This window comes from Panthera uncia, chromosome A2, assembly GCF_023721935.1.
Source record: "Panthera uncia isolate 11264 chromosome A2, Puncia_PCG_1.0, whole genome shotgun sequence".
Lineage (NCBI taxonomy): Eukaryota > Metazoa > Chordata > Mammalia > Carnivora > Felidae > Panthera > Panthera uncia.
The window spans coordinates 157338115-157408947 of record NC_064816.1 but is presented as its reverse complement, the minus strand read 5'-3'; the positions used below and the strand labels follow the sequence as shown (position 1 = coordinate 157408947).

Here is a 70833-nt window from a genome sequence, read left to right as displayed (position 1 = left end):
TTGCTCACTTTGTGTCTCTGGGTTGCCTTCTGGTAATTCTCACAGTATTTCAAATGTTTGTTTTCATTATGATATTTGCTATGGTGATCAGGGATGTTTGATGTGACTCCTGCAATCGTAGATGCACAAATCACACCCATATAAGATGGCGACCTTAATAAGTAAATGATGCGCGTGTTCTGACCGCTCCCCCAACTGCCCGTTCCCCCATCCCTCCCTCTCCTCAGGCCTCCCTAGTTCCTGAGACACATCAGTATTGAAATTAGTCTAGTATTTAAGAAATACGTGTCATAAGGCAACAGCTGCCACGCCTGGGACTCCTCAGATGCACCTGAAGGTGACTGAAAACCTTCTGGGAAGGATTCACCGTTCTAGAAGCCATTAAGAACGTTCGTGATTACAGGAAGAGATCAGATTATCAACATAATCCGGAGTTTGGAAGGTGATTCCAACCCTCCTGGAGAGGACATGGAGGGTTCAGGACCTCAGTGGAGGAAGTCACTGCAGACGCGGTAGAAACAGCAAGAGAACTGGGATCAGAAGTGGAGCCTGAAGAGGGGACGGGGTCGCCACCATCTCAGGATGAAACCTGGACAGACGAAGAGGAGCAAAGAAAGCGGTTTCCTGAGGTGGCATCTCCTCCCGGTGGAGATGCCGTGAAGACACGGTCACAAGGGATTTGGAACGTTCCGGAAGCCTGGTCAGCGAAGCAGCGGCGGGGGCTGAGAGGACAGACCCCGGTTCGGGGAAAGTTCTCTGGGTAAAATGCCATCAAACAGCACCGCCCGCCACAGAGAAATCGTTCGTGACGGGAAGAGCCACCCGGTGTGGCCAACGTCCCCACTGTCTTATTTACAGACGCTGCACAGCCACCCCGGCCTTCAGCGCCCACCACCCTGCCCGGTCAGCAGCCGTCACCGTGGGACAGGACCCCCTCCAGCAAGAGGATTAGGACCCGCTGGAAGCTCAGACAGCGGTTAGCACGTTTCAGCAATAAAGTCGCTTTTCACGGAGGTGTGTCCACTACTGTCGTTTTGGCCGCGGTGCTGGGGCACACGTCACACGCCGCAGTGTGGTGCAAACGTGCCCTGCGTGCACCGGGAAACCAACACCTTCCTTCCACTCGCTTTACCCTGGTGTTCACTTTATCGCAAAGGCCCAGCCCGCAGCGTCTCTGAGGTGCGCCTGTGCTGGGAATAGGTCAGTTAAATAAGCAAAGCCCCTGGTGTCCTGGGTCCTGGAAAGAAGCTACAGGCGGGTGTCCTAGGGCTGTTATATTGAAAGGTGAAGCAGACAGATGCACAGCTGGCCTCTCGGAGCGTCTTGGCACAGGGCTGCTCTCCCACTCTGGTTCAGCTGTCACCCCACGGACAGCAGCAGCACCCGTCGTTCGCATCCTGCGCCCTGCTCTGCTTGGTGCCTTCTGCTGCTCGTGGCCCCTTTTCCCCTGCACGTCCTTCCGCTGCTACTGCTTCTAACTGCCAACTTTTCACGTTTTACATTCAGACTCCAGGAGGATCAGACTGACAGCACCAAGTGGCACGCAACATGAATGACCCTTTTGAGCAGAACTTTGAGCGGGCCACAGATCAACTTATAAACTGGCTCTCCTTGGATCAGGTTCCCGTCCTGACTCCGCCAGCAGAGTCACACTGCACAGAACACGCCAACCCATGCAGGAGGAAACCCCCAGGAGAGTCCTATGGGCATGAAGAGCCTTCCAAAGTCTCCCTAGAACACAGTTGTGTAATTAACCAGGGAGCACCTGCCCTGATCCGCTCAGCAGAGCTGGAAATGAAACTATCCATACAGACACAACGTACTGATATAGTGACCTTTACCTAATATCAGCTGGCAAAGCGACCGATGAACTTCTACGTCTCAGCAAACACCGAGATAAAGCTATACTCCAAATAAGCATGGCATATTTCAGTTTAGAACTGATGTATTGCTAAGCTAAGTTCCGTCAGGTAATGTACTGTTCAATCAGGGCACAAGGCTGATTCCCCCAAATTATCCAGTTTAAATACTTTTGCCATTTAGAATGTAACATACTGAACGACACATTTTCTTGAACCATTGACAGTTGACTAATTTTATGCTTGCAACAATCTTAAAATTTATAAGATTGGATTGGAAATTAAGATCGGAAAGAAATTAACAGCCAAATTTTCTTCTGCATAATAAATTCAAGCTGGTTTCTTTCCTGTAGTTTATCTGGGCACATCCCCATTTTTTTTTTTTTTTTTAACATCTAACCCATTCTGTAAGTTTCCTGTTTGACCCTGACCTTGGTCATGCTGACATCCGACTGACAAAGCAGACTTAGGAACGAAGCCTGACTTTGCCAGTTCAGGGAAGACCTGTGTGCCACACGCTGAGATCAGACCGCTTTCTTCCTCCAGCCAAGAGCTGCCTCCAAGGGTTTTCATTGGTTCCTCTCCAGCTGGCTGTTCCTCTTTCCTCTTAACTACTGCAGTTGATTTCCTTTTCTTCTGGGCTACCTCCTTCAAGGTCGAGCAGTAAGAGCCCTCCCGACTTTACTGGTTCTGGAACGGGAGCCCTTTGAGTTCAGAGAAGCATTTGATACCCCTCTTATGTTTGTGTTTTGGTTCAGTTGCTTTAATTTCAAAAGATTTATCCTGTTGATCTTTCCTCCATCAGAATCAAAGGAAAGTTGGCCTTTCCTTGGAAGTGAAATCTTCAATCGAAACCACATATTAAGGACAAGTAACAAGAAGTGAACTATTAATGAAAGAATTCAGGGAAAAGTCAGTATCACAGAATAATCTGAAAACAAGATTAAGAAGAAACTTCATATTCAGTGTCCTATCCTACACTGTATGTCACACTGAGGAGAGAAGGAAGCATTTAATCCAATCCCAGAAAAGAGGGCAGGTGAGGGAAAGGGACAAGATGACAAGCCAAGCCTTCCCCGTGGTAGATCACAGCAGGTCTGGGAGGCACAGGAAGGTAGGGTAGCTTCTCCAAGGCTGTAGAGATTTCAGGATGTGGAACAGGAATTAAAACAGGGTATTTATTCGAAATGGCAGTCCTTCCCTTGATGACAGGCATTTCTCCAGAAATGGCATACAGCCAATGTTTCTCTTCTCGTAATGATTTAAGACACCAGTATCTCTTTTTTATTTTTTTTAATGTTTTATTTATTTTTGAGACAGAGAGAGAGACAGAGCATGAGCAGGGGAGGGGCAGAGAGAGAGGGAGGCACAGAATCGGAAACAGGCTCCGGGCTCTGAGCGGTCAGCACGGAGCCCGACGCAGGGCTCGAACTCACAGACCATGAGATCATGACCTGAGCCGAAGTCGGACGCTCAACCAACTGAGCCACCCAGGTGCCCCAAGACACCAATATCTCTTGCTAAAATCTGAGACTCTGACCCAATTGTATCTCATCCTCCGGCAAATAAACACAACACTTAATGGCGACATTTGGGCTCACTCCCTAAATCAAGGATAAGAACGTCCGCTCTCGCCACTCCTCTTCAACGTCATAGTGTAACAAGGCAAGAAAATTACATTCAAAGCACCCAAAATGGAATGTGACCAGGAAAAACGACATGATTATCTATGTAGAAAAGCCAAGGGACTCTATGAAAGATGTACTGAAACCAGAAAGTTCGGCAAAGTTTTAGGATAAGAAATCAAGGAAGGCGATGTAGCTCACACAGTAGAGCGTGTTCTTAGGACAAGAGATCAGTGATCAAAAATCATTGCATGTCTATATACTAGCAGCAATCAAAAACTGAAAACGCTTTAATCCCATTAATAGCATCAAAATAAGAAATACTTAGAGTAAATTTGAGGAACAGTATTTATAGCCTATATACTGAAAACTACTAAATATTGCTGGAGAAATTTAATGAAGACCTAAATGCGCGGAGTGATGTCCTTGCTGTAATGGAAAAACTCAGATTTTTCCTGTGTGAGTAGGGAAAAATCCAGTTCTTCTCTACTATGTTTCTCAGAACACTTCACTTCCGACATTTCTAGTCACCGGCTGTGTGACGTTTCTCCCCAACACCAACAAGCAACTCTTGCTGGCGTGTCCAAGAATTCAACTCAATTCTGACACTATCTACCTGGAGAGAGCATCAGATCCCACAGGTTAAGGGCTCGGTCCTACAGGACGGCCCCCACCCTCACTTCAGATGCCAATTTCAAGTCCATGTCGTGACCTGTGCCTCTGGCCAACTAGCTATAAATCAGAGTATTCCCACAACCACCTCTTTGGGTTCCATTAATTTGCTAGAGCAGCTCACAGAACTCAGGGAAACACACTGACCAGTTTATTAAGGGATATTTAAAGGATACAGATTGAGGGGGACCTGGGTGGCTCAGTCGGTTAAGCGTCCGGTCTCGGCTCAGGTCACGATCTTGTGGTTCGTGAATTCGAGCCCCGTGTCAGGCTCTGTGCTGACGGCTCAGAGCCTGCAGCCTGCTTCGGATTCTGTCTCTGTGTCTCCCTCTCTCTCTGCCCCTGCCCTGCTCGCGCTGTGTCTCTCTCCCTCAAAAATAAACATTAAAAAAAATTTTTTTTAATTAAAGAATACATATGAACATCCCAACAGACAAGGTGCATAGGGCACCTGTGAGGGAAGGGGTACCTACACGCTCACCAACACAGAAGGTCTCTGCCCCAGTCCTACTGGGATTTTATGGAGACTTCCCCACGTAGGCACGATCAATTAGTAACTCCATTTCCAGTGCCTCTCCCCCTCAGGAGAAGAGGGGTGGGAGGAGCTGAAAATTCCAAGCTTTTTTTGTTTATTTGCAGGGGGGCAGAGAGAGGGGCAGAGAGCCCCACGCGGGGCTCAATCTTACAACCTGTGAGATCGCGACCTGAGCCGGAATCCAGAGTTGGACGCTTACCCGGCTGCACCACCCAGGTGCCCCCTGAAAATTCCAAGCTTCTAATCAGGGACTGGTCTTTCTGGTGAGGAGCTCCCACCCGGGAGCCCACCCATAGTCACCCCATTTAGAACAAAAGGTGTTCTTATCACTTAGAAATTTATAAGGGTTTTAGGAGCCCTGTCTCATGGATGGGGTCAAAGACAAATATTAGAACAAGAGATGGTCTTTTAATTATTTATTAGAGTTTATTTGAGAGAGACAACGTGAGTGGGGGAGGGGCAGAGAGAGAGAGAGAGAGGGCACTGGCAGCACAGAGCCTGATGCAGGGCCCAAACTCATGAAACCGTGATATCATGACCTGAGTCAAAACCAAGAGTTGGACGCTTAGTAAGCCACTCAGGCACCCTGAACAAGAGATGTGCTCCTAATGTTCTTATCACCTAGTAACTTACAAGGGTTTTAGGAGTTCTGTGCCAGGAACGAGGGTGTGTGTATTTCTATCTCACACTTGCTCAGGGGTCAGAAGACTCAATATTGCTAAAATATAATTCCTCCCAAAATTGATTTATAGATTCAAAACAATGCCAGTCAAAATCCCAGCAGGATTTTTGTAGAAATTGACACATGGATTCTAAAATTCATATGAAAATGCAAAGAACTTAGATTAGTCATAACAACTTTGAAAAAGAAGTACAAGGTTGGAAAGGATAAAATGACCAGATTTCAAGATTTATTGTAAAGCTACAGTAATCGAGACAGCTTTGGGTTGATGTAAAGACAGAATAACACATCAATGGAACAAAAGACTGTCCAGAAAGAGCCTCACACATGTATAGGCAACTGAATTTTGATAGAGATATAAAGGCAATTCAGTGGAGAATGGGGAGTCTTTTCAACAAACGGTGCTGGACCAATCGGATATTCATGTGCAAAAAAAAAAAAAAAAAATAGAAAACTTTGCTCCATACGTTTTATCACATACAAATATTAACTCAGAACAAAGCTCAATAATATTAAGAACCCAGAATTTTTATAATACATCATCCTTAACGTCCACTACAAAAGTTACTAGATGTAAAAACAAAAAATTGACATGGGACACCTGGCTGACTCAGTCAGTTAAGCGTCTGACTTTGGCTCAGATCATGATCTCACAGTTCGTGGATTCAAGCTCCGCATCGGGCTCTGTGCTGACAGCTCAGAGCCTGGAACCTGTTTTGGATTCTGTGTCTCCCTCTCTCTCTGCCCCTCCCCTGCTCACACTCTGTCTCTGTCTCAAAAATAAATAAACATTAAAAAAAAAAGTTAAAAAAAAATGACCTTTAATCAAGAAAAAAACCACTCAATAAAAGCAGACCTATGAAGGATCCAGATATTATAATTAGCAAAGACTTAAAAATAAAAGTATGTTAAACAACCTAGAGAACACATATGTATGTTGGGTAGAGAGAGGATAATCTCAGGAGAAAAAGGAAACTATAAAAGAGAACCAAACGGAAATCTTACAACTGAAAAATGTTTCCAATTTGTTTTTAAATCACTAAATCAGGAAAAATAGGGAAAAGAATAAACGGAGCCTCAGTGACTGGTAGAAAGCCCCTGAAGTGTCTAATATGTGTGAAATTAGAGTCTCAGAATAAAAGGTCAGAGTATGAAACAGAAAAAGTACTTGAAGAAAAGTAATTGAAGAAACATTGACTGGGAAGTTTTCCAAATCAGATCAAAAACAGTAACTCGCAAATCTCAGAAACTCATAAACCTTACACAGCACAAAAGCAAAGAAAACTAAATACAAACACATCATAGACTCTGAACGCCAAAAATAAAGAGAGATAGAGAGAGAGAACGCACAGGGGAGGCGCAGAGAGAGAGAGAGACAGAGAGACAGAGACAGAGAATCCCAAGCAGGCTCCGCACTGACACCGACTCAGGGCTTGAACTCAGGAACCATAAGATCATGACCTGGGCTGAAACCAAGAGTCAGACACTTAACTGACTGAGCCACCCAGGTGCTCCGGCATAGTTTATTTTTTTAAAGAGAGTCATCTTTCAGGGAAAATATTAACGTAGTTATGAATGGAGTGGGATTGATGTCCATGGGTGGGTGGGAGAAGTGGGTATTGTATAGATGACACAGGATTGTCCACGACTCAGTATATATTGACTAGGTAATAGGCCCAGGGCTCATTGTCCTAATCACTCTAGTTTTAGACATGTGCTTGACATTTTCCAAAAAAAGACAAGTTGCAGAAAAATTGGATAAAGTCTGCCATAGTGTTTTGGACGCTTCGTTTTTAAACATCTTGCTGTTTGTTAAGGGATACTCACTGCATCATTAGCTACTGTCAAGGTGTAATTATACTTAGTCATCATTAATGATGGAGATGTGAATCTATATTTTATAAATTTTTTAAGTTTATTTTGAGAGAGAGACAGAGCATGGGGGGGTGGGGGAGGGCAGCGGATGCTGTCAGCACAGAGCCTGATGCAGGGCTCAAACCCACGAAGCCATGAGATCATGACCTGAGTGGAAACCAAGAGTCCGACGCTCAACTGAGCCACTCGGGTGCCCCAATATTTCAAATGCTCCTCTAGCCAACTTTGACTTCTTCGTAAAAAGTTTTTTGGTCATTTTCTTACAAGATATGATTTGGTTATCAGGTTTACCTTTAATGTCGCTGGCAGAGAGCTCACCCAAGGAAGGGGTATCAGCTCAGCCGTTTTTCGGAGCATACGCTTCCATTGCATTTTTATGCTCATCGCTAACTGACGGTTTCTTTGCAAGAAATCTCTTCCGATCCGGGGCCATTTTGTGAGATTTAGTTTGGCAGAATTTAGGTAACGCGTTCCACAATTCCCCAAAACCACACGCACGAAAAGCGATACCCTGACAATATTCTGAACACCCAACAGTGAGGGCAAGACTGCCTACGGCTCCCTGCTGGGTTAGTCCCACCGGGTTACCTCTTGAACCTGTCACAACATGCTACCATCTGTCACACGGGCCATGAGGGTGCCCTGGTCAATCTGTATGTTACATACCAGCAAAGCTCAATTATTTTTATTTTTAAAATAAACATGCTTAAAAAATACAAGTTCTGGTTTCGGAGGGGGGTGGTTGGGGTTTTTTGTTTGGTTGGTTGGTTCTTCCTGCACAACAATGAAAGAAACTCCCTGGATCCCTACATGCTGGATAAAACCCAACACTGAGACGTCTTCATACAGGAGGATCCAACAGTGAACACGTTCCTCAAACAGTAATTATAACTTTGGGTGGCTTGTGAACTCCGTGACCAGATTCCACATCTGAAACACTTCTGAGGAGCTTACGTAATCCAAGCCCGGCTGGCACAGGCCGTCACCTGTTTTATTGCACAGCACCAGCCTTCTGGCTGTCCCCCGGCTCCCCCCCAGGTGCCGTCGCACACGCTCTGGGGAACAGGGGCTCTGCTCTAGCCACCTCCCTGGCATCTTCCCTACCAGGCACCCTCGGAAAACTTAACTCTACTGGGCACGGCAGCCCTCTGCTGGCAAAAGCCCCTACCAGGTGCACTCTGGCTTCCGGGGTTAGGGAGAAATGGCGATTTCATTCAGGGCCCAGCAGAAACCGGACTCAAACTTTGAATGAAACTTTATTGACGATTTGAGGATAACCGATGGATTTGGTTTTCTAAGGCCGTAACCAAATGCCACAAACTAGGTAGCTTAGAATAGTATAGATTTATTCCCTCACAGTTCTGGAGGCCAGAAGCCCAAACTCAAGGTGCTACTCTCTCTGAAGTCTCTAGGAGGGAGGTTCCTCCCTTGTCCCTCCCAGCCTCCAGGAGTCCCGGGTGTTCCTCGGCTTGTGGCCGCATCGCATAGGGGCGCCTGGGTGGCTCAGTCAGTTAAGCGTCTGCTTTGGATTTCAGCCCAGGTCATGATCCCACAATTTGGGAGTTTGAGCCCCGTGACTGGCCCTGCACTGACAGCGAGGAGCCTGTTTGGGATTCTCTCTCTCCCTCTCTCTCTCTCTCAAAAATAAATAAATAAACTTTAAAAAGGTAAACTAATTTCACAAATTTTTTTGACAGAATTTTTTTGATTTAAAAAAATTTGTTTTAATGTTTTTATTTATTTCTGAGACACAGAGAGACAGAGCGTGAGTGGGGGAGGAGCAGAGAGAGAGGGAGACACAGAATCTGAAACAGGTTCCAGGCTCTGAGCTGTCAGCACAGAGCCCGACGCGGGGCTCAAACTCACGGACCGCGAGATCATGACCTGAGCCGAAGTCGGACGCTCAACCGACTGAGCCACCCAGGTGCCCCTTTAATGTTTATTTTTGAGAGACAGAGCACGTGGGGGAAAGGCAAAGAGTATGTGGGGGAGGGGCAGAAAGGGGTGGGGGACAGAGGATAGAAATGGGCTCTGCACTGACAGCAGCTAGCCCGATGCGGGGCTCGAACGCACGAACCATGAGATTATGACCTGATCTGAAGTCAGATGCTCAACCAACTGAGCCACCAGGTGCCATGAGAGAAAGAGAATCTTCAGCAGGCTCCACACCCAACGCAGAGCCTGCTGTGGGGCTTGATCTCACGAACCTGGGATCGTGACCTGTGCAAAATCAAGAGTCGGACGCTTAACCGACGGAGCCACCCAGGTGCCCCCATAAATGTCCTTTGAGTAAAAACAAGCACAGCAGTTTTACTCGCTTAGTCTAATCTAATGGTAGATAAAAATAAGTTCTAAAACTTAATAAAAACTCGGGGAATTTTTTTTTAATGTTGAAGCTACAGGGGCGCCTGGGTGGCTCCGTCAGGTAAGCGTCTGACTTCGGCTCAGGTCGTGTTCTCACGGTTCGCGAGTTCGAGCCCCGTTTCGGGCTCTGTGCTGACGGCTCGGAGCCTGCAGCCTGCTTCGGATTCTGTGTCTCCCTCTCTGCCCCTCCCCCTGCTCACGCTCTGTCTCTCTCTCTCAAAAATAAACATTAGGAAAAAATAAAAAATAAAAATAAAATGTTGAAGTTACAAATAAGAGGTCACTGGACTTGGAGATGTTCGCAGAACATTAATAATAATCCCTCAATAGTGAACAGTTCACCTTCAAATAACTGCCATTATTTGCAACACCAGAGGTTTAGACCAGTGGAGTCTTAACTGGCAAATCTACAGGCTCAGTATCAGCTCCTCATTCAAGGGATAGTGGTAATTAGCTGAACCAATCACGTTCTCTGCCTGGAATTTAGTTTTTTTAATGTTTTACTTATTTTTGAGAGAGGAGGGTAAAGGCAGAGAGAGAGAATCCCAAGCAGGTTCCTCGCCATCAGCGCAGAGCCCGACTAGGGGCTCGAACTCATGAACCGTGAGATCATGACCTGAGCCGACATCAAGTGTCGGATGCTCAGTCGACTGGGCCGCCCAGGTGCCCCTCTCCCTGTAATTCAAATGGAAGAGACAGAATTCTTAATTTCCAGGGAAATGAAATAGAGTGGAAGGACACCGAGGGAAGGCAGCATGCAGAGACCACAAGACAGAACGGTCTGGAATAAGCAGAACCTGCGGAGGAGAAATTGATTTGATTCGCGGCGGAAGTTCCAGCTGCTTCAACAGTTAACAAGGGATCTCAATCAGTAGAACCACTTTGAATTCAGAAGCAAGCGCACTTCTCCCCACCATGTTCCCATGAGGGCTGGCTGGAGTCAGTTCCTTCTATGTGAATTCATACCATCAATCCCAAATATTTTAGGGAACCTGAGTCATTTCTTAGACCAAACACATTCTCCCCATTCTGGAATAATGGAATCTTTAAAATGCCTGGTCTGACCTTAAAGGCCGTAAGACGACTGGGACATTTAACGACTTTGTCCTTTACAACAGCACTGCTCAGTCTGGACTCCTAATATTCCAAGACTAGGGCAACACTTTCAAACCTCGTGAGGCAACCCACAGTAGGAAATACATTCTACAATGGAACCCAGTATGCAAAACATATATAACACATCTACAAATATAGATACACACAACCCAAGTATCACGAGACAATACGAAACAATACTTACCAATACGAGCAACCTATTTTCTGTTCGGTTCTTCTATTTAAGAAAATAAAAGGCAACACCTACATGTCTGATTTCACAACCAACCAGGAGTCTAGTAGGATCGGTGCAAGATACTGTGGTAAGCGGCATCCAAATTCACAGGATAAAAGGGATACATTTTCCTGGAGATTCCATTTTAAGACCTGAAGCTTCTAAGGGCGCCCGGGTGGCTCAGTTGGTTGAGTGTCGGACTTCGGCTCAAGTCATGATCTCAGGGCTCCTGAGTTTGAACCCCGCATAGGGCTCTGTGCTGACAGCTCAGAGCCAGGAGCCTGCTTCCGAATCTGTGTCTCCCTCTCTCTCTGCCCCTAACCCACTCGCATTCCGTCTCTGTCTCTCTCAAAAATAAATAAACATTAAAAAAAAATTTTTTAAAGACCTAAAGTTTTAAAATATTTCAACTAAATATAGGGTAGAATGCAAAAGCCATTAAGATAAAACACAGAAATTCAAAGATATTTTTCACTTCCAGTTGGTTGTCTGGGGCTTCGATCTGGAGCGCCCCTAGGATGGGAACATCCATCCTCCCGCTCTTCGAAGTACTTCAGCGGGACGGTGGAAGGATTTTGCCCAAAGGCCAGTGTTCTAACTCAACAAGGCCTATTTATGGGACAGTCACCTCTAAATCTTCATACCTAGGAATCCGGTCCTGCCACTCAGCTTCCCAGCGGGGGCGGGGGGGTTCCTCCTCTGTGCTCCCTGGGAAAGGCAAAGGGCTGTGACCAGCAGGCGGTTGTCCCAACACCATCAAACAGCCTGAGGACAGTAGGGGACATTCGTAGGAGTAGCCGGAATAGCTGCTTCTTTAGCAACCACCAAGGGCAAGAAGATCAAGCATGATGGAAGTCTCCCTGGCTGGAAAGGTCCCAATCGCATCCTCAACTCTCGGGCCTGGCCTTCAATTTCACTTTCGGTGACCGAGGCCTCCAGCACTGGCCTCCCTTCCCCTACTGCCAACAGTGGTGCCGACCCAACCGCCCTTCACCCGCACTGCTGGAAAAAGGGGTCGCCCATGTGCCTTTGGTGGGAAACACGGCGATGTGCCCTTAAAGGAGCGACCAGCCCACACAGGTGGGCAAGCCCAATAGACTTGACTCCCCGCCTGGAAGGTTGGTTCTGGAGCGTTCCCAGCCAACCACAGCTGTTGCTTAAGTTTGCCTACTGAATGAACCATGCAGGCGTTGACAGGTAAAGAGGTGTTGACTCGCGCTCTTCATTTCCTGCGAGGTGTGCCGGGTTCGCCCGAGACAGGGTTGAGACCCGAACTGGGGAGGCACACACATTTTTAGTGAAATGTGTAACATTTTGAATGAACGCATATCCGTCCTTCATCCCTGGGTGACGCCGAGTAACAAGCTACAACCTTAAAGCCAGACTCGCTGATCCCACGAGAGAAGGAGTTAAAAGCAAAAAACAAAAACCCTCGCCGGGAAACCCCACCTAACCCACAGCCCAGCCAGCAAGAGCTACGTGCCTCGCGCCTTTTAAGGGCCCAGTGGGCGCGAGTCCACCAACCGCTCAAGGTCCCGCCAATCACTGCACTCCTCACAGTTTGCCCCGCCCCCCGCCCTGCACTAACCAATCACTGGGGAGTTAGCGTCTCTCCGCCCCTCTTGCCCACTCCCACCCCGTGAGACGTTCGAATCCTTCAAACTTCACTCGCGCGCTACCGCGGGGTCGCAGCCGGAATTTATTTTTAGCTCTGGGCCAGCAGCCCCGCCCTCGGCTCCGCCTCCTAGCCGCCCCCAATCGGAGACGGAGTTTCCGTCCCGTCATCGCGCGGGCGGGCGGGAGCTATCCAATCGGCGCCCAGAGAGAACTGGCGTAAGGAAAAGGCGGCGGAAGAGGGTGGGAGGGTCATGACGCAGCGAGTTTCAGTCGTGACTTTTCCGGGGGCATCTTGGCGTCCCCTCTATTTCCCCTTAAAGTAAAAGGGGGACGCACCCCCGTGCGTTTCGGGGGCGGGGGTGGCCGCCGCGGCGGGGAGGGCAGTGCTGACGCGAACCGCGGAGCGGGGGAGGCCCCCCTCCCCGCCGGCGGTGGTCACGTGGGCGTGTTTGGGGGCGGGGCCGCGCGGCGGTTCCGGGCGGTTGGGCGCGCGAGCGAGGAGCCCAAGCAGCCGCGCCTGCCCGCGCCCGCCCGCCCCGCCCCTGGATGCCGCTCTGCCCCGGCGCGGCCGCCGCCGATCGCAGCACAGCAGCCGCCGCCGCCGCCGCGGTTGATGTGGTTGGCCCGGGGCTGAGGAGGCCGCCAAGATGCCGCAGTCCAAGTCCCGGAAGATCGCGATCCTGGGCTACCGGTCTGTGGGTGAGTGGCGGGCGCCGCGCGGCCTCCGCGCCGGGGCCCAGCTTCGCCTGCGCGCCGGGACGCGGCGGCCCGGCCAAGTTTGGGGTCGGCGCGGCCATGTGGCGGCCGCGCGTTTCGTAACCAGCCTCCCGCCGCCGCCACCTCCATTTTGAGCGGAGGCGGCGAGGCCGGGCCCCGCGGGGCGGCGGCGGCGGCGGCGGGGGGCGGCCCGGGCTCGGGAGGCCGCGCGTGGGGAGGCCGCGGGCGGACGGGGAGGTCCGGGGTGGTCTGGGGCCGCCGAGCCGGAGGAGGGGTGTGCTCCCGGCCGGAACCGCCGCGGGGGGAAATCGCACCTGTCTCTCCACCTTCTTGCGGCTGGTTGTCCTGATCTTGCCAGCGGCCTTTCCGCCCCAAATTCAATAAAGTCCGTGGGATTTTAACAAAGGGAACGGCACCTTGGGGTTTTTTTTCTGTCCGTGGTGAAGTTCAGCATTTTAAAGAAAACCAGGGACCTGAATTTAGGACGTTTGGCTCCCGAGGGCAAGTTTCCCCCCGAAGAAACCCAAAAGACCCCTCTTCGAAAGCCCCCTAGATGTTGCCACGACCGATGTAGGAAGGCAGAGAAAACGAGATTTCTGATCTCTCGGTGTCCTATTTTTCTACGGGGAAAAAAAAAAAAATAATAAGGTCAGGTACTTGTAACCGGGCTGTCGAAGTGATTCAGAAGTTTGTTGGGTTTTTTTTTCTCCCCCTCCCAAAGGTTGACATATATTTGAAACTGTTCCCGGCAGTCGCCTTTCTGCGTCGCTGAGGTGGTCTGGGGTGGGGTGGGGGTGGAGGGGGTGCCGGAAAACGAGTGAGGAAACAGAACCGTTGAACTTAACCATGCTTCAGGGCGAGGCTTTATTGTCTTTGACAACCGGAAGCCTGGAGAAATTACGTTTATTTTTCGGTGTTGTTTTTAAGAAGTAACTGTCTAAGGAAAACGTGCACTTGATCGTGGTGGCGGGCGGGGGGGGGGGTGCTGGATAGGGAGGTGAAAGCGAAGGTTTGGAGTCTACCGGGATTGCAGAAGGAGGCAACAATAACTGCCTTCGGAAAGCTTGTAACTGCCGGCTACCCATTGGATGAACTCCCCGACTCCGCTTTCTGTGCTGCTTCCTCACCCCCATTTTCCACCGCCGGTGCCAGGGTCTGTGCTCTTTGACCAAGATCAGCTACGGGCATGCTTACTCATCCTTTTATCATCTCTCTCGTCGAAGTGCTGGGGGGTGGGGGAGTCCTGAGAAGGGGGGGGGGGGGGGAACCAAAGGCTGAGAGATGCTTGTGTAGAGATAGGGGGTGCCAAGAGCCCTAGGGATAACTCTGGTATGCAGTGGGAAATCATAGGTATATACCCATCGGGGGAATGGGTGAGGGTCTTGGTGGCTGCCGCTCGCAAGTAACCCTGCAGCAAATCGAGGCATTTAAAAACCACCAGCAGCCCCCTCCCCAAGTGCCCATGTGGAATCTGACCTTTATTGGCAGCCTGAGTCACCCAGCCCTTGCTTCTTTCTCTGTTCTCTTTATTTCCTCTGCATTTGGAAGAGTGGGACTATGACCTGTTCTGGCTCTTGAGTGAGCTCTAATCAGATACAGAGTGCCTCTGAATAACCAAGTTACAGGTGACATCTACCTGGGCCACCTGTTTTCAGCTTAAAAGAATGTCCTAAAGATACTGACTGACTCACTGCTTGAAATTCCCCAGATGGTGATTCTAGGCTTCAGTAATAAGCGAGTCTAGCGTTCTATGGCGGTTTTTGCTAAAGAAGTCCTTATGTCCAACAGATCTGTTCTGTTTTGCCTTCCATCTATTACCCCCAACCTTTGCCTTTGATTTTAAAGTTGTTTACCTTTGTTAGGAACCAAGGCACTTTGTGGTTTGTGGGTCTTTTGTTTTGCCAGCATCAGAAAAGGAAGTATTGGCCACCCTTTGGAGAATTACTCAGTATTCAGGCTTCTAGTTCGCGGACATGTTTGCTTGAATGCGGTTCTACTAGAGAAGTTTGAGTATATGTGTTTCTAGGCTGTGTTATTTTTTGAGGCTGAGCTGCTGTGTCCTATTGACTGAAGGGAAAGAGAGGTAGAAAAGGGGGCGCCTGAGTGACTCTGGAGCGTGTGACTCTGGATCTCGGGACTGTGAGTTCCAGCCCCATGTTGGATGTAGAGATTGCTTAAGAATAAAATCTTTAAAGAAAATAATAAAAGGTGGTAGGAAAAGGCTCAGCTAGAACCCACACCTTTCTCAGAACGTTCTCTTAATTAACTCTCTTTTGCCAGTTTGACAGGTAGGGTACGTGTCATTGTGACTTTGTCGCGTTACCGACTTTATTTGAAGAGTTCGCCTTCAGATAAAACGAAATGCTGTGACGGTTTTACTTGGCTTTCAAATTTTGCATTTTTTTTAAAAACCTTGATAGAACTACCAGTGAGGAATGTATAATTCGCAGGTAATTCATACAGCCCTTTTTCCTGAAGTGCTTTTCCTGTTATTTACAATGTTAAATTAAGCCTTTAAGGACACGTCACCTATAACGCAGTCTGGCTTTCTGGGAGTGCTTTGTATTAATTGTTTTAGTGGTGGCACATGTTCAAGCTCCCTTACGCCCATTGTTTCTAATACAACAAGTAGTCCCATGATAGGACGTAACTAAACTAAATCAAGCTAAAAATATAGTGTCGGGTCACTGTTTTCAAATAAAATCTGGTACATCCTTCCCTGGAACCTTCAGCAGAGAGCTTTGATGGTCTCGTTTACCATTAGACCATAATCAAAAGGTTTTTGGTCATATATAAGTCTCTGAGGCTAACAAGAGAGAGGGGATCACAGGAATGTGAAAGATCATGAGAGAGAAAATGAAACAGCCCTGTGGTTTGGTAAAAGACGATTCAGAAGTAACTCAAATTATTACCTTGTCAAAATGTTTTAGGTAGGAAAGAAGATGCACCTTTTAGTTGGATACTTCATAGAGAAATAAGTCATTAAATCTGTTCCCAGTGGAATACAATCCAACTATATTCTTTTTTTTAATTAAAAATATCTTTTTAACGTTTTATTTTATTTTATTTTGAGAGAGGGAGAGGGAGGGGCAGAGAAATGGGGAGACACAGAATCCGAAGCAGGCTCCAATCTCTCAGCACAGAGCCCGCCCGACACGACGCTGGGCTGGAACTCAAACTTTGGGATCATGACCTGAGCCAAAGTCGGACGCTTAACCGACTGAGCCACCCAGGTGCCCCAGAATGCAGTCCAACTGTATTTTGACTTAGTGTCTTTTTAAATTACTCTATCCTTTTCTGACACATTTCATTGAAAATGATAAAAAGAAAACATTCTTCGCCATATATGAAATCTGTCCTCATGTGAAGTTGTGTGTTCAGGCACTCGATAACATTTGGTTGTGTACTTGTGGGTGGGGTAGTCCTATAGTGACCACCTTCTGTTGATGCTTGAAATTAACTTCTGTTTGTTTGTTTTTGTCTTTCGGTGCTGTTCGTTTGTTCTGTTCAAGGGAATCATCAGAGCTTGCATTTGTGATCATGACAGTTTGAGCACCGGGTGTTATTTTGATGTCCCTGTGGGTTCTGTCTGTCCACAATCACTTTCATCAGGCCCAAAAGAAACAGTACCTATTGATACACTGCCCCACTCCTCACCCCTGCCCCAGGCATCCACTAACCTTCCTGTGTCTGTGAATTTACCCGTTCTGGACATTTCGTATAAATGGAATCGTACATACATGGTCTTTTGTGATGGGCATCTTTCGTGTCACATGCAAATTTTCCAGATTCATCCATGTTGTAGCATGTATCAGTAATTCCCTTTCGTTGCCAACTCCTGTAGAAGAATTTTTTTCTACCCTGTTCCATTGAATTCCACTGGTTTATTTTTCGCTTTCAATGGATCTTCCACCCATGACTGATTTTGTGACATCATATCTTCGCTATTTCAAAAAGGATGGTTCACTGTTCTGCAAATCTTTCTACGTTTTGATGCATTTCAACATATGAACTTTTTAATTTTTAATTTTTTTAATGTTTATTTTTGAGAGAGTGTGTGAGAGGGGGAAGGGCAGAGAGAGGAGGAGATACAGAATCCGAAACAGGCTCCAGGCTCTGAGCTCTCAGCACAGAGCCCGTCGTGGGGCTCAAACTCACGAACCGTGAGATCATGACCTGAGCCGAAGTTGGACGCTTAACCTACTGAGCCACCCAGGCGCCCCAACACACAAACTCTTTTAATCACGTTTTTAAACATCACCCTCATTCTCCTTAGAAGAAATGTAAATATTGGGAGGCTTTAAGCTCACCGTGCAAGATGCACGTTCTCCAAAATTCTCACGTCCTCCCGAGAGTTAAGGATTTGATGGTTGGTAGAGTGCTGCCGGTCTTCCTTGAGGTGACAGTCTCATTTCTTTCATTTCGGGAAGATGTCTGCCCAGATAGTCACATTTGAAAGAATGATGGTTGGTCACTCCCGCGAGTAAAAATGATGCTCCGTGAGCAAAGTGGCTATTTTCAGATCACTTCCCAAACAGTTGCGCGTGTGCGTTTCCTTGAGACAAACATCGGACTTCAGTATTCAGGAGCGCCATGTGTCGACATACCATTTTGTCACGCAGAATATTAAAAAGACCTGCTTTAAGGCTCAAGACAAGGTTAATCATTTTTACTGCTGTCTCAAGGGCACTCTTCCGTAAAAATTGTTCTTACCATGGGTGTATGGTTGTGAAGGCTGCAGCGTGTGATCCCTGTCGTTTGTACATCCGTACATGGCTTTTGCAGCGTCGAAGTGTAAATACGAACATAGTGGGAAAGGCACCTGGTATCTTGGTATCGTGATGAAAATGTTTTTGACCTCCTGAGCCCCCTGAAAAGGTCTCAGGGGACCCCCAGAGTTTCTCTGTTCTCTGAGAATCGTTGGACTGTGGCAGGTGCCGAACCTGGCTGGGCTGCTACTTGCTGTCGCGCAGAATTGAATGGAGAGTGGCCGCATCCTGGATGCTGCTCAAAGGGGTGGTTACCGCAGTCTTCGAGGAGCCTTCCAGAAGAGGCCCGGTCGCCTGGTCGGAGAGAGGGATGGGGAGGCGGGAAAGCGCTCGCGTGCTTGGGAACTGAAGGAAGCAGGGTGGCTAGCAGAGAATATGGTGGGAGTAGGAAGTGAAGTTGGAGAGGTGGTGGGGGGCCGGAGGAGGGACGGCCTCGCAGGAACGTCGGGGGACCATTCCTTCTGAGCGGTGAGTGGTGAGTTACCAGAGCCTGGGGAGACTTAGGACACCTGAAAGCGAGTTGACTTGGCCTCTGATGGTGATGCAGTTTGGGGTGAGTGTTGTGTTTTGACTTGGTAATGGTGAGACTCCCAGAGATCAGTAGAAATTGGCCACGGGTGGCAGCGTGTCAGGACCCACATGCTAATAACACAATTTTCCAATGTAAGCAGCAGAATGGGGGCAGGGAGACTTAAGTACAAGCAGCAATGTTATCACAAAATGAGAAACCACCGTCCCTACCTAGGATTATGTAGTCCAAAATATACTTTATTTTTAAATTTTTTTAACGTTTATTTTCGAGGGAGAGAGAGCGAGCAGGGGAGGGGCAGAGAGAGAGGGAGACACAGAATCCGAAGCAGGCTCCAGGCTCTGAGCTGTCAGCACAGAGCTCGACACGGGGCTCAAACCCATGAACTGTGAGATCGTGACTTGAGCAAAAGTCTGCCCCACTTAACCGACTGAGGCACCCGGGCGCCCTGACACTTTCTTTTTCTTTCTTTTTTTTTTTTTTTTTTGAGTTTGCTTATTTATTTTGGTTGGGGGGCGGGGAGAGAATCCCAAGCAGGCTCCGCGCTGTCAGCACAGAGCCCTACGCGGGGCTCAATCCCACGACCCTGGGATCATGACCGGGGCTGAAATCAAGAGTCTGACGCCCGTCAACTGACTGAGCCACACAAGCACCCCCTACGACACTTTTTTCTTAGTTGAAGGTCTAGAATAAGGAGTTAACAATTTTAATATTGTCCATGAGTGGGTTGTATTTAGTTATGCGAATAAGTCAGAGCTGCACTCGAACATGATTGTGCAAGTTAAAGCGTTTTGAAATCTTCAGTGATCACCCTTGAGAGAACCTTTATCCTTAGTTCTAGAACTGTTTATCATCAAGTAGCAAACTAAGCCAAAAGTAATCCAGTTCTCACAGTCCATCTTAAATCAGAATCCAAACTGGTGGGGACCTTTATCATGAATTTCTTGATTGGTTTAGAAATGTAATTTAATATCTCAAACACAGCGGTCCTGGAACGTTATTTAAAATTTTTTTTACGTTTATTTATTTTGAGAGACACACGCACAAGCAGCCGAGGGGCAGAGAGAAGGAGAGACAGACTCTCCAGCAGGCTCTATGCCATCAGCGTGGAGCCAGCGTGGAGCCAGCGTGGGGCTCAAACTCACGAGCTGTGAGATCATGACCCGAGCCAAAATCCAGAGTCGAACACTTAACCGACTGTGCCACCCAGGTGCCCCTGGAATATCATTTTAGTATTTTAACGTTCTTTTTTTTTCCCATGTTTTTTATTTGTTTTATTTATTTATTTATTTTTTTTTTGATTGAGAGACAGACAGAACACTAGCTGGGGAGGGGCAGGGAGAGAGGGAGACACAGAATTTCGAAGCAGGCTCCAGGCTCCGAGCTGCCAGCCCAGAGCCCGACGTGGGGCTCGAACTCACGAACCGCGAGATCATGACCTGAGCTGAAGTCGGACGCTTCACCGACGGAGCCACCCAGGCGCCCCAACATTCTTAAACGTATACTGGGCATCTGATAAAAAAGAGTTCTGTGTAGGACATGGGAATTTCAAGTCGAAATTGAGATTAATTTAGAACGAAAGTACTAGAAGCCTTGCATTACGCTCTGTGGGTAAGTGAAAACTGGACAGTGTGAGGATCCTCATAAAATTAACTCCCTCGTGCCCTTGGCTGCTTGGCACTCCCCTTACCTGCCTGTTCCCGCTCCCTCATTTCTCTTTCTGTTGTGCTTGCAGAAAGACTCCTCAGGGACTTTTGAAAGAGAAATTGATGTTTCAACAAGATACGTGATCCTACTTTTTGCAAGATTAAAAATTGAATATTAACTCCACAGTGTCATAGTAAATAACTTGTGTACGTGGAAATGAAAGTATCGACTCTCACAGTTAATGTAGTTCTATGAAATGAAAATGCTCTTCTAAGACTGTATTAGATACAAACGCATCCGGCTGATACTTCACGGTTTTCAAATCTAAATCACACTCAGGATATGTTAAAGAGAATATTTTAAACCGTAGCTTCTCTTTATTCTCGTTCAAGACTTGTATAGACGACTAAAAAACACAAGTGGCAATATTCAACCATGCTGGCTAACATCAAGAGGGATGAGGGCTCAAGATGATCTTGGCAAAGGGGACGCACCGAGGTAAAATGTGGCGCTCCGTGGCAGGAGGGGAGTGGGAAAACACTGGAATCTCCAGTCTGCCTGCTAGGAGAGAACTCTCCACGGTAGGGTGCATCTCTGAGCAGGCTCATACGGCCTTGAGTACACCAGGGGGCTGGAATGCGTGACTGGGAGACACAGGAGCTGGGCACACAGAGTTGGGACCAGAAGGTCGCTGCAGTGCCCATGGGGGGAAGGGATGACCACAGATGGAAAGTCTTATGTTTAGGTTTCAGAAAAGGGTTCCCAAGTGCATACGGGTTGAGGCCCTGGGTTCGCTTCCCAGGCAGGGGCGCCTGGGTGGCTCAGTTGGTTAAGTAAGCATCCGACTTCAGCTCAGGTCGTGATCTCGCAGTCTAGTCTGTGAGTTCGAGCCCCATGTCAGGCTCTGCGCTGACAGCTCAGAGCCTGGAGCCTGCTTCAGAGTCTGTGTCTCCCTCTCTCTCTGCCCCTCCCCCGCTCATGCTGTCTCTTTCTCCCTCTAAAAAAAATAATCAGACATTTAAAAAAAAATTTTTTTTTTTTTTTAATTTGCCGGGCATTTGAACCACCCAGCGCTCATTCTGAACCACAGGGAGAGCGGTCTCTTCAGTGCTGGGTGGCGCGTGTCGAGGAGTATTGCCAACTTAGAGTAGTGGTTCTTGGAATTCATGGGCTTTCCCTGGGATTGTGGGCATGTTTTCTGGGGAAAGAGGTGGCTTCTGTCCACTCTCCAAAGGATTTCAGTCCCACCAACCCCCCCCCCCCCCGCCCCCGCCTTTAGTAAGATTGAATTACTAAAATGACTGGTTGAAGGGGCAGCTGGGTGGTTGGTTCATTTGGTGAAGCATCTGACTCGGGCTCAGGTCATGACTCACGGCTCATGAGTTCAAGCCCTGCCTCGGGCTTGCCACGGTCAGAGCAGAGCGGACTTCAGATCCTCTGTCCGCCCCCTCCCCCGCCCCTCCCCTGCGCACATGCACCTGTGTGCACGTGTTCTTTCTCTCTCTCTCAAAAAATAAACATTTTTTTTAAATGACTGGTTGAAGAGGACAGGGTGGGGATTAAGTGTCAGATGTTATTCAGATAGGCATTCATTAAATGCTCGAGTAAGTCCCTGCATATGCCAGACGCTGTGTGCTGAGTCACAGAGGCCGAGGCAGTCCTGATCCCTGCCCTCAGGGAGCTTCGTGTAGTGAGGGAGCCACAGTAAATGCCACTATTAATAGTAATAGTGGTTGTTCTCAAAGCATGGGGTGGGGGGAGGGGGGCCTTCAACTCTGGGAGGTGTAGGTCCTGTTTTTGTGCCTGTTCTGCAGATGAGGAAACTGAGCCACCAAAAGGTTCGACGAGTCGCCCAAGATCACACGTTTATTAAGTAGCTGAGCCAGGATTTGAATCGAAGCAGCGATTCCAGAGCCAGCACCACCGTCCGGGCCCGTTCACAGATCATTTTCACATCCAATCGGGATAAATGCTTTGAAAGACGTAATCCCGGGGACAGCTCTTGTGACCCTGGGTGGGGGTAGACAGTTGTCCCCAAAGAACCGTCATTAAATAATGCTGGAGTTAGCCGGGCAGGGGAAGAAGGGCAAATGCCTTCCAGTCAAAAGGAACGGCACGGGCAGAGCCCCTGAGGGCCAAAGGAGCCTGGCCTAGTGGGGCCGGACCCCTGCGTGGTGAACGAGGTGGAGACAGTGAGATGTGAGCGGGCGGGGAGGTCACGCGGGACTTATATCTGTGTGCGGACTGTCGGTCGGGAACCGGCCTTACAGGCCTTGTCGAAAGTTTTAGACTTTTCCCTAGAAACAGCGAAAAGTCAAGGCTGTTAAGCGACAATTAAGGTGATCTTCGACACCAAGATGGACTAACGTCTTCTCTAAATATATGTCGTGCACGCTGTACTGTCGCAGTAGAGCAAGTGAGGGAAAAGAAGGTGTCATTAGGAAAATCATAAGGAAGAAGACACATTTGCAGCCGGTACATAAACAAGCGAGCGTAGCCGCGTGCCAGTGAAACCTCACTTACAGACGCTGACATTTGAATTTCATCTAACTTCCACATCGGGAAATAGTATTGATTTTTTTTCTTTCCAACCAGTTGAAAATGTAAAAACCATTTGTAGTTCGCAGGCTGTACAAAAACACCGGGGGCCACATCTGGCTCCTGGTCTGTAGTTTGCTGACCCTCCCGTATTGTGCCCTCAAGAAGATCCCTCCCCCCGCTCTGCGAGGTGCACGGGGCAGTCGGGGTGGAAGGGCGAAGACCAGGCACATCCTGAAGGGTCACCAGGCGAGTTGTCGGGGACTGGTGGGGTACAGGCAGGATGATGAGGAGACAGAGTTGGCAGGTGATGAGGGGGAAATCGGCAAGGCTGCGGCGTGGGAGACGCTAAGGGTAACCTTCAGGTGGTTCGCGCGAGAGCCCGGATGCGTAATGGTGCCATTGGCAGAAGGGAGAAGGGGTACGCCAGGATTCGGAGATGGACCAGATTCATTTATGTACCTGCCAGATCACACACTCACCCTGCTTGCTGGCTGCGGAGGCCCTAGCAGGGACCCACCCAGTTCCCGTGGTCCTAGAGACAGGTGGCTGTGCCTTCATTTGGGATTCTGAGGAGTTGCTGCTCCCGGATCCCCGGGGCACCCGAGGGAGTGCCCCAACACACCTTCGGGGTGCGGCGTCGTTGCCCTGCTGCCTTGGAAACGGGAGGTTGCAAGACCCAACTTGGAGGTCCCACGTGGCTTACACTGCTCCACCAGGCAGGGGTCCTGAGGATTCGTGTCCATCTACAGGGACATTCCTTGCTTTGGGGGGGGGGGGGGGGGAGGGGAGTTGGGCTCCATCTCTAGACCTTTTCATCCTGCATAATTGCTACCCAAATGCGTAAATATGGTATGAAATGTTTTCTTCATCTGGCCGTGTTTCTGGATGACTGTTACCTGAAAAAACTGGACCGTATACAAAATGGACATACCTGCCATTTCTTAAAGCTTTGTGGAAGTTTTCCTGGTAGGCAGCTAAGTTTATATACAAGTAGGATGTTCCTGTATCCTATTTTTTTCTTTTTCTTTTTTTTTTTTTTTGTTAATATTTATTTATTTTGGGGGAGAGCGCGAGAGGGGGACAGAGGATCTGAAGCGGGCTCTGCGCTGACAGGCTGACAGCAGAGAGCCTGATGTGGGGCTCGAACTCACAAACCATGAGATCATGACCTCAGCTGAAGTGGGCCGCTCAACCGACTAAGCCACCCAGGTGCCCCGGATGTTCCTGTATCCTTAAACCGTCGCGTAGAGCAGCATTGCCCGACAGAAATACAATGCAAGCCATAGAGGGAATTTTAAATGTTCCAGTAACCACATTAAACAAGTAAAAAGAAACAGGTGAAATAATTTCAGTGTATGTTTAACTTATTAGCCCAATGTGTCCAAAATATCATTTCAATATATATTGCATATTTTTGGTATTGTTACCTTTTATCCTAAGCTTTCGAAATTCTGTATGTTTTACACTGTGTATGACATGTCTCAGGACTAACCACGTTTCAGATGTTCATCATCCACACATAGGGCTGCTGACCCCCCGCGGTTGGACAGCCTGGTATATAGCAAGGAATGGATGGGTGGTCATAAATGGGTCATTGTAGATTCTTGAAGAACTTTTGAAAAAACAATTTTTTTAAGTTTATTTTATTTACTTATTTTGAGAGACAGAGCTTGAGCGGAGAGAGGCAGAGAGAGAACCCCAAGCAGGCTGCGTGGGGCTCGAACTTTCGAACCATGAGATCATGACCTGAGCTGAAATCAAGAGTCAGACGCTTAACCGCTTAGCCACCCAGGCACCCCGAAGAAATAACTTTCATAAACAACCATTTGCGCTCACCCGATGAATGTCTTCTTTCATTTTGCTAATTTTTTGTTATTGCTAGTTTTGATGAATCTTAAAACTACATGCTCTTCGGTATGTTAAAAATTGTGTTCTAATTTGGGAATCTATCTCCTGTTTGCTTTTCTCTAGCTCTTTTCCGCCCTGAACCCCAGCCTTCTCCCCAGGTTTGGCTACAAATGTGGAAAAATTCATTCTTCCTTGTTGCCAAGCGTTATCAGGTCTGTCCCCTTGCCTTCCTGCGAGTCTGTATCTCTAAATCAGTCCACGGGAGATGAATCTCCTCTATTTTAAAACTCTTCAGGGAGCCCTCTCCATGGCCTTTCTTGGCAGAATTTTGTTTTTCTTTTAGTTTAATAACTCTGACAGTTAATAAAGTTCTTCATTTACGTAGCTCCAGTGTTCATGTTTCCACATAAACTTCTTGTATTCTCCGCAGTGGAAGCATCTGGAAGCATCATGCTTGGCAGGAGTGAGCACCCGGGAAGTATTTGAATGAGTAATAATTTTATGAACCAGTTTTGCTTGGTTATTCTGTCTCGTCTTTGTCGTAATAATAATTGCGCCTTCGTTTTTTTTTCTCACCTAGCATCTATTTTTAAAAAATTGGGAAGGGGGCGTGAAAGACTGAGAAGGTGTCAGCCCCGGTTAACTCACAGGAACAGAGGAGATAATTCACAAGACAGTGTTCTACAAATTCTGAAAACAGTGTCTGGCTTGTAGTCTCTGGTGAACGGTTACATTTTGGATTATCTGCATCCCATGCCTTCCTGGGAGTCTGTGATGGAGGTGTGGACGTAGGTGTGCCTGTCAGAATCACAGCGAACACCGAAGAAGTCTTTACGCTCCCCCTTCTAAAATCGGAAGGTATGCGTAGTTTTTGAAAAGGCTTCCTTGGTGACCTTGACGTTCATGCCTATCACCCCAGCCCCTCAAAAAAACAGCAGCAGCCTGTTGACAGAACCACACATTTTGTACCGAAGGGGGTGTGGTACTTCAGGGGGGCACGTAACTGGCATTGTGTACCACGTAAGGAGCGCGTTCCTGAATCTTCCTACGGTTCGTTGTTATTCTGGCCCTTCTGATAATGACCCATTCAGGGTGCGGTCCATTTATAACCCCAGGCGAGTCTGCGGGTCTTTGCTGCCGCCTGCAAACCTTGTCTTTTCGCTGATGTCCCTCCTGTTGGCGGTTCGCAGAGAAACGCCTTCCTGGGACCCCTGTCCTGTCCCTGTGGCACTCTTGAACCAGCCAAATGCTGCAGAGATGGTGACGTGCCGGTGGCAGGCTTTACTCATTAGCAAGTCAGAACCTTCTGCTCCCGCGTCCTCTGGAGCCGCAAGAAACATGTGGACGTGTTAGGGGAGGACATGTGGAAGGGGGAAGGCCCGGCTCTCCCAGCTGAGTCTAGCCCCCAGCCACCAGGGAATGACTGCTGGACCAGCCCTGCGCTGGGATGCCGAGCCCATCCTTGATTGTAGAATCCGAGAACAGATGACCTGGTTGCTGGCAGTAGCACGAAATTTTGGGGTGGTTTGTTACACAGCAGCAGATGACCGAACAGTTGGGGGTTTCCTGCTTCAGGGGGTGTGTGTGTATTTTTATACTTCTTGATTTCTTTATCATGCTATTTTTTTAAGGTTTTGATTTTTTTTAGGAGTCTGGTCTTGTGTTTTTTTTTTTTTAATGTTTGTTTATTTTTAAGAGATGGAGAGACAGAGCAGGGAAGGGGCAGAAGGAGAGAGGGAGATACACAATCTGAAGCGGATTTTCCTCCCAAGCTGATTTAGTCGTTAACTGATTTAGCAGTTAATAGTATTATTACTAATAGCGACATTTATTGAGGATTTACTAACATTCCAGGTATTCTACATGTATTTTCATTTATGTGTAAGGTCGGTACTGTTAACCATTTGACACATAAGCGAATGGACTCAGGAAAACTGCCTACAGTGACATAGCTAACAATCACCATCCTATTCTGCATAGTAAAAAAATAGTAAATTTCTTCCCCCCACACACATTTTTTTTTTAAGTTTATTTATTTTTGAGAGAGAAGAGAATACGTACATGTGCAGGGGAGGGGCGGGGAGAGAGAATCCCAAGTGGGCTCCAGACTGTCAACGCAGAGCCCGATGCGGGGGTTCAAACCCACGAACTGTGGGATCATGACGTGAGCCGAAGTTGGGTGCTTAACCAACAGAGCCACCCAGGCACCCCGTGGCTTCCCCTTTTTTATACTTTTTTAAAAATCAAGTTTTATTGATGTATAACTTGCATATATTAAAATACGCATTTTAAGTGTAAAGTTAGATGAGTTTTGATAGGTTTATTCACCTGTGCAACCATGACTCCGAAAGACAGAACAGAACCTTTGTGTCATCCCCAAACCTTCCTTCATGCCCCAGCCCCACTCCCAGGCAAGCACTGATCTGCTTCCCGTCACCGCGGATTAGTTTTTCTTTGTTCTAAAATTTTATATAAATAGAATCCTGCAGTGCATACTCTTTTTGTCTGGCTTCTCTCAGAAAGCGTGATGGTTTTGAGATTCACCCGGTCGTCATGTGTGTAAGTAGTTCGGTTTATTGCCGAGTACTATCCCGTTGAATGGCCGTGCCCTCATCTGTCTCTCCTGTCACCCGTTGGTTGGTTCCAGTATTTACTAATAAAGCCGCGGTAAGCATTTGCTACGTCTTTGTGCACATGCGGTCATTTTTCTTTGGTAAATACCTAGGAATGGTGTTGCACGAACCACGTATTTCTTAAGTGTGTAACGTTGTGGGACGCTCCCAAACTCTTCCCCAGTGCCATTTGTGCCATTTCCCACTTCTACCAGCAACAAATTAAGAGTTCCGTCCTCACCGAGGCTTGGTATCGTGGATCTTTGTAACTTTTGCCCCGCTAATAACGAAGGTGGTGGGTCGTGGTTTTATTTGAATTTTCCCAGTGGCTAATGATGTTGAGCATCTTTCCATTTACCTGTTGGTATGGTAATTCAAACGTCTTTTGTGATTTGCCTCTTCCAGTCTCTTGCCTGTGCTGTCGGGTTCCTTTTGAGTTATTTTGAATACACACAGAGAGTAGCTCAGCGGTCAGGTCACCGGGAGCTGGGGAGGGGACAGGGGAGTGGAAGTGACGGCTCACAGGCATGGGGGTTCTTTCTGGGGGGATGAAAATGTCCCAGAGTTGGTCGTGGTGACAGCTGCCCAGCCCTGTCAGTGTACTAAAAATGTAATCGTGCTCTTTAAAGAGATGACTTCTATGGTACGTGAATTCCATCTTAATAAAGTTCTTTAAAAAACGAAAGGAAAAACAGGTGTATTCGTGTCCTTTAGGGAAGCACCCCAAATGGTGGGTTGGGGGTGGAGCAACAGAAATGTATTCTGTCACAGCTCTGGGGTCAGAAGTCTGAAATCAAGGTGCCCGCGAGGATCTCTTCCAGTCCGGTCTCCCGGGCTTGTACGTATTGACATGTTTCCGGGGCACCGTTAACAAACCTCATTGCATGGAGTAAAGCAGTGGAGACCCTACTAGTGTGTTTACAGCTGCCTCAGGAGGAGGAGGATCTGGATGAGACTGGGAGGGAATGGGATCCAGAGCACAAGTGGCCAGGAGAGCATTTGTGGGAGGAAGAGGTGGTCACAGCAGGTGACCGCTGAGGTTAGACACCACGTCACGCGCATAGCTGTGTCCCAGGACCTGCCTCATATTAGATGTCCTTTAAATGCGTATGATCAGAGCTGCTGGGAGGAACTAGAGGATTTGGGGACATCCCGGAGGCTGGAGGAGAAAGGTGACTCAGGGTGATCCAGGAGATGTGAATTTGTTTCCTGACAACAGTGGTTCTCAGGCTTGGGTGCCCCGTAGAATGGGGGCGGGGCTTGTTAACACTTCCAGTAGGTTTGGTTGGGACTTAAGAATTTGCCGTTGTAATAGGTGACCCTGGGATGCTGCCGGGACCACATTTTCACCACTTCGGCAGGAGGAAAGGGGGCCGTGGGACAAGCACAGGGGAAAGGTGCAAAGACCGTGGCTTGAGAATAGTCGTTAACCCACAGGGTTGCGGAATTTTTCTGCAGCTGAGCTCCACAGGCTCCCCAAGGGCAAACGATCAGATTAAGATCAGAGGGTTTTTCAGGGGCCCCGGGGAAAGGAAATTGGAGGGGTTTGACAAGAAAGTAGTGGACAGTGATTTATCTTGGGGCTTAAAGTGATAGGCAAGGAAATGAAGCATGGTGGGGATTGGAGATTCAGGATGTGATCACGCAGAGTGGTAGATTTCTGACCTTTCCAATTACAGCCTGCACTAAGAAAGAGTTTACATTGTGACGCAGTCATGAATGTTTGTATAACTGGAAGAAAAGTTTCATCACTTTATTACAGGCGATCCACTCTGGTGTACTCTCTCTTTAAAAACAATCTGGGGGTGCCTGGGGCCTCAGTCAGTTAAGTGTCCGGCTTCGGCTCAGGTCATGATCTCGTGGTTCAGGAGTTCGAGCCCCACATCGGGCTCTGTGCTGACAGCTCAGAGCCCGGAGCCTGCTTCGGATTCTGTGTCTCTTTTTTTCTCTCCCTCTCCCCTGCTCTCTCTCTCTCCCCCCTCTCTCTCTCAAAAATAAACATTGGGGTGCCTGGGTGGCTCAGTCGATTAAGCGTCCGACTTCGGCTCAGGTCATGATCTCACGGTCTGTGAGTTCGAGCCCCACGTCAGGCTCTGTGCTGACAGCTCAGAGCCTGGAGCCTGCTTCGGATTCTGTGTCTCCCTCTCTCTCTCTCCCTCCCCCACTTGAACTCTGTCTCTCATAAACATTTTATATAAATAAATAAACATTAAAAAAATTTTTTTAATTAAAAAAAAAAACACAGATAGTCTGGTCATAGTTCAGTATATTGACTTCATCACCTGGTGGGTTTCAGCCCCCTGGTTTGAAAACTTTACTTCCGGAGATGTGCTCGATAGAAGTCAGAGAGTGAGGGCCGGGAGAACGTCCCGCTTGTGATTGGTACATGGGAGGTGCAGGTGTTAGGAGGGGAGTTGTCTGGGAGGGGTTACCAGCCAGGGTCTGGTGCTGGGCTCACAAGGTGGCTCTCTGAAGTGACACAGATGATTATTGGTGGCAATACAGTGAAGCTTTGAAGCTGAAGTGTTAGCTTATCTACGTGGACATCAGGTCGCATAAGGCGAGGTTAGGAATTTCAGGTGAAAATGAAAGCAGTCCTCGGGGATGGGTTGTGTCCCAGATACATCACACTGCTCTCCGTGGACCCTGTGCCAAGCGACTTGACAGACTAGTTGGTAGATGGAACCTTCTCCTCCCCATTATGCCCCGATGAACAAGTAATGTGCCAGCTGTTCCCGGAGAATGCTGGCTGGGGAGAGGGGGAAGTAATCCAAAAGTAGGGTTTTGTTGTGGGTTTTTTTTTTAGGAGAACAATCATGAAAACGAGTTCAAAATTAACCTGAAAGCTCTTAAAATGTTTTGTGCACAGCGCTCATTTTGCAGTAATCACAAGTGTGAGAGATTCAGTCAGCAACTGTGCAGGTGTATCTTCCGTGGGGAAAATACCGGGTGAACAAAGTTACTGGGCCCCGTTATCCTTGGCGAGAAACACATAAATGCTGGGTTTACCTGGTAAAAGTGTAGAAGAAACTTAAGAAAAAAAATTTTTTTAATGTTTATTTATTTTTGAGAGAGAGAGAGAACGTGGGGCCGGGGAGGGCGACGGTCAGAGGGAGAGGGAGACAGAATTCGAATCAAGGATGTGGGAAGTCGTTGGACGCTTGACCGACAGAACCCCCCGGGCACCACAGGAAGAAACTTTTTAAAAATGATTTGTAGGATTTGGGGCGGGGGGTCCCTGGCAGCTCAGTCACTTAAACATCCAGTTCTTGATTTCGGCTCAGGTCATGATCTCATGGTTCGTGGGATTGAGCCCCACATCGGGCTCTGCGCTAGACAGCGTGGAGCCTGCTTGGGGTGTTCTCTCTCTCTCTCTCTCTCTCTCTCTCTCTCTCTGCCCTTCCCCCTCCCCCGTGCTCTCTCTATAAATAAGTAAACTTAAAAAAAAATGAAAATCTGTAGGATTTTTAAAGTTAAGGGGGGTTTCAGTCTAGCCGAAGAGTATTTGGAAGTTAATTGTGGAAGATGGGGATATTTTGTTTTCAAACCTTTTCAGTACTACGTTATGTCACCAAATGAGTGATCTGCGCCCCTCTGTGCGTTAATAACACACATCTGCGTATGTGGTGCCTTTTATTTTCTTTCAGATCACTCCTGTGTTTTCATACAACATTTCTCCAGAGAGTTGATCTGGAATTTGAGGTTCTTCTCAGATCGTACAAATTTATGAGCCTACTGAGAGCACACGATTGTTGCTGAAACGTCTTCAGGAAGTAACTAGTGTTTCAGAATCTGAATTTGGTAAATGTAAAGGCCACAGTAAATTCATGACGTTATAATGAAGGGAAAATGTTAAAGGTGATCAAGAATATCACTTGTGGAGGCGCCTGGGTGGCTCAGGCGGTTAAGCGGCCCACTTCGGCTTAGGTCGTGATCTCTCGCAGTTTGTGAGCTCGAGCCCCACATTGGGCTCTGTGCTGACCCCTCAGAGCTTGGAGCCTGTTTCAGATTCTGTGTCTTCCTCTCTCTCCCCCCCCCCCCCCCCCCCCCCCCACTCTTGCTCTATCTCTCACGCTCTCTAGCGCTCTCGCTCTTGCTCTCAAAAATAAACATTAAAAAAAAATTTTGTGTTTAAAAAGAGTATCATTTGTGGATCAGCAATGCCTTTTGTAGCTGCAAACTGCTCTAGAGGACGAGGAGGTCCCTGAAAGCCAGAAATTGCTGGAAGCGAGGCTAAGGACGTTATTAAAGTGGGATTTGTTTACTAACATTAATATAAAGGTCTCAACACTGGCTGCCTAATAATGCGACTTTTTATTTATTTTTTTAATGTTTATCTTTATTTTTGAGACAGAGAAAGACAGAGCATAAACGGGGGAGGGGCAGAGAGAGAGGGAGACACAGAATCAGAAGCGGGCTCCAGGCTCTGAGCCACCAGCACACAGCCCGATGCGGGGCTCAAACTCATCAACTGCGAGATCACGACCCGAGCTGAAGTCGGACGCCCAACCGACTGAGCCACCCAGGCGCCCCATAATGCGACTTTTTAATGGAAACGGCAGAAAAACCCGCTGTGTCCTGTCAGCAAACGTGGTCTTCCTGTCCCTTCTTCATTTAAATAATTAATTACCTCCCCCTAGGGGAGAGTGCAGAGGAGGAGAGACCCCAGGGGATGCCAGAGCCCTCCTGCCTCTGCTAATGGATGGTTCCCTTCTCCCAGGACCAAGCAGATGCAGAAAGCCAGTTGGCTCCCTAAAGACCGGGGTTTTAAATTCGGGTGTCCCAGTTACTCGCCAAGACGAGAGTTGGCTGTGTCAACCCGCACTGTGATTTGCGTTGGACTCCACTGTCTGCCTTTCGCCGGAATGATTATCCGTGTTTTCAAGTTCAGTGTTAATTTAGCCTTTCGTGTAATTCACGCCCTTCGTGACATATGTGAGAAACTCCTCTTTGGACGCGCGCCAGTAATTGTATTTTTGAAACGTGGGCCGCTCGTTTATGTAATACTCCGTCGTTGCACTTAATCTCATGCTGTCTTGTTAAGCGTGTGTCTTCTTGAATTTCTTAAGTTTCCTGGGATAACTTCCGAGGCTCTGCTCTCTGCCCCTTCACCCCTGCAAGTGAGGCCCTTGAAGCTTGCCTGGCACCACTCTGAGCTGTGTTTCCGTGTTTCCTGCCTCTCGGAGGGGCTCCCCATGGGTGTCATGGGCAACCCCTTTCTTCCACTGTTCTTAACCCGGTTCTACTTGGGAAAAGGTGTAAAAATCCTCTGAAGCCCTTGTAACTCTTGCCCATTTGTCTTTAAGAAAAATTACATTGTGCTTCCTTCCTTCTTTCCATTTACAAGCCAAAACCCTCCCTTAGCCTACCTAGGGGTGTCAGAGTGCCCACCGGAGGGCCCAGAAGTCCCCTTAGAAGCCCTAAAGAAGTTTCTTTCTCTCTTTCCTTTCCAATTAAATTTCTTTTGCTTGAAGCAATAGCATTCAGTATAAATAAGAATTTTCCTACTCCTTTAAATTTTTTCAGTTTGGCTGACTTAGTAGACGTTTTTTTCTCTTGCTGTTTCCTTACATAAAATAGGTTTGCTGTTAACTTAAATGCTCTTTTGAACACAGTCCCTTTGAGACGTGTGGGCTCCTGGATGACCCCGTATTCCACATAGCACAGGCAGGCTCATGGTTGGATACCAAAATAAATACTAGATAATAATACGTGTTTCTTAATTCCTGTTGAACTGTCTTTCCTTGCCTTGGGCATAAAATTGAGATCTTTTATAACATCCAGAATGCGTGAGAGTGCCCTTTGGACACGTAAGTGTTAATCTCATTCGTTCGTTCCAAAACCTGAGCGTCTGCTGTACCCCTCAGTCACCATACTGGTCTCCGGAGGCTGATGAGCGAAGACAGTGTCCGATAACGTCAAGCACTACGGAGAAAAACCAGGATGGCTGTGATAGAGTGACCCTTAGGGAGTGGGTGCCACCTTAGATGGGGTGGTCTTAGCGGAGGCGTCTCTGAAGAAGGGCCATTGAGCTCCCAAAGTAATGACAAAAGTGAGTCGTGTGCAGAGAATTCTAGAACAGAGGGACAGAGGGGGATGTGCCAAATGGGCCTGGGAGGGTCTGGGGAGGGGCAGCAGAGAGGTTGGGGGGGGGGGTAGGCGGAGCAGGGCCTGGCCTGGTTGGGATTTGGGAACTTACTCTTTTTTTAATTTTTAATGTTTACTTTATTCTTGACAGAGGGAGAGCTAGGAAGCAAGCAGGGGAGGGGCAGAGAGAGAGATGGGGACAGAAGATCCGAAGCGGGCTCTGTGCTGACAGCAGAGAACCTAGTGCAGGGCTCGAACTCATGAACTGTGAGATCATGACCTGAGCCAAAGTCAGCCGCTTAACCGACTGCTGAGCCACCCAGGTGCCCCAGGAAATTTATTCTAATTGAAATGAGGATTTAAAGCAGGGAGGTAACTTTTAATTGTCAAAAGCTCTTGTAGGCTGCTTCTGTAGAGAATGATTTCGGGTTTTAATAATTCTAGAAACACTTTGAATTGTGTGTTTAACTGCCCGTGAGGAGCAAAATAATCCTGCCAACTTGGGGGTTTTCTAGTTGTCTCCCCGCAGCTCTCACTTGTAAACCAGTTTATTAATTCATTAATTTCTAAGTATGGGGGGGGGTTGCTGCCTGTGTTATGAAAACGTGCCAACCGAAACCCCCCAGAAGCAGAAGGCTCCTGGTGCAAACCTCTCTCCCTGAAGGTCTTTTGAGATGAAAGTCCGGTGAGATGCAGCGAACATGTAGAGGGTGTGTGTAAAGTTAATAGGGAGCGCCTGGCTGGCTCAATCTGAAGAGCATGCTATTCTTGACCTCGGGGTTGTAGGTTCAAGTCCCACACTGGGTGTAGAGATTAGTTAAAAAATTAAATCTTACCCAAAAAACACTAGTGCTCTGGGAGACGTACGAGAGAAGAAAGTGTTTGGGGTGAAATTTGGGTGGGGGGGACCACCTACGTCATTTCCTGGACTGTTCTCACACTATCTTTACAGAGTGCCCCGTTCTGAAGTCCAGCAGGTGAAATTTTAGGCATCAAATAGTTGAGAACTTAAGCCTCCGGCTCTTGATTGGTTAGCACATAGGCTCAATTATGAGAAAGTGATTTTATGATAAAGTCCAGAACATTTCTTCATTATTTTGTGTGTGCCAGACATCACTAGGCTTTTGAGACTGAATGGTTCAGGCAGGATTTCTGGCTTCCAGGAGTTTTTTAAAGACTTCTTTTACATGTTCTCACATTACCCTCTTTAAAAGCTGTACCTGGAGGGGTGCCTGGGTGGTTCAGTCAGTTGAGTGTCCGACTTCGGCTCAGGTCATGATCTCACAGTCTGTGAGTTCAAGCCCCGCGTCAGGCTCTGTGCTGACGGCTCAGGACCTGGAATGTGCTTCAGATTCTGTGTCTCCCTCTCTCACTGTCCCTCCCCCACTCATGCTCTGTCTCTCTCTCTCTCTCTCTCTCTCTCTATCAAAATAAATAAACGTTAAAAAAAAATTTGGGTCACCTGGGTGGCTCCGTCGGTTAAGTGTCCGACTTCAGCTCGGGTCATGATCTCATGGTCTGTGAGTTCGAGCCCCGCGTCGGGCTCTGTGCTGACAGCTCAGAACCTGGAGCCTGCTTCGGATTCTATGTCTCCCTCTCTCTCTCTGACCCTCCCCCGTTCATGCTCTGTCTCTGTCTCAAAAATAAATAAAACGTTAAAAAGAAAAAATTAAAAGCTGTACCTGGTAACATTTCTAACAGCCACATAGGAAAGAGCCCAAAGAAACAAATCCTGTCTTAATAATTTCTGTATTAAAATTAATACCCACATTTCAGGGACACCAGAGGAAATTAGCTTAGTTTAGACCTTATTGCAGAGTTTACCTTTAACAGAATATGTGAAATGTTTGCTGGTCAGTAATATTTGTTAACGTCACAAAAGTGTTTTAATTCATAATAGCTTAATTGGTTAAATTCCTCTCCTAGAAAGCAGATTCTTGAAATTTTATTTCCTTTTTGAAATTGCCCAAAGGCTTATTTAAAGGAAGGTGTTCTGATCCCAGTACTTTCCGTTTCTTCATCTTGTTAGAGTGGGTTTTTTTTGTAAAATAGTAGATTTTTTTTTTACCTTAATATGCAAATACATACTGAGCTTTTGCTCTCTTTTATAGGGAAATCCTCATTGACGATTCAGTTTGTTGAAGGCCAATTTGTTGACTCCTACGACCCAACCATAGAAAACAGTAAGTATTGTTTTCAAGGGTTTATAAACTGAGAAGCCTGCATTCTACATACAAACAGCCATTGTGTACTTCTGGAGGCTTTGATTGCAGGGGTTATTGGGGTAAACCTATAGATTTCCAACGGGGGTCCAGAAAAGCTTCCAAAAGTTTGACCCGCTTCACACTGAATGGATTTTTACTCAGTATCCAGATCCCTCCATCGAGAAATTGTTTTCAGTTCCATAGGAATCCAGTCCTACAGTGAACCTCCTGTCCCAGACTCTGCTTCAGGAAAACAAGAAGAGAGAGCACACAATCTCCGCACCCTCCCCCCCCTTCTTCTCAACAGTAGCCCTTTTTAAGGATTCCAAGCTTGAAAAGGAAGGATGAAAACACTCTAGTTCCTTTGTACCTTACTCTTACACGGAATCACCAGCCCTCCCGGCCCCCTCCCCCGCAGCCCCCCAACCCCTTCCAGTCCTGAACACTTGAAAGTCAAGGCTGTGGAGTAGTGAGCGATTCTGGGATGGAGAGAGCAGTTGCAGCATGAAAACAAAGTTGGTTCTAAAGCCTGTTGGCATTTCCGGCCACACGCAGAGAAAAGCCCCAAAGACCGGGACCAACCACAACCTTCATTTACCTTGTCCGGTTTCAATCCATGGTTTCAGAATCTTCTTGAAGGATTCTAGGACCATGAGAGAGGTCTTGATTCTAGAGTCATGGAGGAAAATCTAAAGCACTTCATGCAGAGAAGCTGATTTATTGGAAGCTGCTCTTGTTTCGGGCGATCTTAAAACCCTAAGTAGGCCCTAGAACTAGTCTTCTGAGATTCTTGGCACCTGGGCTTACCCAGGATTTGTCACCAGGAACACACACATTTAAACATGGGATTCATCAAACCCTGATGGACACATTAGACATGAAGCCGACTTAACAGTCAGGTTCGTGAACTAGATTCATAGATCTCATCTGCCCGGCGCTCGAGAGAGAGATTTCCAAAGAGGCTTACGACAGGGGGGTTGACAGACTATGGCTTGTAGGCCAGAAAGACCCACTGCCTTTTTGTACAGCCCATGAGCAAAGAATGGTTTTTACTTTTTTTTTTTTTTTGGTTTTTACACATTTTTTAATCATTAAAAAAGGTTTAAGAGAAGAATATTTGGGGCATGTGAAAGTTACGTGAAATTCAGACTTTAGCGTCCATAAAGTTTTATCGGAACCCAGCCATATTCATTCATTTACGTAGTGTCTGTGGCTGCTTTTGTTCTACAGTAGCATCTGGCCCTTTACAGGAAGAGTTTGCCCACCTCTGACTTAAAACATGCAGCTGTCCCTCATGTCCCAGTATGCTGGTAGCGGGGAAGGAAACCTGTTGGGGAACTGACCCTGGGAAGACCCGGGTTTGAAAGTAACTAAGCTCGGCCGGTGTCCAGAAAGGAAGAGTCCTGACTACGGACACATCCTGTGCTGATCTGTTCGGCCGTGACTTACAGAACAGTGCGCCAGTGTGAGGAGCAGATGAACTTGAATCCTAGGTGGACACGGGCGCCCGGGCGGCTCAGTCGGTGGGGCGTCCGACTTCGGCTCGGGTCGTGATCTCGCCGTTCGTGAGTTCGAGCCCCGCATCGGGCTCTGTGCCGATGGCTCAGAGCCTGGAGCCTGCTTTGGATCCTGTGCCTCCCTCTCTCTCTGCCCCTGCCCTGCTTGTGCGCTCTCTCTGGCTCTCAAAAATGAATAAACGTAAAACAAATTTGAATGCTAGGTGGACAAGTCTGGTTATCTCTCCATTGGAATAAGAACACAAGCAAATCGTGGTCTTGGTCTTAACATTTGCTGTACATAACAACTTAGAGAGTTGTGTGTCCTTAAGATAAGGCTCATTTGGGCATTTTATTCACAGAATAATACAGTACAGTTTTCTTGGTTAGGCCTGCCTATAAAGGTGGTTCTTATTTTTGAGTGTTTATGTGTCATTTATAACTAAGGTGGAAAGAAAGTCATGGTGTTGTGTACAGATATATTTTCTTTAGATGTAAGTAAAAGATCCAGTGAACGTCCAGCTTCCTTACTTTGATATCATCTCAGAAATTGAATGACCCAACCTGAAGTCTGTCAACATCTTTAATCGTATTTTTAATGTTTCCTACTACTTAGTGTTCAGTAAAAAAGACTTTTATTTTTTCATGTCAAAAATGAATTCAGAATATTTATTAAAGTCTTTAGGCAGGAGCGAAAATGAGTGTCAGGGTATATGAATCGCTTAAAAGTTCATGAGTTGTATGCAGACATCAGCTTCTGTTTACCCTGCTTCTGACCAACCCAGGAAGAAACCCTTTCTCCACTGTTTCCTGTGCTGTTTGGTCAGAAACGTTGTTCAGTAGGGGCTCCTGGGTGGCTCAGTTGGTTGAGCATCCCAACTTCGGCTCAGGTCATGATCTAATGGTTTGTGGGTTTGAGCCCCAAGTCGGGCTCTGTGCTCACAGCTCAGAGCCTAGAACCTTCTTCGGATTCTGTCTCTCTCTCTCTCTCTGCCCCTCCCCTGCTCCCATTCTGTCTGTCTCTCTCTCTCTCTCTCTCTTTCTCAAAAATAAATAAACATTAACAATAAAATAAAATAAACATTGTTCAGTGATGACAGGGAATTAGAAATGGAACAGGTTATCATAAACCTGTTGCTAACGAATGGATGGTTTTAAGGTTTGAAAAAAAAAAAAAAACCAGTACTTTGTAAATATGGAAAGAATCCGGTAATCATTTTGCACTTCAGAACATAGAACAGGTGGTTCATAGCAAACATTCAGTGGTGACGCATCTCTGAGACATTACCACAAAAGCAAAACTTCTGAGACTGTGTCATCTCCTTTTAAAATGGAATATAGGAGGGGGCGCCTGGGTGGCTCAGTCGGTTAGGTGTCCCGACTTCGGCCCAGGTCATGATTTCAAGCCCTGCATCGGGCTCTGTGCTGACGGCTCCGAGCCTGGAGCCTGCTTCAGGTTCTGTGTCTCCCTCTCTCTCTGCCCCTCCCCAGCTTACGCTCTGTCTTTCTCTCTCAAAAATAAACATTAAAAAAAATTTTTTTTTTTAATAAAAGAAAATGGAATGTAGGGGAATAACATTAATAAAACCCTGTATTTTTCTAGCTTGGGGATGTTTTTATGCCAAAAATACTACCTACGCAAATGTGTAGATTGTCCACCATGTTAATCTAACAACTCAATACAAACTAAATTGCTCTGGTGAAATTTAACCAGTAGGGGTAGTTGGTCAATTAGAGGAGGAAAAATAGTAGTGATTTACAGCTTCTGCCATTTCCAGGTAGTACTGTTGACGCGTTAATAAAGCTGAGAAAACGGGACCGTTCTAATTAGGAGTTTTGCAGCATTATCAAGCATCGCATGGTGGGTAGCCTTCTCAGTGGGATACGAATTAGGAGATTGTGATACACTTCAGGAACACAGATCTTATTTGGCGCATTCCAGATCTTAGAAATCTGTCCCTCATCAATAGGCTCTACGAATACGTCACTGTTAGTCTGCTTAGGGCAGTTTCAGGATTTTCGTTGGGGGAAGTGGGTTAATTTCTCTAGTGATTGTAAAAGAGAGGGGGACGGAGAGAGGGCTGGAGGAAAGCGATACCAGGAGAAAGCCAGCTTTCCACTGCTCTGCAGGATCGGACATGGAGTGCGTAGAAGAATTGGTTCCTGGTTTATGGAGCTGACAGATCTCTTGTTACACTTCCTTTTTTTCTATAGTAATAAGAAGAGGCAGTTTTCCATGACAGATGGAAAGGCCTCGATTTCATTTTACTGCTCTGTGTAGGAGGATTTACATCCTTTTTATGTGCAAGGATATACTAACACATTGATCAATAGCTTCATTTCCTTTATCTTCTGTACAATTACGTGTCGTCCCGTTTGACTCTTCCCTCGTGGCCAGTATTTCTCCCGTCTCCTTGGCTGAATCTTGATCTTCCTGACCTGGCAGTATCGGGGGGCCCTGGGCTCCATATCGGGGGGCCCTGGGCTCCAAAGTCCAGCTAGGGCTTTCGCAGTACTTGATCGCCAGCGATCTTCCCTTCTTCCCAGAAGTTTGCTTGTTTCCCAAAACCCCCAGTCGCACCCTCTCCCCCAGACTCAGGGCTTTTCTGTTCAGCTGCCCTCGCTTCCCCTTGGGTGTAGTCTTCTTCATTTGCTGCCTCCCCCATCTGTAGCGCTCCTTCCCCGGGCTTTCCCGAAGTGGCAAATGGCAATTCATGCATCTCGTGGCTCAAGCCAAAAACTCTGGAGTCCTCCCACCTCTCCATTTTCTCACACCCTGCCTCCAGCCAGAAATCCTTTTGGCTCAGGGCGCTTGGTTGGCTCAGTCGGTTGAGCATCCGACTTCGGCTCAGGTCATGATCTCTTGGTTCCTGAGTTTGAACCACACATCGGGCTCTGTGCCGACAGCTCGGAGCCTGGAGCCTGCTTTGGATTCTGTGTGTCTCTCTCTCTGTCTCTCCCCGCTTGTGCTCGTGCGCTCTCGTGCTCTCCCCGCTTGTGCTCGCGCACTCTTTCTCTCTCTCTCTCAAAAGTAAACATTTAAGGGGCGCCTGGGTGGCGCAGTCGGTTAAGCGTCCGACTTCAGCCAGGTCACGATCTCGCGGTCCGTGAGTTCGAGCCCCGCGTCAGGCTCTGGGCTGGCGGCTCAGAGCCTGGAGCCTGTTTCAGATTCTGTGTCTCCCTCTCTCTCTGACCCTCCCCCGTTCATGCTCTGTCTCTCTCTGTCCCAAAAATAAATAAAAAACGTTGAAAAAAAATTAAAAAAAAAAAAAAAGTAAACATTAAAAAAAAAATTTTTTTTTTCATCCTTTTGGCTCTCCCTTTGAATTCCACCATGGCTCTCTGGTCCCAGACCACCATCGTTGTCTTCAGATCCCGAGTCTACGTAAGCACTATATTATGGACCCCCACCAATGTCCTTGGTCCATTCTTGTCCATTTCTCTTATTCACAGCATAGCCAGAGCGATCTCTTTAAAATATATATCAGACCAAGTTACTCCCCTGCCTCAGAACCCTTGGTTTCCCAGCACATTTAGAATGAAACTCTGAAGTCCTTACCATCTCCTAAAAGGTCCTCTGCCTCCTCCCCAACCTGGTTACCTCCCCAGCACTCTCTCTGCTTCTGCGCTGATCTTGCTTCTTCTCGCTGGGCTTTGGCACTTGCTGTTTGACCTCCCGATGCTCTTCTCCCAAAGACGGTGCCTGACGGTGTCTCCCTTCCTTCCCCCGGGGCTGTAAGCACGCTGAGGTCAGCTGCAGTATTTCGAGCTCCCGGAACAGTGCTCCTGGCGTTCATAGGTACTCAAGAAGGAGCTCTTGCGAGAATGAGTGATGTTTTGTTTAGTAGTGTTGACATAATAATTATGTCATACTTCATAACCACAGTTACTTAAATCTAATTGAAGGTTACTTGTTTTACTGCTCATCACGGTTCCTTACATAAATTTCATCGTCTTGAATGCACTTTTTGATCTTCCCCGACTAAGGTGTCAGTGGCAGGTTTTCACACAGGAGCATCATGACTGCCCCCTGGCTGATAGTGATCAAAAGCACAGTCGAGGCCAGGTGCACCCCACATTCAGAGAAGTTCCAGTGCGGAAGAAAAATGCAATAAAATTGATGAAACACATTATGTTGTGTACTCCCTATCTTGAAATAATGTGGATTCGGTTTTCATCTGGTGAAATTATTCTCTAAAGTGGTAGTCTCCATTAAGGCACGCAAATGAAGGGGGAAAAAATGTGGCAACTGGTGTGGGTGGCCTGGTCTGTGGTCTTTCCTCCCGATTCTAGCACCACTGCTGGCCGTAGGGGAGTGCTCCCGTGGAACTCCTCCTCCAGAGAAGATCTCTTCTCTGTCCCCCTTGTCACCTCTAAGTTTCCTCTCATAATTTTCATATGTCTGCTGTGCTTTCCCTTTTGGCTGTGGGATAAAGTGGACAACAGCGGGTCCTCTCCCAGCTGTGCAAGGGACCGATTCTGTGGCCTGGTTCTGGTCCAGTCGAGTGGCCAGCCAGGAGATCCAACGACGCGTCTTAAGTGAAGATGGCCGGGACCATGGACGCAAAAGAAATAAGTTCCGTTCTGCTGTCAGGGTTCCAGATGGTTACTCTTCAATATTCTCTTACTATTAATAGTTCTTTTCCTCTTTTGTCTACATTTGTTTGAAGTCTGTCTCCTCAGGATTCTGAATGGACTTTTCCGGAAGTTATGAGTCTGGTGTTTCCCCCCCCCCTTGGTAGGGAAGAGAGATTGTCACAAATTGCTCAGATGCTTAAGCTAAGTGGGAATGATGGCTTTCATGCAGAACACCTGTTCCATTGCTGTTTTATGTCGATGAAATTGATAATTTTTTTTATGTACTGGACGTTCTTAACACTTCAGTTAATATTAGCTGTTTGTGCTCTGACACCAGACTTCTAAATTAATGAAAGGTTTTGTGCTTTGGGTCCATTCTAGACCTCACACTTTATGTAATATATTTCTCTTTTTCACAGAGGAAGCTGTAAGCCACGGAGCACTCAAATGACTTTTACAGCATATGAATTGTTGCCTAATTTCAGTTTCATGGAACAAGGTTCAAGGTGTACCGAAGCTGGATTTTCATCCATCAGCTTGTGTCTATTAAATAATGGAAGAGGGAAGAATCTGTAAACTCAGATCTGTTCCATTTTGTTTTGTGGGATCTTTTTATGAAACGATTAGGGACTGACTCTTCTTAATCGGTGGTCAGTGTTCAAGCTTTAACTGATCTAAAGTCAATTCTTTTTACTAATATTTAATTCCCTTTTTCCCTGTAGCTTTCACAAAATTGATCACAGTAAATGGACAAGAATATCATCTTCAGCTTGTTGACACAGCTGGACAAGTAAGTCTGGTGTCTCAGAGTCCCCTTCCGCTGTCCTCTGTCTAGCGGTCCTGGCCCTGCTGTTGATACTTAAATGCAACAGTGATGCCAGGAAAACCCCTCCTGATTTATGTGTGCCTGAATATTAACAGGCTGTCTTCTAAGACATTTGTGGCAGTTTTTCCGAATCATTAGCTTGTTGTTCTACTCTAGAATTGTGTTAAATGCACTCATAGCATCAGGAAGGTTTGTATATATCATAGGATAGTGTATTTCTGTTTTTTAAACTTGCATTTTATGTCAGAATCCTATTAGTGCTTTTCCTCCCTTTCTACATTAAGGAGAAAAAAAGTAGGGGCGCCTGGGTGGCTCAGTCGGTTGAGTGTCCGATTTTGGCTCAGGTCATGATCTCGCGGTCTGTGGGTTCGAGCCCCGCGTTGGGCTCTGTGCTGACAGCTCGGAGCCTGGAGCCTGCTTCGGATTCTGTGTCTCCCTCTCTCTCTGCCCCTCCCCTGCTCACACTGTCACTCTCTCAAAAATAAATAAAAACATACAACAATTTTTTTAAAAAAACAAGAGTTAAGTCTTTTCCTGGGGAAAGGGATGAGAAAGGTATAGGGCAGAAATGAGGGGACTTATAGATGGATTACATGATCACGAGCTTAAGGAGCGTTGATTTGATTTGCTAGGCAGTAAGTAATTGCCAAAGATTAAACAACCCAAAAAAAAAAAAAAGGTCTTCACGGGTTAATGTAGCAGGGATTTGGCGGAGGATGGCCAGGGGAATTGACTAGAAGCAGCGGGTGAAAAGAAGTTCAGAGAACTTGAAGAGTACAAAGAAACTCCTAACCCTGGCGGCTGAACTTCACCCATTCCCATGGCACCTGGTCCAGCTTTTACTAGAAGCCGTTCTGTTGGGCCAGATCTATTACAGTTGCTGGAGTGGGAGCTTCAAGAGGCTGGGATGTCGTCCGAGTCCCGCCGTGTTTCTTACAATCGACAGAGGATCAGACTAGCAGGAAAGTGCGTGTGGCGTAACCTGATCCGCCATGTTAAATGGAGGCTTTTTTTCTGGAACCTGGGAAGATTGAGATAGACTTAGAATGATGTGACCCGTCATGTGAGTTTGGAATGAACCCCCTCCCCACCCTTAAGTTCCGAAATGAACATGGAAGCGGAGTGTAGCCCCCTAGTGAAGCAAGAAAATAGCTATATTGAGTGGTTTGAGCACCAAAGGAACCCTGGAGTTTCAATTCTGGAAGCTTCAAGGAAAATCAAATGTGCACGTCCCAGGGGTATGCCACGTGACTCCCTCATTCGCCCCGCAGGCCACTGGGTAATCGGCATAATGGGCTTTCGTCCTCAGATCTCATGACGGCTGTCTTAGAGCAGAGCCGTCCTGGACTTTGACTCTGCAGGGTACCTGTCCAGTGACCGAAGGGGAGTCTGGTGCGTAAAGCAGAAGAGGAACAGAGTCTCCATAGGGGAGTCGTGACCTAGAGGACAAAGCTTCTCTTAGAAGTCACTGTAGAAGAGCCTCTGGGGTCCGACGTTGCGTTCGATTCTTAGAGTTTGTGTCTTTCGTGGTTAAGGTGACTGGTATAATTTATTGCCTAAAACAACTAAGAGTGAAGGGAGCCCTGGTAACAATTATGCTAGAACAGCGGGTGTTAACGGATAGGGTCCTGGGCGAAGAAATAACAGACACTTCGTTCATAGTGGGCCTCTGACTTTACCAAGATCCTGCTTTGCTTTTTATGTCTTCGTTTAGAATTTTTGTTAAAGCTGCTGGAAAATGGGGGTGAGGATGTAAATCAGTAAATCGCTTTTGTGTAATGTTACTATAGAAATTCATTTTATAATAGGCCAGAAGGAGAAACCAGTGTTTCATAGTTTGGAACGTGGGCTCTGCAGTCGTGCTGCCTGGATTGGAATCCTGAACCCTGGCTTTTTTTTTTTTTTTTTTTTTTTTTTTTTTTGGCTAGCCTGGTGACCTTGAGAAAGTTAATGAACCTTTCTTGGTCTCAGATTCTTCATCTGTAAACAGATGATTCTGTAGTGCCCGCCTTCACAGGATTGTTGCATGGTTTAGAGGAGATTGATGAGCTTCCAGAAGCTTGGGTCCTGACTTGTAGATCTTTGATGCTCTTAAGACCAGAGCGATGCCCAGCATGGCAACTCCGTTGATGTTAACGTGACCCTGAATGGGAGGAGTGCAGGTGTCGCTTATCCTTGGAATAGCGCTGTCCTTGAAAACATCTCTCTGGAGAAAATTTCTTTATGTTGACTCCTTATCAGAATAGAAGATGTGTCCCTCTGGGATTCTGCTTGGCACTGAGCGTCACATGCCTGCAACTGTTTTAATGATAGAGTAGTAAAGAATCACCCCGAAAGGATCAGAGATCTTGGGGAGCGGGTGGATGGTGGGAGGGGCGGCGAGAGCAAAGTCCGCGACCAGCTCTGCCTGTCTCGCTCCTTTGGGCCTGTTACTGCCAGATCAGAATAGTTAGAGAATTTTTGCACAGAACGGATCCAAATTCAGCTGCCTCGAATAATTTGTGCTCGTTGCAGCTAGTAGTTCTTCAAGGCTACGTTCAGTTGGGAGACTCTGAAATAAAAGGTTGTGTTCGTATTTATGATGCGTGATGCTAACGACACGCACATGTGCTTTGCTGCGGTTCTGTAACCGCGAACACCTTGTTCTGTGGCAGCTGGACAACACGACACGTTTACAGCTGTTCTTAAATTGGATTCCTAGGGGCTGGGGCTGGGGCTGGAGCGAAGAGTGCCCCATGGCAGGGGAAGGTGATGAGAGGGCAGATTCTTCAAACAGAATCTATAGCGTGTTCGCGGTTGTCACGTTTTAAGAGGAACACTGTCGCAGCAAGTACTATCTACTTGGTAGTTTATGTCGTAGCAGGTTTTGTTGTCAGCAAGGGGAGGGGGTGAACATGGTTCAATACAAGTGGATGGTTTTTAGTTTGCATGAAATACTTTGTTCGGGCCTAATTGAAGTAGACTCAATGACAGGTTAATCGGTGGTGGTCATTTTTTTTTTTTAATTTTCATTTTTTAACATTTATTCATTTTTGAGAGACAGAGCATGCGTGGGGGAGGGGCACAGAGAGAGAGAGAGAGACCCAGAATCGGAAGCAGGCTCCAGGCTCTGAGCTGTCCACACCGAGCCCAATGCGGATCTCGAATCCACAGACCGCGAGATCGTGACCTGAGCTGAAGTCGGACGCTTAACTGACCGAGCCACCCAGGCGCCCCAGTGACAGTCATATTTATAGTGTCAAATCCCCCTTTTTAAAAAAACAAGTATTACGTACTTAAGTCCGGTTTTTAAAAAACAGTAATAAATGCCCGTGTTACAGAACTGGAATAACCCCAAAAGGTAAATAGTAACACTTGGGTCTTTCGGGCTCTGGCTGCCTTAGCTCCAGCCCTCCACGAACAGCCCCGTGACCAGTTTCTAGTAGATGCTTTGCAGATACTCTGTACTGGAACGTACAATTGTAGTTTTATTTTTTCTCTTTTACACAGAGAGTAGCCTATCCCTGCGTCTCCCGTCTTGGAGGTGATTCCACGTGGGTCCCTGTGGCCCTTTTTCCCTCCACTTGCTGCGTAGCGTGTTGTTGTTTGGACGCAGCGTACTTTGTTGACCAACAAGTGGGTCATTTCCAGTCTTGGTGCCACCAGCAGCGCTGCAATCCGTATCTTGTGTCATTTTAGACCGTGTGTGTGTGTGAGGACATGTCGTGGCTGTGGGGTCGCTGGGCCATAGGGTGGCCGCTTACCTTCTCACCAGCAAGGAGCCAGTGCCTGTTCCCCAACACATCCATCAGTGCAATGCATTTTCACGTCTTTGGTTACTCGCCAGTCCGCTAGGTGAAAAATAGTACCCCAGTATCATTTTAGTGAGTATTTTTCTCACGAAGGAGTGTGATCACGTTCTCCTGTTTGAGGGCAAGTGTGTTTCCTTTTCTGGGAATTATCCTGTCCGTGTACTTTGCCCTTTTTCTATTGGGCGGATGGTCTTTGCTGATGGGTTTGACAGACCCCTTAATAATGTGAAGCAAATGCGCATGGTAGGTGATCTGAGCCGCAAGGTTTTGTTTTCAGTTTATGATTTTTGTTGGAAAGGTTCTTAGCCATGAAGAACTTGCTCGTTCTCACATAGTTGAATTTATCATTCTCTTTTCAACTGATTTTATTCTTAAAGAATTCTCCCGTCTACCCTGCACGCAGTTTCCATTTTTAATCTTGCAGTCTTTAATTCCTCTGGAATGTGTTTTTGCCCAAGGGTGAGTTAGAGATGCGACTCAGCCGTTTACCTCCAGAAGCTTCTGATCTCGTTCCCTGCACAGTTTTGTTGAAGGTTACTTTTTCCCTCACTGAGCTGAAGGGCCGGTATGAGCGCATATCCAATCCCCCTGACCGTCTGGGTCTTTGTAGATTTCTGTCTGCTTCGCTCCTGAACTAGTGCTGTACTTATTTTAAGTTTAAAATAAGTAGCTTTGTGCTTTTCACCCACCTGCTTCTACAATTGCTATTTCTCGGAAAAGACACTTTTTATCGGGCTCATGTTACATTCATGTGTTAATTCAGGATCAGCCAGTGGAGACCGTGGAGACCTGCGCGTGAACGCTGAGGACCTCGGCGCACTGTTGCAGTTTTTGAAGTGTTTTATCTCTTGGGAGGATTTTCAGATCTTTTTCAGTTGGAACGTACAGTTTCGTTCTCTTAAGTTTATTCCTAGAAATTTTGTCCTTTTTGGTTTCTGTTACAGCCGGAGGTCCTTTCCTTCCAATATACTTTTTAATGAGTTGTTCCTTGCACCATGCCTCTGAAATGTGATTACTCTTTTCTTATTTTAAGCTTTTTTTTTGTTTGTTTATTTTTGAGAGAGGCAGAGAGAGACTGAGTGCGAGCGGGGCAGAGAGAGAGAGAGAGAGAGGGAGACATTGAACACAAAGCAGGCCCCAGGTTCTGAGCCATCAGCACAGAGCCCGATGCGGGGCTTGCACTCACGAACCATGAAACCACAGCCTGAGCCAAAGTCGGACGCTTAACCGACTGAACCACCCAGGCACCCCATGTGATTATGATTACTCTTTTATTTCCACATCTTCTCTTCAGGGAAAAGGTGATTTGAACTTTGGATCTACTGTAGCTCAGCTGGTGACTAAAATCATTTGGAATGTTGTTTTTAATCTGGGTGAAAAGATCTATCATTCCATCGACAAAAATGTTCTCAAAATTTAACACTAAAATAAACTTGACTGGTGTGCCTGGGTGGTTCAGTCTGTTAAACGCCCGGCCCTTGATTTTGGCTCAGGGCGTGATCTCCCGGTTCGTGGGTTCAAGCCCTGCATCAGGCTCTGTGCTGACAGCTTGGAGCCTGGAGACTGCTTCGGATTCTGTGTCTGTCTCTCTTTCTCTCTGCTCCTCTCCCATCCATGCTCTGTCTGTCTCTCTCTGTCTCTCAAAAATAAATGTTAAAAAAAAGTTGGAGGGGGTGGGGCACCTGGGTGGCTCAGTCGGTTAAGCGTCTGACTTCGACTCAGGTCATGATCTCACAGTTTGAGTTCGAGCCCCTCATCGGGCTCTGTGCTGACCGCTCGGAGCCTGGAGCCCCATTCGGATTCTGTGTCTCCCTCTCATGCTGCCCCTCCCCCGTTCGTGCTCTCTCAAAAATAAACATTAAAAAAACTTTTTTTCTAAAATGAACTCAACTTAGTGAAACTAATCTGAAAGTAATAATGAAACAGACGTTTTATTTTGTGTATGTAGTGAGTGCTGTGATGTAGAAATGCTGTCTTCTAATTAAAGATTACTATTTATGATACCAAGAACTGATAGTAAAACTTACTCTTTGTTGTTGTTTTTTTTTAAAGACACTTTACTGTGGCGAATAGTAATAATTGCGGGCCATCGTGAACATTAGTTATAATCATCCTGTGGACCTGCAAAGTTAACAGAGTCCGTTCTTTGATAAAACGGTGGTTTGACACGATGTTCTAGATGTTCTATGTAACAGCGCTTGCCCGGGATACGCAGCACGTTGACAATTACATTTCACCAGAGAACAAAATGTTTTGTACCAGACAGTGGCGTGCACTAAGGAAAACTGCACTGACATTAGACCTTTAGAATGCTTTTATATTTGAGTCTCCTAAAGCCGCGTTATGAAAGTAGCTGCTGATACATTGTCACATAACGTGTACCTTTGTTGTTCATTCCTAAACTTGCTCGGTAAGTAACTCCTGTGATCCTCGGAAGTCGGGGTACCCCACGTGTAGCGTTTGGATTCTCTTCCTCTCTTCTTCCCCTCTCAAGTGCTGGTAGCAGCCCATTAATGGCCCATAGACTGGCATTCAGGCCCTTGTGATTCAAGTCTCCTGTTCAGGGAACAGGTTTAGTGATGACCTAACACTTTTAAATATGAAAACACAAATTTGTGGAATAAACCAGAAGCACTCGTGAGTTTCCCATGAGATCTCTAAGATTCTGGACTTTTTGTCCATAAAGGAAACGTTAGCGCCTTCCACTGCACGTAAGATTGCGGGACCTGTTGCCCTGCCATTTCCTTCGTCCTCCCCACCAGGACTTGCAGAAGTGATTAGCCTTCTCCCCAGAAGCCTTAGAATGGCCGGGATCGTTTCTGAATATTAGCTTAAAACAATGAGCCGCCCCAAACCAGTCTTAAATAGGTAAGTGTGTGGGGCTATGTGTCTAGAATAATGTTTTAATCTACTTCTTTGTTGACTTTGATTTCTTTGACCAGGTAATATGGGAAAAACTTGGGGTAAAGATTGCTTGTTATGCTTTGTGGAGACTTTACTCAGATGGAATTATTTTCTCTCCCACAGGATGAATACTCCATCTTTCCTCAGACATACTCCATAGATATTAATGGTTATATTCTTGTGTATTCTGTTACATCAATCAAAAGGTACGATCCCCCCCCCCCCCTGCTGCTTGCTTCGAGTTTATTTGCTCTGCATAGATAGCGTTCAGCCGTCTAAAGGATTATGATGGGACTGGTTGTAGTAACGATCAGCCTTACCGGGCTGAATGCGTTTCAGTGATTGGCTTGTGGAGCAAACAGGTTGTTAAGGGGGAAAAGTATCCCGATGAACGTTCTCTTGCACTGCTAGAATGAAAACTGTATTCCTCACCTCCAGCTGCCTAGGTGATCTGAGCTTTTCCGCTAATGGAAATGACAACCACGTAAATTGGTTTACTGTCTGTGCATTTCCACCACGTTAACGTGGAACGCGGGCTGACCGCGAGGGCCCTGTAGCTACAGAACATCCTACGGATGTTTATTCAGAGATTAAAATACGCGTTTATGTGATTTGTCGGACAACTGGTAGAGTTTCCCACCTAATAATCTCACGTACGTCATCTTGAATATTCTCAGTAAGGGTTATTACTCAGTGTCACACGCTCACGTGAAAAGGTTTATAGGAAAAAACTATGAGATTCCTTGTGTTCACTTTATTTTATATTACAGCGGTGAGTCGGTGACATTCCATGTTTTTCCCACTAGAAACATTATGTAAGAAACATGGAGGGGCGCCTGGGTGGCTCAGTCGGTTAAGCGTCCGACTTCGGCTCAGGTCATGATCTCGCGGTTCGTGGGTTCCAGCCCCGCGTCAGGCTCTGTGCTGACGGCTCAGAGCCTGGAGCCTGCTTCCCATTCTGCGTCTCCCTCTCTCTCTGCCCCTCCCCTGCTGGTGCTCTGTCTCTTTCTGTCTCTCAGAAATAAACATTTAAAAAACCATGTAAAAACACCAACTAAGATGGAGGTCTGATTTCATGCTTTTGTTTTACAGTTTTGAAGTGATTAAAGTTATTCACGGCAAATTGTTGGATATGGTGGGGAAAGTGCAGTAAGTAGTAACAGTTTCGTTCTCTTTTGTTAGATGCCCTCATGACAGTAGTGTCTTGTGAACAGGCAGGTCTGGCCCTGGGTTACTGTGGCTTTTTTTTTCCTTCCCTTACTAGAATACCTATTATGCTGGTCGGGAATAAGAAAGATCTACACATGGAAAGGTGCGTACCTTCCGGATGGCGAACTGCTTTCTAAAATGAAGCCTACGCTGATCGCACCGCGGAAGTGCCTTTTGTAATTCTCGTTCCCACGTCGAGAATATTCTCAGCTGTAGCATCTTCTGTGTTCAGAAACGTGGCAGCGATTGTACCTAAGCAGAAGCAGAGCCACAGCGTAAATCTCCCCCCTCCCGCTTTGACGCAGGTGGCATTGGATCGGTGGTCAGGGACAAGGGCCCCGCTCCTGCGGGGCCTCGTCTGGAGAGGGGACTGGCTGGCCAGAGGCCTGCACCCCGTGCCTTTGGGAATCGCCCCGTCCTCGGGTGCTCACAGTCGTGTCCTCTGATCTTGGAGGGCTCGCAGGAGCGCGGGTAACCCAGGAAGGCCGTGTCTGTCCCGTTCCCCGACCCAGGTGTAATTAAAATGCTGCTGTATGTTACACGCTGGGTAGGAATATTGGGCAGAGAGCGGTCTTCCGCTTTGCACGGGAAACGGTCGCTAAAAGTAGAGCCTGGTTCATAAATAATTATAGATGTTTTATAAAGAAAGAGCCAAGTACTTTAATTAGAATCTTCTTTTTCCTTTAGGGTGATCAGTTATGAAGAAGGGAAAGCATTAGCAGAGTCTTGGAACGCAGCTTTTTTGGAATCTTCTGCTAAAGAAAATCAGGTACGTGTTTCGTAGACGGCCTCTGACGCTGCATCCGTCGGCCCCGGGCTGTGTCCCCACGGTCGGCCTGTGGCCCCGCCAGCTGTGCCGCTCCTGCTTCCCCTGTGTCCTTCCCTTCCACCCTCTCCAGCGTCCGTCTTCGGGTGGCTGGCAGTATTCCGCTTAGGACGGGACCTAGAATATTTGTAGGATAAACAGGAGTTGATAGCACGAATTTGTAGACGTTTATGATTATTTTTGTTCTGTATTCAGGGCTGGTCCAGAAATAAGTCCAGACGTAGAAAAGAAGCAGTGATGGTCTTACGTCATTCTGGCAATAATTTTGTGCCCGCACCTACGTCCTTTTTCTGTCGGATGAAATGGGGCTAGATGCATATGTATTGTTTCTAACGTAGAAATTGCAGACAACCGTTTTACAGGCATCTGTTCCCAATATCAGCCCTGCAGATATTCCTTTTTTTTTTTTTTTTTTTTTTTTTTTTTTGGTAAGTTTATTGATTTTGAGAGAGAGCGCGTGCGAGCAGGGAAGGGGCGGGGGGAGAGAGGGAGAGAGAGAGAATCCCAAGCAAGCTTCACACTGGCAGTGCAGAGCCCAGTGTGGGGCTTGAACTCACGAACCGCGAGGTCATGACTGGAGCCGAAATCAAGAGTTGGATGCCTGACCAGCTGAGCCGCCCAGGCGCACCCCCCCCCCTTTTTTTTTAATGTTTATTTATTGCACTCGCTCCTTGAACACAGTGGGCACTTTGAGAATGGCACCCTTCACTCGTGTTCCCCTCTGACCTGTCTTTTCTCTCGTTAACCGCTTACATTCGGACGACGTTCTGTAGCTTTTGCCGTTTTCCAGTTCTGAAAGTATTTTCAACATGTTCTCTGGTTTGATCCTCGAATAAGAGTAGTCGGTGTCCGTTTCTGTGAGGAAACAACAGGTCGGGAAGGGTGGCGGCAGACGGTGGGCCTGGCGCCCGTTCTCCCACCCCTGCCGCTTTTCCCCTGCTCAAGGTTCTGTTCCCTTCTCCCCCTTAGTTCATTCTGGAATCCAAGGCCGTGTCGTTTACCACTGTGCGCTCCCTAATGCCCAGCACAGCGGATGCCTTCGGCGTGCCTGTATGGTAGGGGCTCAGTCAGCCAGGTGCCCCGGGCTCGTCAGATCCCTTGGTCCCTGGGTTCGGATGATGGGGGATATTAAATCTGTGTAATTGGTTCCCAAGTGCCAGCTAACAAGGGATTTATGGGACTCTGCTCAGCTCCTGATTGCACATAGAGAGAACTCATACCAGGGGCTGAGATCGTAAGAGATGCCTTCATTTTCTAATGGAACTAAATCAAACATTTATTAGGTGTCTGGCCTGTCCTTAAGATCATTTAGTTGCACTACCTCATTCTGGAAGGGAGTTTAAGGTCCAAAGATGTAAATGAGTTTTCTTAGATCACTCTTAGATCTATTCATATATGATGTAAGAGCTCAGAGAGTTTAAACCTACCCCACGTTTGGTCCTCTCTGTCTATACCATGCTTTCCGGTGGACAGGAGGAGAAGGACTCTGGCGTGAGCAAAGCATAATAGAGATTACAGTGTTCTTGGGGGGGCGGGGGGACACAGGGGGGGTGTGCTTTGCCGGTTCTGTCGGTTAAGCGTCGGACTTCAGCTCAGGCCATGGTCTCAGTTTGTGAGTTCAAGCCCTGTGTCGGGCCCTGTGCTGACAGCTCAGAGCCCGCTTTGGATCCTCTGTCCCTCTCTCTCTCGCTGCCCCTCCCTTCTCATGTGCGCAGTATCTCTCTCTCTCTCTCTCTCTCTCTCTCTCTCTCTCTCTCTCTAAAATAAACATTAAGAGAAAGTTAAAGCATTCTTGGGGAGGAATAGCCACTGTGGATTACAGAGTCCGTCAATCTCGATTGGAACGTAAAAGACATCTTTGGTCCATTGGAGAGATTTTACTATGTTCTGGATATATTAGGGAAATACTTTCATTTCCTTGGATGCAGTGACAGTACCGGAATGATGAAGAGACTGTCCACATTCTTAGGAAATGCAAACCAAAGTATTTAGGGCCCAAGTTTCCTAACGTCTGCGGCTTACTTTCAAATGGGGCAGTTGGGTGACAGAGCGAGCAAGGACGTTACCGTTTGTTGACTCTAGATGGGGGGCTGGCTGATTGTTAACACGGTTGTTTCCATTTTTCTGTGTGCTTGAAAATCTGCATAGTCACAGTTTGAAGGTGGTCAGAAGGTAAGAACGTCCACTTACAAGATCAGTAAGTCCCGGGGTGTAGTATATGGCATGACTACAGTTAACAGTACTGTGGTGTTTTTGTTTGTATTCGAAAGTTGCTGATGGGCGCCTGGGTGACTCGGTCCTTTAAGTGTCCGACTTCAGCTCAGGTCATGATCTCACAGCTCGTGGGTTCGGGCCCCGCGTCGGGCTCCGGGACGACGGCTCGGAGCCCGGAGCCTGCTGCGGATTCTGTGTCTCCCTCTCTCTCTGCCCCTTCCCTGCTCACGCTCTCCCTCAAAAATAAACGTCAAAAAAAAAAAAAAAAAAAAAATTTACAGAAAGAAAGAAGTTGCCGAGAGAGTAGCTGGCAAAAGTTCTCACAAGAACAACGGTTGTAACCTTGCGGCGGTGGCCGTCAACTTACTGGGGTGATCGTTTCTCAGTGCCCACGACTGTCAGATCGTTACGTTGTGCTCCTTAAACTAACACCGCGTCACGTGTCGGTTACACCTCATGTAAAAAACGTTCGTCAAGCTGGGGAGGGCAGCCGAATGGCCCCAGCCACCTTGGTTCTGTTCGCTGACTTCACTCTTCCTCTCGGGTGAAAATCGGAGGGTCCTTGAGCACTTGTCCCATCGGACACGATAATTAAACTGGCATCGGCAGCAGTGTCGTTCAACTGTTCGCGTAACCCCCGCGCGGAGCGTGCACCGCGTTCCGCGTGTGTCCTTCCTGCCGGCCCCCTCGAGCACGTCCGTCCCGAGCGGGCCCTGCGCTCCAGTGTGACGAAGAGGCAGTGCCTAGGAAGGGCCGCTGCCTCGGGGTCACGTCTCCTCTTGAGAACGACCTCGAATGGTTTGCTTGAGGTGCGTTCTTAGGCCCTTTGGTGTCGGGGTGCAGGCCTCCTCTCTGGTTTACGCCGTACGTCCCTGGAGCTTAAGGATCGTAACGTGATTCTGGACGGGTGTGCTCTTTTGTCTTTGTGTTTCCTGTAGAGGGTAGCCTGGTGCTTTTTGAACACCAGAGAAAAGAGGAATTGTGCCGAAGGCTTAAAAAAGATTCCCACTACTGTCCTTCTCTGCGGCTTTGATACATTTAGCGAAGTTATCGGATAGTAGCCAAAAACATAAAAGAAGGCAAGGGTCCTGCATGGCAGCTTCAAACGTCTTAAGCCAGAGAAGATCAGAGATCGAGTGATCCACTCACTGTGGTCTGTTCTGTGCTGGCCCTGCTGTCCGATTAGCAGGTGCCTTCTCCGACAGGAAGCGAGTCCTTTAAGGCCAGAAGATCTTTGTACCCAAATCGGGTAAATACAACAGTGACCCGCGGTCCTTGGGAAACCCGTGTCCTGGTCAGTTATCTTAAAGGCCTGTCTAGATGTGTCCGCTGTCTGTCACGTCTCTCATACTCCTGCCCACGCCGTCTTGCAATGTGCTAAAGAGATGAGGAGAGCCGAAGCCTGGTGAGTCTCTCGCCGCCCAAAGGGACTCTAATCCCTTACATTAGAGGTGTGAGTGATTCTAACCCAGATTCCTGCCAGGATGCTCACGGCTATTCGAATAGAACAGGGGAGAGAAGTCGTGTAGTAAAGACACACGCACACACACGTGCATACCAGTAGTCATGTGATCAGAGATCAGCCTGTGTGAACCGCTCAAAGGTTTTATTGATTTTCAAATCAATTCAATCAAGTCAATTTTATTGATTTTCAAATTTTCAAGCATAGCTTGTTTGTAACTTGCCTCACGTACCTCGTAAGCGGAGTTCAGTGGGTTTTGTTAACAAAGCCTCGATGGTAAGAGCGATGGGAGTCCGTGAGAACGCTACCCTCTCTTGCTCAACTGGGGGGTGAGTTGGCGGTCCTGGCGTGTTTGTTGTGGCGACCCACGGCTGTACTTCAGCGATGTGATGAAAGAGAGCACACTTGGGCAGAGTCAGATCACACAGATAAGCAAGAAGCATTCCGAGGTTTATCTAGAATGCCAGATTCCAGGCACACCGAATCGGGGAGAGTCTGGCACGGGTTTTTCCAGGCCTTTTTCTGTGCATGTTTGTAGGGTGAAATAAATGACGTGTTTGTACAGTCCTGGGAAAGGAGGAAAGCTTGCTGCAGCCAGCGACCTTGTTTAGAGAAGAGGGTGGGGGCGGGGCAGCTCTCGCCCAGTTAGGGCCACCTCGTCCGCGGCAGCAGGGAAGGAGCGAGAGCAGGTGCGCCCAGGCTCGAGGGGCAGTCAGCTTGGCGGACGGGGATGCAGAGTTCTCTCCTGGACGCTGCGCGTTTTCCCGGCGAACTGTAAGACACAGCAGCCGAGCGTGAGAACGGGGAGAGGCGCTAGAAATTCCAGGAGAAAGGCAAGGCACGAACCTCCATCGGCGTGGCGAGGGGGGCGGAGGGGGGGGGCGCCGAGGGCCCCCTTTGGAGTCGGGGTCCCAGGGAGACAGTGACCGGGTGGGTGCTGGCTGTGGCTGCGGGCAGAGAAGGTGAAGCCGGTGGCGGTGGTGCTGGGAACAGTGAGGGGGACGAGTGGTTAAGGGACAGGGACGTGTCCTCGGATCAAGGAAGCTGGTCCCTGTGGGGCCGAGAATTGTGGAGGTTGGGATATTGAAGAAAAGTGAGAGGGAGAGAGAGAGAAGGAAGGTGGGCACGGTGGGTTCTTGGCCTTGGGTGTTGGAGGGGTGACCGTTGGTATCGACAAGGTCTAGGCGCTGCCCCTCGAGGCCTTTGAGAACAGGGGCATCTTGTGATCGTGGGGGGCTGGTGTCCCGCCTGAGAGGGGATTCCCGGCTTCAGATAACAGTGGCTCCTTGTGAAGGGCCCTTGCGCTGCCCGCCGGGCTGAGAGGCTACCACTGAGAAAGACCGGTCCCCCGGTCACGGGAGGCGAGGAGGTCCCAGGGGCGGAGAGCGGTGTTGGACACAGTGACACTGCCCCAGAAGGAAGGGGGGAGGTGACTCAGGGTTTGCACGTGGCTCGAAGGTGGCTTATAGGATCGCACGGCTGCCTACGAGGCGAAGCTGAGCGTTTTAAGGAAGTGGGAGGCAGAGGTCTGGAGGGTTCGCGAGGAGCAGGAAAAGCCCCCGCCCTGGTTTAGGGCCCGTGGGAGCCGGGCCGTGAAGGGGACACGCGCTGCAGGGGAGAGGGGTGTTCTGATGGGAACGGGAGCCGACGGGTGAGGGGTCCTCATACCGGACCCAGAAGCTCCAGGGGCGCCGTGGGGTCGGGGGAGACCCAGGGGCAGCCTGCAGTGACCGTTGATGACGGGGACCAGAAGCGGGATGAGAGGTTAGTTCTCCGGTCAGGTGGTGTCGGGGGCTGGGCGGTTCTGGGGTCTCTCCGCAGCTGCACCCCCACCCCCACCTGCAGGGGTGGGGGACGGCGGGCAGCGGCGGGCCTTCTTCAGTCCTGCCTGCGGGACTGGCACCAGTCAGGCACCAGGGCTCCACGTTAAACCTATCGCTGTCTGGCTGTGTCTTTGATTTCAGACTGCTGTTGACGTTTTTAGAAGGATAATTTTGGAGGCAGAAAAAATCGATGGGGCCGCGTCACAAGGAAAGTCTTCCTGCTCGGTGATGTGATCCCGCCGCGGAGCCCGAGGACCCCGGGAGCCGATCCTGCCTGCAGAAGCAGACTGCCCGTTATCCTTCAAGAGAAACTCCGCTGCTTTTTCCTTCTGTTAACCTGAAAGATTTCATTTGGGTCAGAGCTTTTTCTGGCCCCACCCACCCCCCTTTCAGATTATGTTAAACTCTGACTCTGTCCAAATGAGTTCACTTCCATTTTCAAATTTTAAGCAATCATATTTTCAATTTATATATTGTATTTCTTAATAATATTATGACCAAGAATTTTATCGGCATTAATTTTTCAGTGTAGTTTGTTGTTTAAAATAATGTAATCATCAAAATGATACATATTGTTACACTACTATTAACTAGGCTTCAATATATCAGTGTTTATTTCATTGTGTTAAATGTATACTTGTAAATAAAATAGCTGCAAACCTTAGTCCCTCGTGCTACCTAGCATGGCTTCTAAGGGAGAATCCCTGGCCTCCTGGGGGTTTGTCTCCCAACCTTGGCCTTGGGGAGGCTCAGGTTGGAGTGCAGGAACTGGTGGAGGGGGTGGCCGCAGGCAGAGGTGAGTGGAGCCTGGGGGCCCGGGACCCAGGGGTTGGGGGGGGGGGGGGACTGGTGGCTGGTGGCGCTCCACCGACGACGTCCGAGGGAGTTAGTCCCCAGGAGTGACCGCCCTCCCCTCCGCCCTCAGAGCGCCCCCCTTGAGCGGGGTGCACGCGGGGGTGCGCCTGGCCCAGCCTTCCCCGCACTTCCCTCGCGCTTGCCCGTGGGTTGCTTGAGGGAAAGGAGGAGTCGGGACCACTTCCTCTCTCTCCTTACGCCAGGCTGGGTGTCCACCGCAGACAGGATCCGGTTCAGACCCCACCACACCGAGTCGTTGCAGGGGTCGGAGAATACGGCCGGTTGAGTGTCGCGTGAGAGACTTCGAGAACCGCCTTCAGCTCCACCGGGAGCCGCAAGGAGGAGGAAGGAGCGTTCGGTGTGCACGGCGGCCGCCCCGTCGACTGTAGGTCCAGCCGAGGTTGAATGGCGCAATTCCTCAAATGTTGAAACACAGTAGTGGGGTTTTTTTTGACAACACGGTATCGTCGCTTGTTACTAACAGGGTTGATCCTCAGGCCTTAGGTTCTATATGGGCATTCGGTGTGGGGGACAGCGCGAGACCCGGACGCAGTGCGTCCCAAGCTTTCTGTGTACGACGGGAACCTCGAGCAGCACGTTCGTGCTGGACGCAGGTTCAGCTGTCTGTCACAGGGGGCCTGGAGGTGGCGTGGTGCTCCTCTCTGTGGCCCGGTTCACCTGGTCGCTAGGTGTTTACCGTTCTTGATTTTTCCGACGTTTTGTTTAAATGTCAGCTCGCGCACAGTGAGGCGGTTCTGAGTGTCGCGAACACCGCAGGGAAATCTGCACCCTTGTCGAGCTCGCATCTGACCTCGCACAGGGCCAGCCAGTCCCGCCCCCCAGGGCGCTGAGCCTGTCCGCAGACGGCCAATTGCCTTACTGGTCGGACAGAGAGCGTCTCGCATGTCCCTCGTGTGTCCCCGAGGCGGGGCGTCGGCTCCACCAGCTGGTTACCCACAGGTGACGGCAGGGGTGGTTGGTGTTACCTGTTTGTGCGGATGTTCGGGTTGGCTCCACTGCGTGAAGAGGGTGCCGCCCCACTTCTAGGGGAGGAAGCCGTCTTAAAGGGGTTCGCGACTGGTTAATGTCAGTAACCAAATCCGTTTTGTGTCCTCTGTGCGAATGTGGTAGCTGGGCTTCTGAAGAAACTGTAGCAAGTGCCAGATTTGACTTAAATTTTTTGTCACTTAATACCGTGTTCAGCCACTTCTGGGCCTTTTTTTTCTTTCTTTCTTTTTTTTTTTTTTTTTAACACGTTTTAACATTTCTGAAATCAAAATGAGCCTTGCGATCAGTGAACAAGCGTTGCGTTGTGAAAGATCACCTATTACTTCTTGGTGCATAAATGTGATTTTAGATTCATTGAAGTACAGGACGTGCAGATATAAAAGTATTCAAAACTCTCCAGCTCACAATAAATACAGTTCTAAAATCACATTACAAATTTAAATGAACGTGATGGAATTTTGCTGAACCTAGGTTGCCCGGCCACTTAACCCTGTCTAGACCGCCAGCCACATCTCCCCCACACCTCTCACGCACGTCACCCCCTTGTCACCACACCGAGTGGTGTTCCTGGTTTCTTTCTCGACCTTTCAGCAGCATGGTACACGGCCGATGACTTTGCAAGCCCTCCCCCTGCTTCTGCAAAACCACGTTCCCCCGGTTTTCCTCCATCGCGCCGTGGGCGCGGGTCTGCTATTTCCTTCTCTGCCAAACCTCAGTGGGCCCTTGCCCTGCCTGCACCCTCTACCCGGATTTCTGTGGGGTTTCTGCAGGCACGGATTTCGGGATTTCGCTAGCGTGTTTCCCGAAGGCTCCAAAGCTCACACCTCCCGCCCTGACCTCTGGGCTTTTCTTCCGTGCCTCCTAGGCATCTCAGATTTATTCTGTGCAAATTGAATACTTGATCAAGCCTCAACCTGGGCCTCCCCCTAGACCATTTCAGGAAATGACACCACTGGCCGCTGGATGCTAAAGCTGGAAAGTGGGGGGAGGGGGCCTCCTCTCCCTCTCCCCTCCCATCTCCCAGGCAGTCTGTCCCCGCTGCACGCTGGCTTCCTGCGGCGGGTGGCACGCCCTCCAAACCCTTCCCGCTTCCCACCGAGTCAGTTTGTTGAAAACTAATTGCCTCATGTCACTCCCTCCTTACAATTCGCTAATAACAATCGTGCCAAAATCGAAACTCCCGACGCTTGAAGCCTAGCACGATCCAGCTGGCGCTTAACGCCACCGGCCACCGAGGCTGTTCTCTGGTCACTCTGGCCTCGGTGGTTCCCAGACTCTCCTCCCTGGACAACGCCCTTCCCCAGGCTTCCCTTCCAGGCCTCCACATGGTTTGTCGAACAGCATGGCACCCGTCACCATCCGTCATGGTGGGTCCTTGTACACACTGCATGTTCGCGGACTAAATCTGCCTGCGACGAAGGCCGTGAGAGGTCTGTCCCCGGGACCTTGACGCCCCCACCAGCCTCTCTCTGAGCTCGGGGCCGGCCGAGAGAGATGTTCCGGTGCACCAGTTTTTAAAAGTAACAAGACTTGTTACTGGTTTATGAAGTCCTCTTTCTGTTTAATTTTTTAAAAATATTTTTTTTTATTTTTACATTTAAGAAAAAAAATTTTTAACGTTTATTTTTGAGAGACAGAGCGAGACAGAGCTTGAGCGGAGGAGGGGCAGAGAGAGAGGGAGGCACAGAATCCGAAACAGGCTCCAGGCTCCGAGCGGTCAGCCCAGGGCCCGACGCGGGGCTTAAACTCACAGACCACGAGATCATGACCTGAGCCGAAGTCGGACGCTTAACAGACTGAGCCACCCCAGGCGCCCCTGTGAAGTCATCTTTGAAATCAAACAGAAGAAAAAAGTTACAAAAACTACATTCACTTATCCTGTCTTGTGTAATTACCTGCCGGTTCCCCTTACTGGCGCTCTGTGATCACCTGGTGACCTCACTCCGGCCCGAGACTCCCTCCGGCACTTTCTGCGGGCACGTCAGCCAGCTGGGAGTTCTCGGGAGTTTTTGTTTATCTCCTTCATTTTTCCGGGAAGACCTTGCAGGATGTCGAGTTCTAGCTGGAGAGTCTCTGCCTCAGTCCTTCCCAACCCGTCTTGGTGAGGTCTGTCGTGAGCGGCGCTGCTCGACACACAGTGCTCCCCCTGGGCTCCGAGGAGAGCCGTTTCAGGTCCCCCTCGGACATCTCATTTTCCAACAGTTTCTTTTCTTTTCTCTTCTTTTTTCAGCTTTTTTGTTATCTTGCTGTTTGCTCCCGTGTCAGCGAAATGCCCGCTGATTGTTTTTGATAGATACCGTGGGGAAAAGCGGGCAGGTCAAGTATAAAGACAAGCTTTGCAAGGTGGTTTTCCAGGGAACTGCTGATGGGCAAATCAGGAGTTTTCTGAGCGTGGGGCTTCCAAAGAGCAGCAACCCCAGCGTGATCCTTCCGGGGGCCGCTAGGTCGCTGGCTTTTACCCAGTTGTGGCTGCTGGTTTTCAAGGCACCTCGGAGTTGGGGTCCGGGGCTGGCCGGAGGGCGAGTGACAATGCCACAGAGCTCACCTGGGCTGAGAATGCATCGCTTTTCTTAAATAAACGCTCCCTGGTTGCTGCGAGCCTTTAGTTGATTTCCAGAGTTCTGGAGAAGTCGATTTTGGGGGGACGGTTTTTGCCAGTGTCCTCACCGGGTTCTCAGAGGCCCTTTACCGCGGGGCCTGTGCTGTCGCGGGGAGCCTCGGCAGGGAAACAGAAGAGTAAGTGAGCCTCTCTGTAGGGCTGCCTTCCAGAAAGTTCCCTTTGAATTCGGCCCACGTCTGCTGCGGTGTGGTTGAAATTCCCCCACCATTCACACGGGGCACTGGGACTGGGACAGCTTTTACTCGCTTCTTGAGCCTACCCCATTAAGGGCTCGTAACGAGGAAGGAGGGTGTCCTCTGCCGTGGCTCGTGTGCACAGCAGATGGCGGCGGTACCCTGTCATCGGGAAGCCAGTCGGACGGCCCAGAACCTACGCCGAGGCCTTTCAGGTTATCGTGTAAATGGAGGCAAAGAGACAATTCCTGGAGAGTTCTGGACTCAGGGAAATGTCTCCGGCTCCCGTGGGCTGCGGCCTCGCCCGAGAAGTGGGCACACTGCCGTGTGCCCCCCTGACCCAGCCTCACGGGTACTGCCCGTCCCAGCATCTCCGGGAGGGAGTGCGTGCTTGCCCGGGACCTCCGGCTGCCTGGGTGACTCCAGTCGACCAAGACTGTTGTGCATATTAATTAATAGGGGCTGCCTGGAAGGCCCCGTACCAGCGGGAAACCAGGATGCCTTCCAAAGCATTCCTCGGGAGATTCCAGAACCGGTCCAAGTCTCCTCCCCCTCCCCCAAGAGGGCAAAGGTTTACGTTAAGCAAGAAAGGTTTGCATTAAGCAGAACTTTTGTGTTCCCCATCTTTATTATCTTTCTGTCCCTTTGATAACAACCTAGTGTGGAGGGGGGCGGGGAGGGTCTGTTCCAGAGTTCCAACCGGAAAGCTGAGACCGGGCATCGGTTTCCACAGGAGGGACCCGAGGCCCAGAGACAGCTCCCCACAATTAGCCCATGAGTTTGCACCGCACCCTGATTTGCACTGGAACCCCAAATAAGTGGAGCATAGATGGGATGAAGACTCAGAACGAGGCAGCCCTGGTCCCGAGTCTCCAAACGTGTGTCTCTGGCCCCCCCCCCCCCCCGCCCCCACACTCTCTGGTCTTGAGTCCTTGATCCATAAACTTCCTTTGGCCCTTGTCACGCCACAAGTATGAGAACCTCGGCTGTCCCCAAAGCCCAACCAAGGGCAGAGTCACAGTCCTGAGGGTTGTCAGCTGCCCCCGTTTTACCTGCTGCCAGGGTCCCGCTGTTTCTGGAGCTCCCCGAGCGTCCACTCCGTGTCGCCAGCAGCAGTGGGTATGACTCCGGGATTCCTGCAACGTCACAAAACTAGAGAGGCAAGACAGAGGGGTGCCCGGGGGGCTCGGGCGGTTAAGATTTCTGCTCAGGTCCTCGACTCACGGTTTGTGAGATCGAGCCCCGCATCCGGGCTCTGTGCTGACAGCGTGGAGCCTGCTTGGGATTCTCTTCCTCTCTCCCTCTCCCTCTCTCTCTCTCTCTCTCTCAAATAAATAAACGTTAAAAAAAATTAGGGGTGCCTGGGTGGCTCGGTCGGTTAGGCGTCCAACTCTTGGTTTCCGCTCAGGTCGTGATCTCACAGTTCGGGAGTTCGAGCCCCGCACCGGGCTCTGCACTCGCGGTGCGGAGCCTGCTTGAGATGCTTTCTCTCCCTCTCTCACCGCCTCTCCCCCACTCACACTGTGTCTCTCTCTCAAAATATGTAAACTTAAAAAAAAAAAAAAAAAAAGAAGAAGCCGGAGCGCCTGGGTGGCTCATTCGGTTAAGCGTCCGACTTCCTCTCAGGTCACGATCTCGCGGTTCGTGAGTTCGAGCCCCGCGTCGGGCTCTGGCCCCAGGTGTCAAGGACACCTCGATCTCCCGCCGCGCTAATAAAGGAAACGCAGGTCCCTGTCTGGACCCACAGAGCTCGGTCTCCATCACACCTGCAGCGGAGAGTGTCCTGCTCTGAGGAGAGGCCGCCTGCTCCCTCAGATTCCCAGCGGGGACCCCAGTTTCCATCCTCCAAGGAGAACGATGGTGCGCACGGGAGTCAGCCGGGCTCCCGAGGCCCCTCCGGCCCCCACGTTCTGGTACAGCCTAGGAAAAGGGCTTGGCTTAGATTTCCGAGATAGGAAGTTTTCCAGGAAATAGCAAAGGATTCTGGAAATATTGCGGCCTCAGCAATCGGGACCTTTCACCCAGTTCATCCTGCCACCCGAGAACGGCCCCGGGTCCCGGTGGGGGCCTGCACCTCTTGATATCTGATTTTACAGAAACAAAACAGCTCCCGCAGGGAGAGGCCACACAGGAGGAGCTGGCTTCCGAGTGTTCTATCTTTGTGTTCCCTCTTCCAGCCCCCGTCTCGGTAGATGAGCAAGGAATCCGGGTCAATCAACACCGGAATCTCTGGCTTTTGTATGGGGCAGGGCTGTGGGGTTGTTACGTCCGGAACTTTACCCTAAAAGGCCTTACGCGGAGGGCCAGCCCGGTGTGGACAGCAGGAACAGCTGGGAAGGTTCCACTCCTCGGCTCTGACGCGGGGAGTTTTTATTGTCCGGTAACAGGAACCACTCCGAGGCACGACCTCTTCTGTGCCTATAACCGGAGCGTCGCGTGAGAAATGTTGGGAACGGTTTGATGTCCGCCACTGAGGCCCAGGGGCCGCCGCCCCACCTCGGGTCGGCGGTTCTCGAACATGGGCCTCAGAGGCACCTGAAGGTAAGACGCACAGGGGCCTCACCCTAGAACTTCCGATTCTGGGGGTCCAGGGTGGAGCCCCAGACATCCTCGCGTCTGACAAGTGTCCAGGGCCGTGGCTGCCACTGTTGCTGCTGGGCCAGGGGCCACATTTTGAGAACCACGGACTCAGGCCATGATACCTGCAAAGAAGGGGGGCACAGGCCAGAGTCCCACGCGCGCAGGATCTCACAGTGTAGGGGGGTGACCTACCTCTCGCTTTGCCTGGGACCCGGAGGCAGCTGTAGGTTGAACTGTATCCTCCCCAAAGCTGTATTGAAGTCCTGGTTCCGGGTACCTGTGAACGTGGCCTTACTTGGAAATAGGGGCTTTGCAGAGGTCATCAGGTTGAGTGGGGTCACACCGGAGCAAGATGGGTCCTAATCCACTGACTGACGTCCTTAAAAGAAGAGGAAGTTTGCCAGATTGAAGGCAGAGGTGAAGGCAGAGATGGGCGGGGAGGAGGCCACAGGCCAGCCACACGAAAGCAGAAGCATGGAACATTCTCCCTCGGAGCCTCCAGAAAAGGAACCCAGGCTGTCGACATCTGGCCTCCAGGACCGTGAGGGGCGGTAAATTCCTGTCGTTTCAAGCCCCCCCAATTTGTGATTCTCTGCTGGGGCTGCCCTAGGACCCTCCCACAGGGGCAGTCTCGCAATGTGGGACTTTCACTTTTTTTAAAAATCTCTTTAATGTTTATTCATTATTTGAGAGAGAGAGAGAGAGAGAGAGACAGAACCAGTGGAGGAGGGGCAGAGAGAGGGAGACACAGAATCCGAAGCAGGCTCCAGGCTCCGAGCTGTCTGTACAGAGCCCGATGCGGGGCCCGAACCCACAAACTGCGAGCTCAAGTTGGATGCTTAACCGACTGAGCCACCCAGGTGCCCCGGGTCTTTCACTTTTAGAACTAGGACAGCTCGAGGCGCCTGGGTGACTCAGACAGCTGGACAGCTCAGGTCATGATCTCCAGATCCATGAGTTCAAGCCCCATGTCAGGCTCTGTGCTGACAGCTCAGAGCCTGGAGCCTGCTTCAGATTCTGTGTGTGTGTCTCTCTCTCTGCTCCTCCCCCACTCACATTCTGTCTCTCTCTCTCTCTCTGAAAAATGAATAAACCTTAAAAAATTTTTTTTGACTGAGGCACGTGGGTAGCTCGGTTAAGCGTCGGGCTTCGGCTCAGGTCATGATCTCACAGTCCATGGGTTCGAGCCCTGCATCAGGCTCTGTGCTGACAGCTCAGAGCCTGGAACCTGCTTTGGATTCTGTGTCTCCCCCTCTCTCTGCCCCTCCCCTGCTTGCACTCTGTCTCTCTCTCTCAAAAATAAACATTTAAAAAGTTAAAAAAAATTTTTTTGATAAATAAATAAAACTAGGACAGCCCTTGGGGCACCTGGGTGGCTCTATCCGTTGAGCATCCGACCCTCGGCTTTGGCTCAGGTCATGATCTCAGGGTTGTGAGATCGAGCCCCACTTCAGGCTTGGTTCTGACAGTGCGGAGCCTGCTCGGAATTCTCTCTCTCTTTCTCTCTGCCCCTTCGCCGCTTGCACTGTCTCTCTCTCAAATAAATAAATAAAAATTTTAATGATAATAATAAATAACACCAGCACAGCTCTGGCAAACCGGAGCCCCTTGGCTAGGACATCCTAAAGGACACATGGCCAGAACTCTCCAGTTTACAAACGAGGAAGCTGAAGTTCAGAGTTGTGACCTGTTGTCCAGTCTGTTTGGGCCGCTGTGACGTGGAACGCCACAGGCTAGGGGGGTCAGAGCAAGATATTTGTCATCGTCCGGAGGCGGGGAGTCCAAGATGAAGGCGTGAAAGCCCGGGCAGATTTTGGTGTCTGGTGATCGGCGCTTCCTGGTTCCCAGACAGCGGTCCTCTGGCTGTGTCCCCTCATGGTGGAACAGGAGCTTTTGCCCGAGGGCACTACGGCCATTGGGCGCCTCCCAGAGGACCCACCACCCCCTCATAGCGTCACCTTGTAGATCCACTTGCCACACATGATTCGAGGGGGACGCGTACATTCAATGCATCGCACCTGACAAGGATCACCTAGCAAGTTCATGTGAGACCCAAGCCTCGCACCCGTTTTCTAAGAGTTGACCGTGATCCCCGGATGAGTCACATCCGTGTGAATGCATAACGTGTATACGCGTGTGTGAATGTGAGTGGCCGTCCGACCAAGCCATCCAGGGTGTGGTGGGGGCTCTTTGTGCAGATTCAGATGCAGTAAGGCCGGGGCAGAGCTCTGAAAGGTGCATTTCTTGGGGCGCCTGGGTGGCTCAGTCGGTTGAGTGTCCGACTTCAGCTCGGGTCATGATCTCATGGTCTGTGAGTTCGAGCCCCACGTCCGGCTCTGCGCGGACAGCTCGGAGCCTGGAGCCTGCTTCAGATTCTGTGTCTCCCTCTGTCTCTGCCCCTCCCCCACTCATGCTCTATCTCCCCCAAAAATAAACATTAAAAAAAAATTTTTTTTTTTAATGTGCATTTCTGACAAGTGCGAGGTGATGCTGATGCCCTGGGACCAGAGGCCACGCTGCCTCGGTTTACACAACCCCTCAGGAGGGTGCAGCCCCTGGAATAAATAAAGATCGTGCACCGCTTGCCCGGACGACGGAGACCCACGTTCTCACCCTTCCTCTGCCACCAGGTGGACGGTCCACATTTCTGGATTCACCTTTGTGTTTCCATCTGCAAAATGAAGAATCATTTGAACTGAATTGGTCGTTCCCAACTATGCATGCTTCAAGCTGCATTAAGGTGTTCTGCTGCGAGAATTTAAATTTCCCACTTTTTGGCCAAAATAAAGGTGTTTTGTTTTTTTCTAATTTTTTTTTAACGTTTATTTGTTTTTGAGACAGAGAGAGACAGAGCATGAACAGGGGAGGAGCAGAGAGAGAGGGAGACACAAAATCCGAAACAGGCTCCAGGCTCCGAGCTGTCAGTACAGAGCCCGACACGGGGCTCAAACTCACAGACCATGAGATCATGACCTGAGCCGAAGTCGGACGATTAACGGACCAAGCCACCCAGGCGCCCCAAGGTGTTTTCAATTTTAAGGCTGTTTTCCCTACAGTTTTTTTCTTTAACGGGTAGCAGGTGCAGCCACGTGCGGTTTTGATTGGATCCCAAATTATACATGGATTTTCCACGTATCAAGTCTTCCGCCAGGCCTGGTAGCATCCCCGGGGTGGGGGCGGGGCGGGGGGGGGGCGGGCAGTGAAACCCGCCGACGGAGCCTTCAGTCCACCGGCCAGGTTTGCACTGTCGCCCCCTAGAGTCTGAGAGAGGCACAAATCTCGGTGCTGATTTCTTCTTCCCCATTTCCGGACCCTCTACACCTCCCACCCGTGGATGGGGTCCCAAGGCCTGCCCTCTGCCCATGGGGCACACACGACAGAGCAGGCCAGTGCCCCACGGCCACTCACAGTTGCTGGTTGTGACCTGTGACCGGTGCCAGCGACCTGAGAGGCTTTCCATGTTTTCTCCCTCATTTTCTGAGGTTCGGGGTGAAGGAAGATCTGAAAGCAGGGCTCCCTGGGAAAGGGAGGGGAACCGGACCCACTGCGAGATGCTCTGCCCTGGGTTCTGCGTGTTAAGCGGCTCCAGGCAGGAGGGAGGGGACAGAGATGGCATAATGTGCCCCTGGTCAGCCAGGTGTCCTGGCCCCAAGCCCTGGAAGGAGGAGCTCTGTGGGATTTGAGGTTCCGATAGAGTGAGTCCCTTTCTCTGTTCCCACAGACCCCAGCTTTGAGGGGGGCCAAGGGGCCGTGTCTTTTAGGCTTTCTGGTCCAACTGGCCACCCCAGAGTATAGCCCTCACCCTGCCACCGTCTCCCGATGGGTGACTGGCCACCAACAGCTCGAGTGTGACCCTTCCTGAGGGCACCATAGCGCCTGGTCTTTGGGCTCACGCACACCCTCGTTTCAGACAGGTGTCCATCCTGTCCACCTGCTGCCCTCCGCTGGACCCTCCTGGATTCGAATAGGAAGACACGGTGCTCCCGGCTCCAGGCTCTGAGCGGTCAGCACAGAGCCGGACACGGGGCTTGAACTCACGAACCGCAAGATGGTGACCTGAGCCGAAGTCGGACGCTTAACCGACTGAGCCACCCAGGCGCCCCTGCACTCTAGTTTGGAGGCGCCCCTGCACTCTAGTTTGGATCCAAAAGCAAAACCCCTTTCCCGGTGTGAACTCCACAAACTTATCCTATTTGTGACGCTACTATGGAAATCACGTCCCCACTAGATTAGCCAACTGTGCCCACATGACCTGCCTCTTTCTGCCCATTTTGCCCCTGCCCCCAACTGATGGGGTGCCCCCTCCCCAGTTCTCAGCCACCATCAAGACTAAGACCATGTGGGGCGCCTGGGTGGCTCAGTCGGTTATGCATCCAGGTCTGGGTTTCGGCTCCGGTCATGATCTCACGGTGTCATGGGTTTGAGCCCCATGTTGGGCTCTGCGCTGACAGCTCGGAGCCTGGAGCCTGCTTCACATTCTGTGTCTCCCTGCCTCTCAGCTCCTCCCCTGCTCATGCTCTGTCTCTCAGTAATAAATAAACGTTAAAAAAAATAATAAAATAATAATAAAAATAAAGAAAGAAACTTAAAAAAAATGTACGATTTGTAATCTCTTTGAGGGTAAGGGCACGAGTTTTGCATTCAAATCCGAGCCCCAGTGCGTACTTACTCTGTGACCTCAGGCCAGTGACTTACTCTGTGCCTCACTTTCTGCATCTACAGAATGGGGGTGGTAATAATACCTGCCTCTTAAGATTGCTGAGGGACTTAAGTGGCATAATGTATGTTGTGTTAGTTGGTTGGTCCCTGGCTGCATAAACGCTGTGAGATTACTGTCCCTGGTGTTGAACTTGCTTTAATTCTAAGCCTTCCTGCTACCCGCCCCCCAGTAATTGGGGGTGTCGTTATTATAACCACCACTAGGGGTCAGGCTTTGGCGCCTCTCACTTACCAAGCACACTTCTCCGGTGGGAGAGGGGCCAAGGGGATGTCTCAGAACCCAAACGTTCAACTTTTGCGGCTCCCACCCTTTCTTTCCCTGCCCTAATCCAACACTCACTTCCTCCGCTGGAGACCTCCAGCCCCTCCTCTGGGAGGGAGATGCGTTCGGTCTTCTAGAAGTAGACCTAAAACAGGGCAGAGCCAGAACCCGGTGAGGCTTGGCCCTGAGCAACCCGGAGGAAGCTTTCACCCCTTCCCCCCGGAGGTTCAAGGCCCCACTGGTCCACAGACAGGCCCCCCTCAGAGGGGCACAGATTCTGGCTAAAGGAGCTCCCTCCCTGTCCACCAATGGCCAGGCTGTCCCCAAGCTGCCCAGTGCACTTTCCGGGCACACACAAACCCAACCCGCTAATATGGTACCATCGGTGTACTCGCCCTCATTTACTCCTGCATTTATGCAGCCCTGGCTGCATCCAGTGGAGGTGAAGGTAAGTTCCTGCTTCACCCAGCAATTTCACACAGAGGCGTGGCCCCCAGACTCTGCGGGATTGGCCCCTGGGGCATTTGGACATTTGAAGGTGTTTCCATTCGTCAGAATAATAGAGGAGGGACAAGCCTTTAATGGGCAGGGCCAGGGGTATTTGATATCGTGCAACAAGCAACAAGGAACAGTCCTACAATTTCACCCCAAACACATTGTATTCTTTGCGTGTTTTTTTTTTTTTTAATGTTTATTTACTTGAGAGAGAGGAGAGAGAGAGAGAGAGGCAGCAGGGGAGGGGCAGACACACACACACACACACACACACACACACAGAATTCAAAGCAGGCTCCAGGCTCTGAGCTGTCAGCACAGAGCCCGATGTGGGGCTTGAACTCACAAACTGAGAGATCATGACCTGAGCCTAAATCAAGAGTTGGACACTTAACAGACTGAGCCAATATTTCAGAAACTGGGGTCACAGACAGTACAATAACAGTAAAAATATTCAGGATACTTGTACAATGTTACCACACTGTAAAAATGTATAATATTTCCAGGTACACACATAAGAAAGGCATGAAAACATTCAAAGAAATAATAAACACAAAAATCAGGCTAGTGGGTATTTCTGGAGAAAGAAGGCCTTTTTTCTTTTTTTTTTTTTTTTAATGTTTATTCGTTTTTGAGAGCAAGAGAGACAGAGCACGAACAAGGGAGGGCCAGAGAGAGAGGGAGACACAGAATCCAAAGCAGGCTCCAGGCTCTGAGCTGTCAGCACAGAGCCCGACGTGGGGCTCGAACCCACAAACTGTGAGATCACGACCTGAGCTGAAGTTGGACACTTAACCGACTTAGCCACCCCGGTGTCCCCAAAATAAAATTTATATCTAAAAAAAAAAAAAAATCCTTAATTTTCCCAGTTAAAAATAAGGGAACAGACTTTCCATCCCTCGTTTTTCTTCTAGACTTTCTCTCTCAGTTCATCTCATATGTATGCACGTCTCTTAATGGCTAAATAAGCGGCTTGCCAGTCTGAAAACTCAGGAATGTTTCCTCCAGGAGCTGGGAGCCACCTCTCTGACACATAATCATCAGGGTAGATATCGCCCCACCTCCCGGTTTCCTGGGTAGAGAGGGCTTAACGCCAGCTGTCCCTTTACTCTGAATTGCAAAACCTATCTCCCAGCACAAAGATACAAGGAAATCAGCAATTTCTCTTGAGAACACGTGTGACGAGCCGCATCTGCCTGACTACATAAAAGACTGAGATGTCCTGGTCTTTGCAATCTCTGCAGCAGATGGCCTGTGATACACTTCACATTCAAGTTTAATGCTTATTCAATAATACAACGGTTTTCTTCCTCTTCTACCTGTATGGACAGGCTTCCGGGGTTGGGAGATTGTGCTTTTAATTATATTTCCCCAACAGGGCCCGTGTCGGGAGGCAAACGCTGGAATGTGTGGTTTGGCCAGTGTGGATTCCTGTGGGGGCCACGGCAGGGCCAGGTCCGCTGAGAGGTCTATCCTTGG

At 49.0% G+C, this 70833-nt stretch overlaps 1 protein-coding gene across 1 annotated transcript; it reads left to right on the top strand.

The window, feature by feature from the left end:
* The first annotated feature begins 13005 nt into the window (after positions 1-13005).
* On the top strand, positions 13006-57306 carry RHEB (Ras homolog, mTORC1 binding). The gene is made up of 8 exons (XM_049642145.1): positions 13006-13258; positions 35421-35492; positions 42310-42377; positions 49232-49314; positions 50201-50257; positions 50373-50420; positions 51005-51086; positions 56784-57306. The coding sequence occupies exons 1-8, from the start codon at positions 13207-13209 to the stop codon at positions 56874-56876; spliced, it is 555 nt and encodes a 184-aa protein (XP_049498102.1). The 5' UTR covers positions 13006-13206; the 3' UTR covers positions 56877-57306.
* The last annotated feature ends 13527 nt before the right edge of the window (positions 57307-70833 follow it).

Bases quoted from the DNA above. Each gene is read 5' to 3' on its own strand.
- RHEB (XM_049642145.1), top strand. From the start codon at position 13,207: ATGCCGCAGTCCAAGTCCCGGAAGATCGCGATCCTGGGCTACCGGTCT. The intron at 35,493-42,309 runs GTAAGTATTGTT...TTTTCCCTGTAG, and splicing joins CGACCCAACCATAGAAAACA to CTTTCACAAAATTGATCACA. The intron at 50,421-51,004 runs GTGCGTACCTTC...TTTTTCCTTTAG, and splicing joins AAAGATCTACACATGGAAAG to GGTGATCAGTTATGAAGAAG.